The sequence below is a fragment of the Oryza brachyantha genome, chromosome 3 (assembly GCF_000231095.2).
Source record: "Oryza brachyantha chromosome 3, ObraRS2, whole genome shotgun sequence".
NCBI classification, from domain to species: Eukaryota; Viridiplantae; Streptophyta; class Magnoliopsida; order Poales; family Poaceae; genus Oryza; species Oryza brachyantha.
Genome location: NC_023165.2, coordinates 19977543 through 20048160, shown reverse-complemented (window position 1 = coordinate 20048160; position 70618 = coordinate 19977543). Strand labels below are relative to the sequence as shown.

At 39.8% G+C, this 70618-nt stretch overlaps 7 protein-coding genes and 1 long non-coding RNA gene across 10 annotated transcripts; 6 read left to right on the top strand and 2 right to left on the bottom strand.

Annotated features, from left to right (window-relative positions):
- Nucleotides 1–1071: 1071 nt before the first annotated feature.
- Nucleotides 1072–5248, top strand: LOC102711788 (guanine nucleotide-binding protein subunit gamma 1). The gene is made up of 4 exons (XM_006650261.3): nucleotides 1072–1403; nucleotides 4461–4513; nucleotides 4641–4685; nucleotides 4770–5248. Exons 1-4 carry the CDS (start codon nucleotides 1299–1301, stop codon nucleotides 4852–4854), a joined length of 288 nt encoding a protein of 95 aa, XP_006650324.1. The 5' UTR covers nucleotides 1072–1298; the 3' UTR covers nucleotides 4855–5248.
- A 188-nt stretch (nucleotides 5249–5436) lies between these two features.
- On the top strand, nucleotides 5437–7276 carry LOC102720316 (pentatricopeptide repeat-containing protein At2g42920, chloroplastic-like). The gene has a single exon (XM_040522142.1). The coding sequence runs from the start codon at nucleotides 5524–5526 to the stop codon at nucleotides 7072–7074; it is 1551 nt and encodes a 516-aa protein (XP_040378076.1). The 5' UTR covers nucleotides 5437–5523; the 3' UTR covers nucleotides 7075–7276.
- A 19346-nt stretch (nucleotides 7277–26622) lies between these two features.
- LOC102720036 (CBL-interacting protein kinase 7) lies at nucleotides 26623–35075 on the top strand. Its single transcript, XM_040522642.1, has 4 exons — nucleotides 26623–27993; nucleotides 31623–31629; nucleotides 33042–33210; nucleotides 34750–35075. Exons 1-4 carry the CDS (start codon nucleotides 26721–26723, stop codon nucleotides 34891–34893), a joined length of 1593 nt encoding a protein of 530 aa, XP_040378576.1. The 5' UTR covers nucleotides 26623–26720; the 3' UTR covers nucleotides 34894–35075.
- Nucleotides 35076–35868: 793 nt separating this feature from the next.
- LOC102719757 (protein OSB2, chloroplastic-like) lies at nucleotides 35869–40656 on the top strand. The gene is made up of 5 exons (XM_006651553.3): nucleotides 35869–36263; nucleotides 37417–37555; nucleotides 37642–37723; nucleotides 38438–38586; nucleotides 40023–40656. The coding sequence occupies exons 1-5, from the start codon at nucleotides 35917–35919 to the stop codon at nucleotides 40230–40232; spliced, it is 927 nt and encodes a 308-aa protein (XP_006651616.2). The 5' UTR covers nucleotides 35869–35916; the 3' UTR covers nucleotides 40233–40656.
- Nucleotides 40657–41788: 1132 nt separating this feature from the next.
- LOC102711239 (auxin-responsive protein IAA12-like) lies at nucleotides 41789–43192 on the bottom strand. Its single transcript, XM_006650259.3, has 3 exons — nucleotides 42840–43192; nucleotides 42368–42736; nucleotides 41789–42267 (listed from the first exon to the last, which is right to left on the bottom strand). Exons 1-3 carry the CDS (start codon nucleotides 43031–43033, stop codon nucleotides 42180–42182), a joined length of 651 nt encoding a protein of 216 aa, XP_006650322.1. The 5' UTR covers nucleotides 43034–43192; the 3' UTR covers nucleotides 41789–42179.
- Nucleotides 43193–53779: 10587 nt separating this feature from the next.
- Nucleotides 53780–55327, top strand: LOC102710960 (auxin-responsive protein IAA11-like). The gene is made up of 5 exons (XM_015835161.2): nucleotides 53780–54188; nucleotides 54313–54506; nucleotides 54613–54718; nucleotides 54836–54897; nucleotides 55029–55327. The coding sequence occupies exons 1-5, from the start codon at nucleotides 53887–53889 to the stop codon at nucleotides 55064–55066; spliced, it is 702 nt and encodes a 233-aa protein (XP_015690647.1). The 5' UTR covers nucleotides 53780–53886; the 3' UTR covers nucleotides 55067–55327.
- Nucleotides 55328–56615: 1288 nt separating this feature from the next.
- LOC102719477 (F-box/LRR-repeat protein 17-like) lies at nucleotides 56616–63711 on the bottom strand. 3 transcript variants are annotated; one of them, XM_040522311.1, is made up of 12 exons: nucleotides 63245–63711; nucleotides 63057–63148; nucleotides 61132–61233; nucleotides 60503–60647; nucleotides 60237–60421; nucleotides 60004–60108; nucleotides 59781–59878; nucleotides 59438–59673; nucleotides 59294–59360; nucleotides 59124–59209; nucleotides 57064–57140; nucleotides 56616–56987 (listed from the first exon to the last, which is right to left on the bottom strand). In XM_040522311.1, exons 1-11 carry the CDS (start codon nucleotides 63596–63598, stop codon nucleotides 57111–57113), a joined length of 1500 nt encoding a protein of 499 aa, XP_040378245.1. In that variant the 5' UTR covers nucleotides 63599–63711; the 3' UTR covers nucleotides 56616–56987; nucleotides 57064–57110. The 3 variants fall into 3 exon arrangements, with proteins under 3 accessions (XP_040378245.1, XP_040378243.1, XP_040378244.1); XM_040522309.1 differs by having other exon boundaries at nucleotides 56617–56987; nucleotides 57064–57162; XM_040522310.1 differs by lacking the exon at nucleotides 56616–56987 and adding an exon at nucleotides 58313–58394 and having other exon boundaries at nucleotides 57074–57162.
- A 1428-nt stretch (nucleotides 63712–65139) lies between these two features.
- LOC121053996 lies at nucleotides 65140–67239 on the top strand. The gene is made up of 3 exons (XR_005811475.1): nucleotides 65140–65290; nucleotides 66117–66218; nucleotides 67024–67239. It is a non-coding gene; the product is annotated as an uncharacterized LOC121053996 (long non-coding RNA).
- Nucleotides 67240–70618: the final 3379 nt, after the last annotated feature.

Below are 70618 nucleotides of genomic sequence, written 5' to 3'. Positions count from 1 at the left end.
GTTTTTAGGAAAAGTTTTTAGGAACTAAACTACCCTTACTAGAGATTGTTGAGATACGACAGGAGTAATAATTACCCTGATGTCACAATGTTGGCTTTGTGAGACTGGATGCCATTCTTCAATTTTCTGGTTTATCCAGTGTAATAAATCAACCTTGTAAATGTATGAATATGCTATTATTATGCCGGTGGGTTACAATCCTGATGATGTAGTAGTATTTATTTTCTAAATCATCTATAGGTCAAAGCACATTTATTATTGGATGGTCCGGCTCCATAAAGGTCATTGTTTGGCTTGTTCCGGTTTGAATTCTAACGACATATTTACAAACGAATTTATGAATAACTTTTTATATATGTGTGGTTAATGATCTGAAAGTAAAGGCTAGAAAATAAATTACAAGAAAAAACTCTAAATTTAAGGTTAAAAATTTAATTGAGTTATAAGCATAAGTGAAAAGATGAAGGTAAAAATCCACAAAAAGTTAAAACAAGTTGACAAATGTTGTTTTAGAGTTTTCCGTGCAGCAACCAAAAGGATCTTGAAAATATTACCTCCTTCATCCTTAAATTTGAAAGATTTTGAACATGCATCTGGACAACATTATATAAAAGGAGTTAAGGACAGAACGAATGATTGGTATAAAACATATGTAGGGTGTTTTGGAGGAGTCAAAATAAGTAATCAAAACATATACTCCATCCTAAATTTTAGATCATTTTTTAGTTTTTAGATATAACCTTCGACTCTTCGTCTTATTTTAAAAATACGATTAATATTTTTACTTTTATTAAATGATAAAACATGAATAATATTTTAAATGCGGCTATTTAAAAAAATAATATTTTTTAAACAAAATGGATGATCAAAGTTACATACATAAACCAAAAAATATATATTTTTTGACAGAGCGAGTATGCAAGAAATGAAGAAACAAGAAAGAGACATGGGATGCCACACCTGCAGTGTCGCTGAACTGAACCCGAACTGAAAAATTCGAAACTGAAAGCTGCAGTTGCAGGGCAGGCATCCGTCCGCCCATGGCTGCGTTGAGATTTGAGGAAGACGAGAGAGGCAAACAGAAGGTAAAAAAAGCCCAAACATTTTCGTCGCCACCCGCACTCCGTCCGTGACTCCTCTTTGTTTTCGCCGCGCTGCCTAACCCACCCGCACCCCGCGGCGCCGGATCGATCGCACTAGGCTCCGCTCCGCCGCCTCCTTGCAGTGCAACGCAGTGCGGAGGCTGAGGCTCTGGGGTCTCCTCCCCCCGCGGTGCGCGACGCGTCGAACGGGTGGTGATGCAGGCTGGCGGCGGCGGAGGAGGGGACGCCGGGGACACGCGGGGCCGGCACCGGATCCAGGCCGAGCTCAAGAAGCTCGAGCAAGAAGCGCGCTTTCTCGAGGTCTCGTCTCGCTCCTCTTCTTCTCTTCTTGGCTTGTGTTCTTCCGTCGTCGGCTAGCGTTTACCGTCGTCGTCTTCCCAAATTTGGGTTTGCGGTATCAATGATAGGGTTTTAGCAAAAAGGAGAGCAAAAACAGTTTCTTCACGACGTCTTCCTCTTCTGGGCAATTTTCGGTGGCAAATGGACATGAACATGACCAGCTTAATTCTTTCTGCATTTCCCCCCTCGGAATTGACGAAAACCTCTAACAGCAGTAGCAGCCTTGCCAGCATTTCGCTCAATCAGTTTCCAAGATTCCAATGCCATGTTCCCGTATGACCAATCAAGAAGCTTTCGCCATAGTTGTCCAGATTTTTTTTTTTTGCCCTTTTCCCTTGTGTTCTCTTTGCACCTCCTTGATCCCCATGCGCCATGGGCGGCGAAATGTGGGAGAGAGGTCAAGCGCATGTGCATGGACAGTGTGGTCGCCGGTGCAGCCTGCTCGTCCTGCCGCTGCACGATTTGTCCCTGGACAAGGATTTTTATTTCCGTACCATTTTGTGGGCCTTTTATTTTTTCTAATGGGGACAGAAGGAAAAAGAAAAACTAAGAATGATTAGTATTTCCTGTCTGGCTATTTGTAGTTTATGGAGGTTTTATCTGTGCGAGAGAAACAAAAGTGCTTTCTGCTACATATAATGATTGGGGGCTGACAGTGTACTAAAGACTTCTGAATATTGACACCCCCCCCCTCTCCTGGGGACCTGGTAGGATGGGAAGCCATGTGTTCTGGTTTGTGAGATCTATTCCTTTTGGTTATTGTCGGATCAACAGGCTTGCTGAACAAATTGTTCTCCGAATCGTCTCTTCGATAATACTCAGGATTTATGAAACAATAAGTGAAATTCAATGCTGCAAACGACTCGTAAATCAGGAAATATGTTCACTGCTGGCATCGGAAAGTACCACCTTAAATTCGCTAATTTTTGTTGACCTAGTACTTATGATGTATAAGGAGCATCTTCACATTGTTGCCCCTTGCAAACATGACAATTGTAATTTCTTTAAATGTATCCCTTGCTCTATCAACAAATAAAATAAACTTGTCCTATTTGTTCTTTCAGTAATCAGCTAACCCCAAATCAGTAAGTTATTATTAGACGCCAAATGAATACTATCATGCACTCTATATTCGCTGTTGAGTAATCAAGATTGTGAAGACAACGGAGAATAATCATTTAGAAGCATGTTTGTCTATTTGTTCTATGAAGTTGTTTTATATTTGTGTTAAATCTCTTCAGTATTCAGTATGTTTGAAAGCATGCAATTAAGTAGTAATGCAAATGTAGTTCTTCGGTGGTAAATGCTGTTGTCAACATTTACTGTAGTCTATCTTGAAATACCAACAGTCAACACATGAAATCGATTTAATAGAACCCTCATATTTATCTTTTTTTTTTGTTGTAAATCCTGAAACAATTGGTATAGTATCACAGTATAGTTCTCATTCGTTCCAATTAGATGAAATTTTCTTCTTCTTTCTGTCAACATCGGATCTGTCCCATACTCAGATGGGAAAGTGACCTTTTAAGTTATGTACTATAAGTTGAGAAAGTAAAGTAAATAGCCAATAAAACTAGCAAGAGATAAAGGGTGTTTATCACCTTTCTTTTTGGAAGAAACTTCGCTCAGTCTCTATAACAGTGGTACACATAACTGTGCTTATTGTGACCTTGCAATATAAAATCAAATTGATAAAAAGAAGCAGCATAAGGAAAAAATTATCAATTACCACAAAACCTGTTACTGAACCCCCATCCATGTGTGTCAGAGTTTTAAGGGTATGGCTGGGGCATGTAATTTAGTGGGTCACAGGCTCACAGCCCACTAACCCAATTGATGGTTCACTCCCTACCTAATATTTTCTCAAATTTATGCATCTGTATTTGAAGAAAATGAATTAAAGTGGGTTCACTGGTTAACTCAATCACTGTTCATGTATCTGTAAGTATGTCTTGCACTAGTGGGCATGCCCTGAAGCTCCTCTCAGTGGTTAACTCTAATATTTGGAGCACATGAAGATGATCTGCTGTCACAGGCAGGTATGTTGATCGGAGGGATTTGGTTAAGTGCATAGTCATGTGAAGTAATTGGATGTGCCCTGTATCTTGGCTGTGTGGGTTCTGTACTGCTGTGGTTGGGCGCGCCAGTCAAAGAGGCAGGGATGAGAGAAAGATAATAGTCACTTATATACAGTAAGTTGAATGCAACTCAACTTATCCACCAACTTAATTAAACAATTCCAAATTTAAAGGACTAATCAGATATGACTTATTATTAGCAGAGTTTGCAGCCCCTTCTTGTGCCTAGCATACTGGAGGCCCCACAGGCCACATGAGACCTGCATTGGAGTACAGACTTTCTTCAATTAAAACCAAATAGAAACCTTGGGTTTTCATCACCTAAGATGTATGAGTAATTGGCAGAGTTCAATAAAAGCTTCCATTATCTAAAAAGAATTATGAGTACTAATTCTAAAATAAAGGTTCACTTGTTAGGATACCCTAGGTGTTAATCATTACCATTTTGATTGCTAAATCTTGATATTTTGTCATTTGGGTTAAACTTATAGACAATTTGCTATTTTAGACTGCTCTGATTGCATTTTGGAACATATTGGATTTCAGTGCAAGTGTGATGTGTGGCCAATCTATATCATCTGTGTACAAATAAAAGAGATGATTCGTGAATTCCAAAAAAAATATTTTGAACAGCCCAAATTGTTCATTAGCTGCACATTGCATGAATAAAACACGTGAGCTACTTGCATAGCAGAATAAAGTACAATTTTGCAGGTTAAATCATTCTAAATTTCTCAATGGTGCTGGTGTGGACTAGATTTGTTCCTTCTTCATTCTTAGATCATTATCTGTAGATCTGGCAGGGATTCCTTTTTCTTTTTCAAATATAGAATCCTGTACAGCTGGAAAGGACAGTTTTTTTCCCTTTAAAATGTTTCTGGTTTCACCTTCCCTACCAAACCCAGTAATATTCTCAATGCGACTTCTTTGTATGCAGGAGGAACTTGAAGAGCTTGAAAAAACGGATAAGGTGTCAGCAGCATTGCAAGAGTACGTGCTATAAGAAAACTATTCCAATATTACTTAAAGACATTTTTTCCTATGGTGTTCCTGCTTCAAAAAACATCTCTGTGGTGTTTTACTGTTCGATAATGATTGCAATGTTAACTTGTACCAGGCTTATGGTAACAACGGAAAGCAAAGCAGATCCTCTACTTCCAGTGTAACAACAGAAACAACCATTGTTTTAGTCTGTCCTAATATCACTGCCTCAAAACTCTGATGCCATTTCTTTCTGTTACTGCAGAACTACTGGGCCTGCATGTCAATCCTGGGACAGATGGTTTGAAGGTCCACAAGATCTGCGCAGGTGCAAATGCTGGTTTTTATGATTCTTAGCAAACAACAGAAAGAGGAGAATGATTTCTGCAAACTGTAAATTGTTTTTGGTCATCCCGGCATGGATGTTAGTAGTCATAAAAAAGGTGAGGGGAAGGGATTATTTTACTGAACTGAATCTGGGCATTGGTGAAGCATTGTTGGAGTAGCATGAGAAGGAAACTCTAGAATACATAAGCGATAGAGAGAGAGCTAGCTAAACATCTTTGTTTGAAAAAGGTTTCTTAGCATTGAAATTCCTGTGCATTTAGTTTGATTAGCTGCATTTCTGCTGTTGAAGTATGGGATCTGAACTGTAACATTTGACCCAAAACATTCCCTGTGAGGGAGGTTCTATCTGACTTATTTGAGATGTTTCTACCCTTGTTCAGGTTTTACCATTCTGAATCTTTTTTGACCCCATTCTTGAGCAGTTATAACTGATATCTTGACAATTGTGGTTGTGGTGGCCAAGAACAAGAAGACAAGTATGCTGAATCCCTCATGGATGAGAAAGAATCTGGCTTTTTCATGGATCTCACTAACTTGCCAGCTCAGTCGGCCCGCTGAAGAAAAGCCCAACTCACATAGGCCGGCCCAGCCCAGCCCAATAACTAGCTAGCTCTCTTCAACCTGTCCTCATAGGCCACAAGTGAAGTGACCTTATCCAAAACGAAGCCTCCATGGCGCCACTGCAGGCGCGCGCTTGCTCGTCGCCGGCGAGCAGCGCTCCTCTCCTCCCCTCGTCGCCCTCCATCTCCTCCTTCCTCGCGTCCCACCCGGTTCTCACCCTCCTGCACACGCAATGCGCCTCCATGGCGCACCTCCACCAGCTCCACGCCGCGCTCGTCAAGTCCGGCCTTGCCAAGGACCCCATCGCCGCCAGCCGCGCAGTCGCCTTCTGCGCCGGCGACGGCCGCGACACCGCCTACGCCGCGCGCCTCGTCAGGCACCACCCGAGGCCCAACGCGTTCATGTGGAACACCGCCATACGCGCGCTGGCCGACGGCCCGGGGCCGGACGCGGCGGTGGCGCTGTTCGTCGACATGCTCGGGTCGCCGACGCAGCCTGAGCGGCGCACGTTCCCGTCGCTGTTCGCGGCGTACGCGCGCCTAGGACGCGCCGGGGACGGGGCGGGGCTCCACGGCATGGTGCTCAAGCTCGGACTCGGCGGGGACGCCTACGTGCGCAACTCCATGATCGCCATGTACGCGTCGTGCGGCGCCGCCGACGAGGCGCTGGCGCTGCTCGGGCGGTGCGAGGAGTTCGACGCCGTGGCGTGCAACAGCGCGATCGTGGCGCTGGCGAGGGCCGGCCGCGTGGACGAGGCGCGGGCGGTGTTCGACGGCATGCCGAGCCGGACCGTCACGACGTGGAGCGCCATGGTGAGCGCCTACTCCCGCGCCTCGAGGTGCCACGACGCGGTGGAGCTCTTCTCAGAGATGCAGGCGGAGGGCGTGGAGCCGAACGCCAACGTGCTCGTCAGCGTCCTCGGCTGCTGCTCCAGCCTCGGCGCGCTGGAGCAGGGCGCGTGGGTGCACGCGTACATAGACAAGCGCGGCGTCGCGGTGAACGCGCTCGTGGTCACCGCCCTCGTGGACATGTACTGCAAGTGCGGCGCCATACGCAGGGCTCGCGAGGTGTTCGACGCGGCGAGATCGCGGGGCCTAGCCAAGCTCTCGTCCTGGAACTCCATGATGCTTGGCCACGCGGTGCACGGGCAATGGCGAGAGGCGGCCACGCTGTTCTCCGAGCTGGAGCCTCACAGCCTACGCCCGGACAGCGTCACCTTCATCGCGATCCTGATGGCGTACGGCCACTCCGGCAAGCCCGAGGAGGCGGAGTCGGCGTTCGCGTCCATGGCGAGCGAGCACGGCGTGGCCCCGGGGATCGAGCACTACGGGTGCCTCGTCGACGCGCTCGCCAGGGCGGGGAGGCTCCGGGAGGCCGAGGACGCGATCGCGGCGATGCCGATGGCGCCCGACGCGGCCGTGTGGGGCGCGCTGCTGTCCGGGTGCCGCCTCCACGGCGACGCCCCCGCGGCGGCGAGCGCGGCGAGGGAGGCCCTGCGGTGCGACCCGACGGACAGCGGCGCGTACGTGCTCGCGGCGAGCGCGGCGCCGCGTGGCGCCGCCGCGGTGGTGAGGGGGAGGATGAGGGAGGAAGGCGTGGGCAAGGCGCCCGGGTGCAGCATGATCGAGGTGGACGGCGTCGTGCACGAGTTCGTCAGCTAGAACAACTACTGTTACTGCTGCTCATTTCATAGCTATAGTTTAATTTAATTAAAACTAAATGGAAAAAACCAAGGTGGTGAAATGTACAGGGAGATGCATTGATCTGTCAAATCTGTATAATTGTTTAGAATTATGTGACATGAAAAAAAATTGAATGTAGATTATTATGTACCGAATTTTTTGGAGTTTTGATCAAACAAGATTAGTGGTATCCTTTTTAGGTGCCTAGAACAGTGATATTGTTACATAGAAGATATATTGATATGGAACGACAGATGGACGGATGGCATCATAGTTGAAGCTAGCAAGCAAGGAAAAGGAGACCAAGAAGAGAGGGAAAGCTTCCCTGTTGACCCCTCTTCCCTTCCGATTCTGGTGGCTTGCTGTCGGTGACCTTGGAAGTAAGGGTTTGGCTCCTTCCTCTCGTAAAATTAGTATAATTTAGTGCTTGTAGTCAAGCCTTCTCATAGCTTAAGCTCTTGAGTCAATACCTCATTAGCATTATGCTCCATTGGAGTTTCGGTAAAAGGTGGACTTGATGAAGGTGGTTCTAGCATTTCTATGTGGTAGATGAGCCAAATCGATGGCATCTTCGATTTCTTAACCACAAAGCCGTTGAATATTATGGTGGAGGTCGTCTTTCGTGGTCAATCTTGCTCTGTTGGCTTCATGATGTGTTAGATCTGAGTTCTTGTGGGCAATATGGACGATGGTGCACCAAACTGACTAGAGTTGGCTGGACAGCGGTGGTTGTTATTTCCGTGTTGATGGTGGCTCCCAAGATGGTGATGGTTGCCATGACTGTCTGCCACGCCTCTATTGATGATTGTCATGATGGTAACCATGGCTCTTGTGATGGTGTCCATCCCCTTATAGACGTGGTCGTGGTTCCTATGTGGTGGCTCTTGTGACGTTTGTCGCGACAGAGGTTGCATCTACAATGTCTGCCAAGACGGCAGGGGTCAAGGCATCTGAGACGACGATTAGAGCTCCAGGGCAATGGGCTTTTGCATGATATTAGTCTGTCCACAATATTGTTGACCCTCGGTTCATTAGAATTGCAGTTAACACTCCTCAAATTTCATGAAGAATTCCATAGCAATTGTTTGTTGAGTTTGGTGAAGCTCACATGAAATTCATGACTCCATGAAAATTCTTGAATTGCGTCGTTTTTGTGGAGGTAGACGAAATGATTGTTAGTTTGTTAAGTAGTATGCACACTGGTAGAGGACCGTGGATGTGATCACCGCGGTAGTGCCATAGCTCCCTGTAGATCGCATCTAGACATCTATTACCGTTGCATGGTTTATTCTAGAAGATTGCTTGCATTTATTGGTCAGCTTTACGATCCTATTGGCTGGTTTTATGTTCTCTTTTTTTTTATCGTGGTGATGTCCTGGAATTGTATGTTGTTAACGTTTACTATCTATTATGGAGTAAGTCTTAAAAAGATGTATTAATATGCAACTTAAAAGAGTCCTAGAACAACTCAAAAAAGAAGCTTAAAGCCCAGCCCAAATATTATAAGGCCCAGCACATCATACGCAGATCTTATGGTCTGAAACGCATGGTCAGTTGCCGTTTTCTCATCACCATCATTATTTTGCTTATGTGCTAAAATTTAAATTTTGAACCTTAAATTTGGAGTTGATTTTAGGGTTTTTTTATCGAAGTTTATTTTCAAGCCTCTTCAATGTATTATTGACGTGATTGTTTGCACCACACTATTAAAATTCCTCTACTGCGTTGCTTATAACACTTAATTCTGAGCTATTCGTTAAGTTTATTTCTTAAAATATTTATATTCCCCTATAATCATGTAGAATATTTGCATCACTAATTTGGTGAATATTCTATTTTAAACACTACCCTAGAATGAATTTTACATAGCTGATTGCATAGTAGTGCATTTTATACTTAGCAATGTGCAATTATAGGTGACTAAAAATTTATCAGTTTTAGACGCTTAAATCTAACAAATCCCCTTATTAAGGTGATGAGATAAATTATCTACCTCTACCTCCACCGTATGATGGATATAACCATATATTTACATATATAGATATAGCCCTCAGGCTTCAGCTACCAACCTACTATATCATTAAACAGTAAATTGTCAAATGAAGATAAACTTTTTTAAAGTAAGCACTTAAGAACATATTGTATTGCTCCCATATGCTTGACAAATATTTTCAACAGTCATCCCCAGGCCATGTGGGATAAACCTCGTTTGTGTAGTTTGTATAGCTGTGCCACTGACATGGATAGTTTCCTCCTTTTGCAGCGAAGGGGTTGTGGAAAAAGTCAAACTACATATTTATAAATAAAATTTAATTTATAAGTAAAACTTTTATATACGTGTTCTCAGTAATTTAAAAGACAATGTTGAAAAATAAACTATGATAAAAAATAATTAGATTAATTCTAGATTTAAGGCTAAAAATTTAAAATTTAGCTTATAAGCATAGGCAAAGCAAAAATGCATAGGGCGAAAGTTCAGAGCCCTGAACGCATGATGCTGAAACATCTATCTTTCCGTCTCTCTGTGCATGACATTGAAGGGCATGTGACATATTGTAGCTAGCTAGGAAAGTGATATAGTATCAGTCCTAATTTTTGTCCTGTGGAGGACAGTTCATGGGTCACCAGACTAAACCCAGCTAACTAACTGAATCTCTCTCTCTCGGCCGACACTACATGTCTGCACAAATACATGTGAAATGTTCCTAGGAAAATCATCAGCTTTGTTAGTCATACCAAGATTAGTCACCATCTACAGGCCGGGCCGGCCGTGTGCAGTGCATGCAACTAAAGTCATCAACTTTAGTTTCCAGTTCCCTAATAATGTATTAGTTATATATAGTGGACATACATATATATAGTACGTGAGTTCTCCATCGCTAATGGCATTGCTAAAGTTTGTCCAGGTTTAACTGAATCCTGCAGCTGTAGGGCCAAACGCAGACGCCGACGAGACGCGTACCAACACAAAACATTAGAAAAGACGAAAGATCGATCCGATTGACCGACCCACACGACACGCGCAAATCAATGGCGTTAGGGCCCAACGATCTTTCTTTCGATTTGGTGCTGCAGATCTATCGATCGACCTGCCTTTTGATTTATGTAATTAACTAATTAAGCTGCAGTTTTCAGTTTGCGAGCGAGCTAGCTACTGGCCGGAGTACTAGCTAGTAGCTAGCTTCTTTCGAAGCTTCAGGAGAACAAAAATTGAGCTTCTTCGTGTGGCAAACAATGGCGATGGGCTCCATTAGTTAGGTCAGGAGGCTCTAGGCTATGCTAATGCTAGATATTAGCAGTCGCACGGATCGATACTCGGACGATGCGCACCACAAACGGCAAGTTTCCTCTTGCTTAATTCAACAGTCGACAGAGGCTGCCGGCCACACAAATCTGAATGTCTGCAGCTCTCAATCTGTTTGTCTATTGCGTTTAATCTACAGCTGCTCTCGAGCCAGATTAGATTAATTTGCTTGCTTTTTTTGGAGGCTGACAAATCTGCTTGTGTTGATCCATAACGTGACCAAGAAGAAAGAATTCCATCCCTGCTAATAACGATAATACAACTCTACGTTTCTACTACTATTAATAATGCAGATGGTAATATAATCTAATCATAATCATTCGATAAAAATAGATTAACTATGTATATTAAATTCTACCCACCGGAAAGGGACACATTTACCTAATGAAAGCTCATAGACTCTAGTACAGCAAAAAGAAAAAAAAAAGAGGATAACTTATAACTAACATGCATCCAAGTCCCCGTATATATCTCATCTAATCTAGAGAATAGACGTGCTGAATGAAGAGAAATTCAGAGCACATCTTATACTTTCTTAGTTATTCAATCAGATCTCCATAGTATACACCCTATAACGGATATGATCCTCAAGAGTGTTCTTCACAGGAGCAAATTAAGAAGAGATGATGTAATAACAAAGAATCAAGATTGGAGCGGATGATAGAAGCTTGTCTTTAAAGATCATATCTATGGTGACTTCGTCAATCTCTTCAGGATACACCGATCAGGCTTTGGAGATGCTTATAGGGGTGACTTCGTCAATCTCTTCAGGATACACCGATCAGGCTTTGGAGATGCTTATAGGGGTGACTTCGTCAATCTCTTCAGGATACACCGATCAGGCTTTGGAGATGCTTATAGGGGTAGGATTTGTGTATGTTCTTAGGGGGGAGTGTGCATATGTTGTGAGTGTATGTGTTGTACTGTGTTAAAAAATATTACCTAAAATATAAAAAGGTTAATTAAACAGCAAGTTGGAAACCTCTTGGCCCCTGCACTTAATTGGAACAAACAAGCTAGAGAACAGCTCAACAAAACAAGAGACAAAACATAAACGTAGTTACACGCAGGATCAGACACTGGAATAGTAATGCGTCACACTCTGTCGTACATGTGCAACAACCCCTTGAAATATATAGTTGATTAATCCATTGAAGCATATATAGAGCAGTTTTCAGATCGTTCTCTTGATTAGCCTCCAGCAAGGTCAATTCTACCATGGTTTTCAATTCAGAATTATTTGAATATTATAGAAACAATACCATCAGTGGCCGGGTCCATATTTCCTCGTCACGTCGCATAAACTAACATCTTGACAGCGAAATGGCGAATCTAAACCTAGATTTTCCCTTCACAGGCAATCACTATCTCGCAAATTAATGCATTCATGCCCTACCGAGTTGTTTTTAAAGCCTAATTAATCAGGGGGCACTTCTTAAATTTACTGGCTATATTTGTCACCGTCAGCTTGCATTAGGTTAGAGTTTTAGATCGAGGTAGCTTAAATTATTGCCGTCCATTAGTTTAGCAATCTTTTGAGAGGTGTATATATATAGTTAATATTTGCTTTTGGCGTGCATAAGCTAGCATAGTTGTACTACTAGCCAGCCTAGAAACATCTAAAAGAAAGCATGCGTGTGTACTGGAAGAATACGTACGATCAAGATATATATATAGATATATATATATATATATATATATATATATATATATATGTGTGTGTGTGTGTGTGTTATATATATATAACACACACGCTGACTCCGGTGTATATTACTTGTAGTATAATTTAATTCAGACCGCTGATCTAATTTTGTTGGACGACTATGATTAAATTATACTACCAACAATTTTAGGTGTAGTAGAATTCTGAGAGGATAATATCGTTTTTTTAACAATGATAATAAGTGGGCCTTGCTGAGCTTTTTTTTATCCGTGCATAATGTGATAAAAAATAATAAATACAAATCTAATATTAATCAAAGTATGAAAATACCCTTTTAAATCAATAGACGAGATTAGTTCTACTAACAGTATTATACTACAAGTAATATACACCGAAACGTTGTCCATATAACTATGCTCCAAGTTGCTGATAACTACGACCTTATCATAATTAACCGTGACTGACAAAAACCCTACGTTTATAAATATATGTCGTGATCTCAATTTGTTCATGAGGTCGACCACTCGATCGACCCTAGCTGCATGATTTCTAATTATTATGACTGTAACTCTGTAAGCATTAAATTGGGGTGATTGTGGTCTCCTGACGACATGCATTTTCCTTAAAAGTACATATTATACCACATGCAAATTATATTCTACAAGCTCCAGCTAAATTAGCTGCAAAGCTCAACAGAGGGAAAAGTGTTTTACAATGTTCGAGCAGATCCAATTAGGTTTGTACTGAAGAAAAATTAAATATGATGCAATTAACATTTTGTTAAAAGGATGTAACTGTGTGTTTGTCAGCATGTATATGCATATACATTTCTCTAGTGCTAGGGTACCTATAGTGAATAAATACAGTAGTATATAGTGTCAAAAAAATATTGCAAAAATTAGCCACATATATATGCACATGTAGTAGAAAACAATTCAAACAACACATAGTACTCCCTTCTCGAACTATATATGAGGTATATATATGATTTTGGCAAAGATTATTTAAAACACATCAGGCATGAATGAATAATCAAAAAAAAAAAAATTCTTCTCTGCCCTTACTTTTCTTCCCTCTGTCTTCAACACTTATAATAAATAAATGCAAAGTAAATATTCTATCCCTAGCTAGTTCGCAAGACATTAACTACGTACAATTAGAATACTGTCAGCTCTTATAATTTACTTTTAAGCATGATTCTATGATTTTATCATGAATTTTCGTAATACAAGACATGTGATAAAATTGAGAAGGAGAATCCACATCGGCACATGTATATCTTTGTATGCAGGGGTGGAACCAAGAATAGAATAGGCTAAGAGTAGGGCTCAAATGATATACTTTGTTGAATCTTTATTAGCAAGATTTGAATAAATTTATAAGAAATTAAGTAGACAAACCTAGGGCTTAAGCCCTAGTTTCCCTAGGCTTAATGATTCTGCCTCTGCTTGTATGTACTAGATAAATGCCCGCACATTATTAATTATGAAATCAAGAATAGCACAACCACGTATTGCAGAGAGACTCCCCATTTTGAATTTATAGCTAACCAAATATTTTTAGTTGTCGAGTTCTTGCAGAGAGAATGGTAAATGGTCAAACATATAGAAATGGGAGTTGTTGGTGGGCGGAAGGGCAAATTCACCGCCACATGACACCACTACTCTGTTTATATATTTATTTTATAGTTGTATAGAGATTAATACAACCGCACAACATCCTCTCTCTCTATATATATATAAGATAACTATATAAATGGGGGTAGTAATGGATGCAGAACATGCTGCACAGACCCTGTTTATACAAGATTAAAGATACATATATTGGAATTGTTGTTAATAATACTTGAGTGTGAAAGATACATTTGAACAGGGCCGTTCTTCAGAAATTTTTCAGAAAAAGAAAATGAAATTTGAAGAGTCATAAGGAGGGCGCGCAAAGTCTATGACCTCAGTATATATAACATACTACATACTGTAGCTATCATATATCATGCCGTCCTTCACCTAAATAACATGCAATAATGTATAGCAAGGTTGACAATAATTATAAAATTGTTAACTGGAAATTTGGCCGCATCCAACCGTAGTAAAAAAAAAAAAAATTGAAACGAAAGCAATTCAACCAACAAGCCTGCAAACCACTATACCATGATGAGAAAAAGCCTTCAGATCAAGATAGCTTTAAAATGATATTGTTTCGATCCATATACAACAACTAGATGAGCGATGCTAAGTTGCTAACTTTGAGATTTGCAAGCGTATACATATTGTGATATATATGCTTCTTATTGGAAAGAAAGGAAATCATGAATAAATATTAAGAATGGTGTATCAAATAACAAGGGTTGATCATTTGTAAATAAAAATAATTTGTGAATAATACTTTTATATAGATGTTCTTAGCGATATAAATTAAAGCAAAAACTGAAAAATAAACTACAATAAAAAACTCTAAAATAAACTCTAAATTTAAAATTTAACTTATATATAATCAAAAACGAAAAGATAAGACCAACAATCTCTGGCAATCATCCGGATTAATTTTTGAGAATACAGTAAAATGCAGACGTTCAGAACACACACTCTCCCCTAAAAACATACACACGCAAATCCTACTCCTATGAGCATCTCCGAAATCTGATCCTAGACTCTAGATTGAGGAAATAACCACGGGCATATCATCCGGATTAATTTGCTTGCAGTGGTACATGTATGTAGAATCTACGGCCAGGTACCAAGAAGGAAAAACGGTCAGAGATCGAGTTAGGTGATGCCTGATGGGGCTGGGCGGCTGGCAATTTGCGAATAATATACTACATGCACTGCATCGATCCGTTGTCACAGACCAAAATCTGTTCCTTTCTTGCTAGTGGTTCCCTGGGAATCTAAATATATATGATATGGCGCCTTCCATGGGCCCACAATTATGTTACTCTTGGCCCCACACCCTTGTTTGATGTGGACAACCGAAGCGTCTGCAAGTCTGCAAATATACATTGCATTTGTTGTTCTTAATCATGCGATGCAGATTACATGTGCAACTCTGAAAAATTAGTGCTACATTAATATGCATGAGTTTTAATTGTACACAAAATTCTCTTGCCATCTTTGAAGTGGATTTTAGTGAGCATTTAACTACACCCTTCGGCTTTGACCGGCTGAAATACGGCTGATAACCTATAAAAAAAATATAAAGAATTAGAGCAGTGGTAGATCTATTATGGGGCTAGGGGTCTCTACTCTAGACCTATGGAGACTCTTATAAGTCCTCACTAGATTTTTTACCATAGGTCTATAGAAGAATGGGCTAAAGTTTCTTTTAAAAGTTAAAAAAAATATTCAATCATCATTATTGTTTTCTTCTGGATCCGCCTCTAAATCAAAGATATATAACTTATGGGTATAAAAACTTTTTATTTCTATATGTTATTGATGGTTCATAAGCCAAACAAAGGCTGGCAATACACTTGATGGAATAAACAAATAAAAACTGAAATTAAGCTTCAAAATTCAAATGTTGACTAAGGCCGTGTTCGGCACACAGCTTAGTTAACTAAGCCTCCCTCGTTTTCCGCGCATACGTTTCCCGAACTGCTAAACGGTGTATATTTTGCAAAAAAATTCGGTAAGAAAGTTGTTTTAAAAATCATATTAATTTATTTTATATTTTTTTAATAACTAATAATTAATTAATCATATACTGATCTATTACTATGTTTTTCGTGCTAGGACCTAAGTTAACTTACACCCTACTGCCGAACGCGGCCTAAGACCAATAATTTAAGGAGAAGATGACTAGGCATATTACATTTTTTAAATTCATGCATGCAGTCTAAGAGGAGCACAGAATTATGTCGGGAGAAACACCTATCGATATACTACTTGCTAGTGGTATTTGATAACACTACAACGCCTTGACAATTGTCAAAATATGGCAAATTAAGAATATTTTATGGAAAAGAAGACAGCTATGCAGGTCAATTTCAGTACAAACACGGGGGAGGCCGGATGTGTGAAAACTACATATGGTTTCTATGTAAAATATAATTAAATGTATTACCGAAAACAAATGAAAGTGATTGTATAATGTACACATGAAAGCGATTTTTAGGGTTGCTGTTGTGAAAACTACGTTAATTTGATGAAGGGACAATAATTGATCTAGAAATCTTCTGAGTTCGATCGATTTTCATATATTTCTGTCACTCTCTTGATTTTGCGCTTGTCCGTTGATTTATACCGGTCAATATCTTGTCTAAGATCGAGTACGTACCTCGAAAATGTGTCAATATCATATTGTCTATATATAGTTATATACATAACTCGTTCTTCCAAAATAAACTACTCCCTCCACTCTATATATATTATAAGAGGATTATAAGAGGGTTTGGCCATATCTAGAGTTTTATTCATGGATCGATAAATATGTATTATATATGTGTATAGATTTATTAGCATCTATAAATCTTGAAAGAACCCGTTCAAACTTACTGGAGGTAAATTATATCAATCTAAAGTATACCATATTCACATTATAATTGGTTTTTAAAACGCATAAAGAACCCGTTGCAAGATGTAATGAAAATTACAAAATAAACTTAATATCGGAATATCTATGGTCAATTTCATATGATCATATCTGTCGTCATTTCCAGCTAGTAAGAGACATTTTCAAACAACAGGAACATGGCATTTGTATATATATGCATAGTAACATGTCCAATTGATAAATAACAGTCGACGCAGTATGCGTCAGTCGCCATATGTTCAAAAGTTGATTGTGATGTGCCAAATAATAAGTCAATAATTTAATGTAAAGCTAGTAGAAATTAAGTACTTCAATGCCAAGCCAATTATTAATCAAGTTGAAGAAGCCAACGGGCATGCATGCTTTCGCAGCTAGAGATATATATATTTAGGTTAATTGCTGCCCACATCAGCAGGTAATAAACTGATGGCACTGGTAGCTAGATAGATGCATGCATGCTTACGAGCCTTAAGAACCGGCACTGATATCCGTCGACAAAAAAAATTAAATTTTCATAATTATGGGCAGATCAATATAGGCTCTTTAAAAAAGATTAATTATTCATATAATGGGTAAATAAATATAAGCACTTTACCAAAATTAATTACTTCATACATGAACACCCAAATAAAAAAATTGAAAACGAAAACGTGGAAGTAGAAATTAAATAGTCACATTAAAGCTATCGAGGATTTGTCGTTACAACTACTCTCATAATACATTAGTAATCTATAAGGATTAAATCTTGAATACCTAGAAAAAATCACAAAAATGTGCCTCCCCTCCCGAGCTAGCAGGGAGCAGAGGACTCCTCCCTTCTTGTATATATGCTCGTATAGTACAGGGGTAGGGGTGTATATAGTGTACTAATAAGTTTCGGGTTGGATATCACATAAATATGTTCCCGTTCTTTTTTTGGAAGACTAGACAAGCCCAACACTGATAGAGTATTCATCAGTACCGGGTTACATCTATAACTGGCATAGATATAGGTATTCCTTAACCATGCCGGGTAATTGCATTAACCGACACTGATGAGGTTTCATCGATGCCGGATCAACTTTGTTTTGGTATGCAATGTCCTGTTTAGGGTGATTGGCACTGATATCTCGACGGATATGAGGTTTTTGTGAAATTTATTTGTTTAATAATATCATGATGTTGGTCTATACATGATCACCTAAAGGAACTTATGCATAACTGATGACACACTGGTTGGATTCTTTGAAGCCACAAGTACTGTCATCTCTTCTTCTTCTTCTTCTTGGGAAGCATGAGAAGAGCTAAAACAATGATTCATAGGTGACTTTAGGATGCAGTGTAGATGGTGATGCATCTAGTCTCCACCTCCTCCATGTGAAACCACAACAACAAATCACTGGTGATGGGGATCACCGTGCATGTGGAGATCATCCTTTGATATCTCAATGGCGCTAGACTTAGGATTCATAGATTCAGGGTTTCAGTGAGAATGAGGAGGATGTTAGGGCAAGAGACCAAGCATGAATTGCTGAAGACCTCATTATCTTTCTTGTAGCGCCAGAGAGTCAAGGGCAAGTTAGTTTTGCGATCCAGCCAACGTGCGCACGAGCCTTATAACCCATTCGCCATCATTTGTAGGGCGTGATTTGGGGTGAGTAAGCCCATCACACACCTCTTTCTTCTTTAGATGTATTGTAGTGGATACTCTAGCGAAGAGGCAACCACCTCATCCAGGTAGGGTTCGGGGTTAAGGTCAAGGTGGAGACCCAGGACTTAGAGAGATGAATGTAAGCAGTAGACATTGGTAGCCAGCTGAGATACGTAGTGGCGACAATGCCACCACAGCTATGGGGATGAAGGCTGATGGTGGATCAGTATTGGAGACAAGAGTTATGGAAATGAGATTAGTTAGAAGACAATGGATGGTGTCACTCTTGGCCATCCAGCCAGGAAGCTGACATGTCCGATTGCTGTATGCATCGAGTAGGGACGAGGGTACACAGATACTCTATTGTGCTTGAGCAGGTGGTGAGAACAATTAAAGGAGAGAATAATAATAAAGTTATTGTTTTACCATGCATAATCCCGATGCAGTTTTATATCCTAATTTGTTTTCTAATGCGCGTTTATGCTTATAAAGTAAGATTTGAATTTTCATACTTAAAATTAGTTTTAATTTTGGCATAAAATAAAAATATGACTTGAACTAACTAAAAGTGACTGAGAGCAGAGGATTTGTACCAAACACGGAATAGGCAGTCACCGACGTAATCAATCGTAGTATTTTTGTTATACTTTTACACTGTTTATATTCAACGTCCACTGTTCGTTTTATTTCAAAAAATTTTGTGGTTATTATTTTTATTTTTATCAGATAATAAAACATAAATAATATTTTATGTGTGATTATTTTTTAATTTTTTTATAATTTTTTTAAATAAGAAGAACGGTTAAACATTAAAAACAAAAATTAGTTAAATTAAGATGTAGGTAGTTGTATGAGACGTAGGTAGTAGTACTAGATACACAACACGTATAAACATCAATTAATTAGTACGTTGTCTTGGTCAAATTAAGTCAGCATGCAGCTGCATATTCGCTGCCTGCACAACATTAAAAGCGAAAACCCGACGACTCCATGCGCACGTGCTCTAGCTTTCTTTCCTCGAGACACACACGTGCCGCTTTCTTTTCTTGATCCAACCATCATCGGCAGCTAGCTTAATTAATTAATTCCCCCGATTTACACCCTCCATGTGAGTTTTTCTTTTGGTGCTTGCATCCAAATGGGGTAAAAATTTGACGATCTCGAATAAAAGGTACTTAAATATCAATATCATTATTTAGGTACCAAGGGTAAAAAGAGAATTTTGCAGAAACGCATAGAAGTTATCAAATTGTAAATGTACCGTCAGTGCAAGTGATTAATAGGTACCTACGTGTGATTTTCGATAGTTTATATTTTGTTACCAGGTACTACATGCTTTGCCGTGGTGTTTTCTAGATTTAAATGGTGTTTGTCACTTATCCACGTGCAAACAAATAATTTCAGATACATATAATTTTTTTTTCATTTTGGAGTAGTGGTAGCGTCAGATTTTGGTAAATTGCCATTATGAATTATTACATGATTAAAGACCGAATCGGAAAAGCGAAAGTGAATCGGCTGGAGGAAAAGATTGGAAACAATACGAATTCAGCCGATAGAGTTTGAATCGGACAAGGACTAGATAGAGTTTGAATCGGACAAGGACTAGAGTCTGATTGGGCCTGAAAAGACTCAGTGTTAATCAAGAGTCTTAGCTTTTATCTTAGAGTGTTTTTAGGATAATATATCTAATTAGAGTCCGAATATAATAGGTTAGTTGCTAATACGGATCCTTTATCCGGTTAGATTAGTTAAATCCCGGATATAAATAGGTGATTCCGTAGCTTTGTAAAAGACATCAGTCAGATCAATTACTCAACATCGGCGCATCGCCAACCTTCTCGACTGCTTGAGCTCTTTGGGCGAAGTTTATCAGCTTCGCAATGTAAATTCAAGTTCGTTAAACCCGTCGATCGGCTAGAACAGGACTGTCTCGGTTAAGTTCGATCTCCTGTCTAGCTGGTCAACGGTTTATTTGAGTTCTTATTGCTATTTTGATCTACTCGTAGCTTGAAGTAGTGGTAGGTTCCCGATCAAGTCCTCGCGAGTTGTTTTATTCAAATTGTCAACACGAATCTTTTCGACTTGATTCTGTCTCGGTTTGGTCTGATCAATCTAGTCGACTGGGTTTGTGTTGTCATTTTGAATCGAGTGCTCGTGAGGGCTTATCACTGGAGTTCTAGCCATCATTATCCTAAGTAATTCACTAGTTTGTTTAGTAAACTTATCGATCTTCATGTTTCCTATAGTTATATCGTACTCGATTGTATATTGTCACGGTTAGGTCCAATCTATATACGTTTAGTTCGATCTGGTTATTGGAACTCGTCCGATCGGCTAAGATTAATAAGTAGATTGACGGATTACGTTGGTTCGATGTTCAATTACTCGTATATTGCAATGCTTTACTGATTTTATGCATGATCACGTTTAAACTTGAACTGTCTTGGTTAGGTCCGATCTTCTAGGTCTAGCATGAGTGTGTATATGCTTGGTTATTATTGTTCTGTACTAGTGATTGCCATATCAGTCCAATCTATCTTGAATTCTATGTTTAACTTCCTATCGGCTACTGACTGTACGTGCAATAAGCACCAGATCGGTCCGATCGGCTTGTTAATCTTAAAATTATGTTGGTTAGGTCTGATCTTTTAAGATTAATTGGTTGATTGAGCTATCCGGTGATTATCTTATTCTCGATTTAGTCGATCGGGCATATTTCTGTTCACCATCACGAAATTCCTGTAAAACCGATCGTCTAGCTCATCGGCTAGGGTCTTGAAACGGTATCGGCTATCCGGCCAATAGCGATTTTGGGTTTAACCTTTTTTATGTTATATCTTGTCAGTTACATGATCAAACTAACTGGCACGCTCAGCAAATCTAAAAATTAGGTCCTGCACTGGAGTAGTCTTAGAGTAACTCCCATGTCTTTATGCGTAACACGTTGTTGTTATTTTCAGTGTCAATAAGTAGGTAACTTTATTTTTGATAAAGATCACCAGAACTCTCCTTTCTAACACATCAATAGTATCGACTAAAGTTTATGTTTTTACAGAGACCTTTAAAACTATGGTCACACGTAGCACGGTTTTTTAACGGTTTTTCTGATGATATCGTGGTCACTGCGGCATTCCTACAGTCGGCTTTACAAACCTAGTCTCGACTCTTGAACACACCGACTCCTACACACTGAAATCTCCCAGCCATATGCAGCAGAAGAAGTAGGACGTGTATGCATAAGAGAATAAGAGAACTGCCGTGCATCAAAGTGTAATAATATTAAATTGTCTAGTCCGAAACATTAATGTTAGGTAAAGAGTAGCCCGAAGTGAAACTCTAGTACATAACAGAAGTGATCCATATTAGATTACCTATTTTAGTTGTTTGAAATAAAAGACATGGAGGACTAAAAAGAGAGCATATTTCACCTTTTTCTTTGACTTTTAGGAAGAACATTCAACTTTGAACAACAGTAAAGTAAAATTACTTACGGCGGGCTAAAAATGATGTAGAAAATCTTATTTTTACAGCCTGAGCTCACGCCAAAGGCTGTATATGTAATTTTGTTCAGGGACAAATCAACTAGAGCTATAAATATCAAGAAATTTAATCCACTTCTCATTATCCATCCACATTTAGATTTCAACAAAGCAATGATGTGTAGTAGCACTATGCTTGAACAATTTAAAAGTTCAAAATTAGTAAATAACTAAGTTTAAGCACAATCTAAAAATCTCTCCCTTTCATCACTAGTACTGTACGACATATGCAATAATGTAATTCGTTCCTTGGTAATCAAACGTCGATTTCGAGCACATCAAATTGATGTACGCGTGACACAGTTCACAGTTAAATAAGGCCATGTTTAGTTCCCAGAAATTCTTGGAAGGAAGGTCATGTCAACGCGTACGATCATATATTTAAAGTGTTAAACATAGTCTAATTATAAAATAAATTTTAGATTCCACCTGGAAACCGTGAGACGAATCTTTTGAGTCTAATTACTCCGCCATTAGCCCATGTTAGTTGATGTATCACTTTATGACTAATCATGTACTAATTAGGCTCAAAAGATTCGTTTCACGATTTTCCACATAACTGTAGTTTTAATATATATATATATATTTAATGCTCTATTTAGATGCATAAAAATTCGATGTGATGTTTTTGAGAAAAATTTTTCGGGAACTAAACCACGCCTAAAGCTAGCACGAAATTAACATGGCAGAAAAAAAAGGAAAGCACAGCTGCCACTAACTAACCGATGGGTGATGACGCAGCGGACGACCTCACTCGCAAGCAACAAATTAAGCTGCACGGTACACACACGCACTAACACTAGCTACTGATCGTTTATATGAACAGCCTCTGGAGAAGGACGTGTCAATCTTGGTTTTTGATGCGTCAAATATAATCACATTAATTCCTAGCTACTGTTCTTGTACTCGTCGTTCTTCCTACCACCACTAATTGGTAATGTTGATTGTTGAACTATATTATATCATGTGTAGCACGGCCTGGCGATGAGTTCGTACGTAGGTACGTACTACCCCTTGTTAATTGATTGGTGTACTACTAGGTACAGTAGTTTGAGAAATTAAGTCAAATAATCATGTGCAACGCATACATGGAGCAGGGGGAAAAAAGGCACAAGATTGGATATATAGCACGAAAGATTTATGCAGTTTCAAACTTAGCTAAGGGAAGATTTCAAATTTATGGCATATATCATTGTAGTACTGTTGTTGTGTGTATTAACCTCTAGTTCTCTAAACGGAAAAATTAAGGGCATGTTTGGGTGACATCTATATTTTACCACACTCCTTTGCCAAACATTGACATAGTGACTTGTGGCATGTTTTGGAAAAAAAAACGGTGTATGACATGTGGGGGTAAAGTGTGCCAAACCACAATTATAGAGTGAACCAAACAACTATGACCTGTCTAATGTTCGACATGACTATGTTATCTTCTACTAGCAGTGGTGGTAGCAGCATAACGTAAATTTAACTTATATATTTCTATAAGTATATCAAATGTTTTATTTAAAATAGTGGTAAGATATATTTATCAATTTATCTGTTTTAACATGATATATGACACATAAATTTATCACATGGTTATATATTTTAGTCTCAATTTTATCACTATAAAATTTCTACCACACATATAGTACGGATGTATTAAAATAAAATCAGATCAATTTGATGGAAAGCAACAGACAACTCTCGATTATTGGAGGGTTCCTTGAAATAATACCTAATGTTTGGTGTTGCAAAGTATGGCATTGAACTAAACATGTCCTAAACTGCTCCTGGGCATTGCTCTGTTTGCTTTGAGAAGCACAACGCATAATGTCATTAATTAATGTCCGAAATCCAGGCAGGATCGACCTAAGTGGGCCAACATTAGTTTAACAAATTATTGACTGAACCAATCACATTATTATGAATAGAGAATTTCAGAAACGTACAATTGTGTACGATTTAATTGCACGATATATACCATTTATGCATGTCGAATCAACCATATGACTTAATCGATAATTATAAAATAAGGTCAAAGGTGCGCGTTAGAGAGCGTGCGATGTCCAAAACATTGTTAATTGTTTTTCCTTTTTTTTTCTTTGCCAGCTAGAGCAAGAGAGTTTATTGATTAAAAATAAGGAGCATTATAATCTTCCAGCAAGAGATGCTTGATGCAGAGACCGCAGCCTTAGCTCGCCAAACAACACTACTATTGCAGGGTATAGCATATTAAGCTAGATTATGTACTGTCAACTTTGTTTTTCCTCTAAGTTATCTAATCCAGATTCTCTCATTTTCCGCACGCCCGCTTCGTGAACTGCGGTGTTTATATATATATATATATATAAAGGTTGATTTTAAAAATCGTATCGACCTTTTTTTAGTTTTTATAGATATTAATTAATTAATTATATATTAATATGTCTAGCTGATGATGAGCTAGCTATTTCCTGTTGCCGCCGTTGACGGGAACACACACGGTGTGGACGTGCCCGTGGATATGAATCTCATCAGATGACGATCGTTCGTGGAAGCCGTAGCTAGAGCGAGGCAGCTGGACTCGCTGGTCCGTATGTATAGATCCCAGCTACTGCTGCTACCTAGCAATTGCTTTCGCTGTCGCTGTACGTTTCACAGCTGAGAGGAAGAAGAAACAACGAAAAAGGCTTGGCTGGTCAGCTTTTAGCTTATGGAGAAAGCGAAACAAGATATTTACAAATAAAAATATAATTTATAAATAATAGTTTTATATACATATTGGTGACTTAAACATAAATACTGAAAAATAAATTATGATAAAGAAATACAAAATTTAACAATAAATTAAAAATTTTAACTTATAAACATAACAAAAAATGAGCCGGTGGTTGCTACGTGCTGCAGCTAGCTTAAGCCTAGCTAGCACTGGCACAGTTCCTTCTGATATTTTTGCCCCGATTCGTCCATTCCGATGGCTTTTTCCTCAGCTCTCCGCGTACACCTGGGACCGGTATGTGATCCCTGCAGCATCCAACCCCTCCTCGCCTCCATTTCGCTGCTTAATTTCTTCGCCTCTCCAAAAATATCTCCGGACATCAACAAACAGAAAAATATCTCCATTTTGCTGCTTAATTTATTTACCATCTTTAATGATTTTCTAATTACACCGCCGGCCGGTTGATCTCATGGAAAATAGAAAATGAAAGGCTCTACTCTACCTCCTTTTCTTTCCTTTTTTAGGCTCAAATAGTTCATGCAACAACTAGCAACATGTCGTTTCCGTTACACCCTTTTCTTTCTTACGCTTATGTTTATAAGCAAATTTTAAATTTTTAAGCTTAAATTTAGAGTTGATTTTGGATTTTTTTACCGAAGTTTATTTTCTAACTTTGACTTTTAGATTACTAATAATATGTATATAAATTATTTATTTATAAATTATTTTCGGTAGCAAATATGCCGTTATTTTTTTCCATGAAACACCCAAACAAGTTTTAGCAAATCTCTCCTTGCGTTTGTTGGAATTAATTCAGTGATTTATCGTTCTAGAGGAAAGTCAAATTGCTGGTATGTGTTATCTCAAAGAATTAATTGTTTGCCATTTATCATGTGTAGGAAATGATGTTTCCTAATTATAATTTTTTCTCTCAAATACGTTGGACCACTACGCATCATTCTATTAAAAATGACTGTTTTGTTTTTACCGATTCCCATTTCCTTTTTTGGATTCCAATGATTTATTTGGAAAAGTCAAAATGTTGGTATGCATCGTCCAAAGGAATTAATTGTGACTCATCGAGCATGTGTAGGAAAATTCTATTACCTAGTTAATGTTTCTCAAACATGTCGGACAACTATGCGTCATATTAAAAAGGGCCATGTTTTGTTTTAGCGGTTCTTGTTATATGTTTGGAATTCAATGATTTGTTGATTTATCATTATCTAGAAAAGTCAAATGTTGGTATGCGTACTCTAAAAATAATAAATTATGCATCTTCGAACATGTATAGGGAATCTTTATTAATTTATACAACCTCAAGAAAAATAAAGAATGATCATCGTTTTGGTGAATCTCTGTTTATAATTCAATATTATTGATAGTAGGTCAATATTGGGATATATTGTGACCAACATAATTATTCAGGGTGTATCAACCATGCGTTAGGTATGTCATTTCCTAATTATTAAGGTAGTGTCTTCTTGCTAACAGAAAGAACATTAAAGGACCATAATGGCTGGACGAATTTCCCAAATGGCAATATATAACAAAAAGTAATAATAGTACAAAAGTACTTACAAATATGAATTACATATATAACTTTTATGTTTTCAAACTAAATATTTCGAGAGATGTAAACAATGTTGCATTTAATTCGAAGGAAGTATAACACATAATCAAAAAACAAAACTAATTATTTCTTCGGTCACAACATAAACACTTTTGTACATGAATCTTGACCTACGGCTATAAAGGAAGTATTCTCTCTATGTTTTCTTTATACGACGGCATATCTACGTTTAACCATTTATCTTATTAAAAACTACAACTGATTTGGTTCCAAAATAAGTTTATTTTTTAGTTTTTAGATACAATGTTTTGACTCTTCGTATTATTTGAAATTTTTCTGCGATTAATATTTTTATTGTTAATATATGATAAAATATGAATAATACTTTATGCATGACTATTTTTTAAAAAAAATTATAAATTTTTTTAAATAAGATAAATGATTACACGTTTAATATAGAAATCGAAAATTAAATTTATTATGAGATGGAGGGAGGAGGAAGAAGTTTCATGCCCAAGGACAATACGACATGCCCTAAACAGTGGTAAATAAACTCAAGTGCTTATATATCAACCCCGTCTAAACCACACTACAACCAACACCCACCATAAGCAAGCAGCTAGCTGCTGCCAAAGAAAAGAGCCCTCTCTCTCTCTCTCTGTGTAACCTGCAGCTTGCTTTGGTGTCGCGCGCCATCGCTATGGCCGCCACCAAGAACGGCTCCCCGCTCCTCGGCAAGTACGAGCTCGGCCGCCTCCTCGGCCGCGGCACCTTCGCCAAGGTGTACCACGCCCGCTCCCTCGCCGGCGGCGAGCACGTGGCCGTCAAGGTGCTCGACAAGCCGGGGCTCGCCGCCGCCGGCGCCGGCATGGCCACGCGCGTGCTCCGCGAGGTCGCCGCCATGCGCCGCCTCCGCCACCCGAACGTGCTGAGGCTCCACGAGGTGCTCGCCACGCGCTCCAAGGTGTACCTCGTCATGGAGCTCGCCCCGGGTGGGGACCTCCTCTCCAGGCTCGCCTCCCTCCCGTCGCGCCGCCTCCCCGAGCACGCCGCGCGCCGGGTGTTCCTCCAGCTCGCCTCCGCGCTCATCTACTGCCACGCGCGCGGCGTGTCCCACCGCGACGTCAAGCCGCAGAACGTGCTGCTCGACGCCGACGGGAACCTCAAGGTCTCCGACTTCGGCCTCGCCGCGCTCCCGGACTCGCTCCGCGACGACGGCCGCCTGCACACGGCCTGCGGCACGCCGGCCTTCGCCGCGCCCGAGGTGCTCCGGCGCAAGGCCTACGACGGCGCCAAGGCCGACGCCTGGTCCTGCGGCGTCATCCTCTTCGTCCTCCTCGCCGGCCACCTGCCGTTCGACGACTCGAACATCGTCGACATGTGCCGGAAGGCGCACCGCCGCGAGTACGCGCTGCCGCGGTGGGTCTCGCAGCCGGCGCGCCGCCTCGTGGCCCGCCTGCTCGACCCCAACCCGGCCACCCGCCTCGCCGTGGCCGAGCTCGCGAGCCACCCGTGGTTCAAGCGGTCGCTCAGCCTCGACTCGCAGCTCGGCAGCCTCCTCGCCGGCCAGCCGGAGCGGGAGCTCGCGTTCCACGCCCCGCCGGCGCTGAACGCGTTCGACATCATATCCATGTCCCCCGGGCTCGACCTGTCCGGTCTGTTCGGTGACAGCAAGCGCCGCCGGGAGAAGCGGTTCATGACGACGGCGTCGCCGGAGCAGACGGTGGAGCGGCTGGGCCAGGCCGGCCCCAAGCTCGGCTACTTCATGGTGGGCAAGAAGGGGGTCGATCGCCTGCCCCTAGGCGGCCTCTCGGGGCTCGTGGCCATGTCCATGGAGATGTCGGAGGTGTCGCCGTCGATGATGCTCATCGAGCTGAAGCTCGAAGGCGGCGACGGCGACGAGGAGTTCGGGTGGGAGGAGCTCAGGACGGAGCTCGGCGACGACATGGTCATGGCATGGCATGGCTGCGACGGCAAAGACGTCAAGGATCAAGGGATTCTTTTGTAGGACAAATCAATGGACTTTAGCCACAAACTTTGTATGTATATTAGTAGGGATTCTGTGGTATTAATTAATTGTTTGTGTTGGACATTGATTAGATTGTTAGCTCAATCTAATTACGATGTTTGTGATTAAATTGGTGGTAGAAATGAATCTACATCATTTTGTGAAGGCCTGAATTTAGTCTTAATATCTTGGCCTTAATGATGAGTGCTCGATCACTCTCTCATTCCAGTTCAACTAAATTTCAGTTTTGCTCATCGATATTACATGTTTGGTAAGTTCATTTAGCTCGATCAGATTGTGCTAATGGGTACACAAATGATCTAGGTTTTTTACACAGTTCACAGGTTCAGAAAGGCAGTAATAATTACTACATAGGCCGTTATATGTTGCTGGTTTGGTACCAAAAGTATGTAGGATAGGCCATCTAAAACAGCAATATGTAGGATTTACAGGTTATACTGTTTGTAAATCACAATTTTCCTTATATTGGCCAATAAGCAAAGAAAGGTCATTAACTTCAGGATGGTACCAAAATCTACACTGATTGGCCAATACGACGTACTACCTCCAATTAATAATATAAGACTTTCTAATATTGCTTATATTCATATGAGTACTAATGAATCTAGATATATATATATATAAATAATATATATTAATCAGTAGATAAACTTAAGCATAACCAAAATATCTAACAATATGAAACGGATCGGAGAGAGTAGTAAATATGATTTCCAACGCTTTTAGCCAATAATGCTATCACCACAAATTGAAAGAAATATTGTAGGTTCCTCTCTTTTCGGATTCAATAGCAGTAGACGACTATAGTTCCGAGGTATGGTTTCGGTCAAGAGCCGGACAGTAGCGAACCTACAATCCTTGCTTTTGCACTAATTGCAGAGCTAACCTTTGTTCTATTGGTTTGGTGGTTAATTATTACTAAGACAATTTCTTTATGCCCATCACAGAACAAGGAGTTACTACATTTCCTAGTGCAAAATTTGGTACATATCTAACTTGGATTGTGCATATCATGGTATCAACATTTATAATATAAATTTGAGCACATATGGATCGTTACTTTCTCAAAAATTTAAAACTTCTCTAATTTTAATTAAAGCAGTGTCCAAGTCAAACAGATCTCGCTCCATGCTCAGCTCCACTCTGCATTCTGCCTGGATTGTCATCTTTTTCCTTGATAGCTACTTAACCTGAAGAAAAATCACCCAATTGCAACTGTTACCACGGAATCCCACGTAGACAACAGTTTTCTCCATTCCAATATGGAGACTGTTGGCTCCTTAATTTGATTAGTATGAGAGCTATATATAGAGTTATTTAATGTTTCACCATGCATATATAGTAATATAGATGGGTATTACTATGTATTAATACCATAATCAAGAGTTTAATTTGCTTTCCAAGGATTGCAAAGTGAACACAATGACTTAGTACGTAAAAAGATGATTATTGGCTGACACTTTTCCCGGCTACGCAAGCAAATTTGGTGATATGTAGAAAAGAGAGAATGAGAGAGAAAAATCATTGTTATACATGACAACGGCTTAGAGTTAACTCTTAGTATTTATTAAAAAATGGTTATATGAGAGTAGATAAAAAAGAAAGTAGTGTAATAAAAAATAGTTTACTATATTAATTAAGAAATCATATCTAACTTTACCTTTATACATACCATTATAAAATAGAGAGCAATTTTATTTTTAACGAGAGGTATCAAAATTTTATACTAAAATTTGGTACCTCTTCTTTTATACTAAAATTTGGCATCTCTATGTACCAAATTTTAATATAAAATTTTGGTACCTCCCGATACCTTTTCAAGAACTGTAAAATTGCTCTAAAATAGATGCTTATTGCTGATGTGGATCAGACAATAGTCTATGCTTGGCACTACCCTTGAAGATGCTCTTAAACCTCCTGTTTCACCGATGTTTATTCCAAAATATTTATTTATTTTTATCTTAGCTGCTTTCCATTTTTAAGTTCCTTTGTGCTTGTCCATCAGTGGGCACCAGATCATTGTCCATGGCCAGAATCATTTTCATCCACCCAACAAGGCAACAATTAAGGCGCTAGTAAGTATAGTTCACGCACATGTATATTTGTATGCATACATATGCTTGCCTGAAGAATATGCCACATCAAATTAATTAGCTAAAGTTTGGGAAAGTTATAAATAAGGTTACTGCTTTTTAATGCGTCATGACACCACCAAAGGTTGGTGGACAGACGGAGTTAACATATCGGTAAAGTGGAAGTCACGATCAATAAGAGAAGCAACCGATTCCAACAAGGGATTGCCTTCTCTTCAAAGATGAGAGAAATGCAAATGAGAAACGGAAATGGAGACAAATTAAACTGTGTGTCAACCAACTCTCAGATGGTTCGTAGAACGGTTCACAGCTCTGCATTGATCAACTGGAACCAAGATGCCAGCAACTTTGGTTTTAACAGTGACTGTTCAATTTGATCACAACTCTGGGTTGATCAATTGGAACGAGCATGCACTCAATTTGGACCCTTTTTTGTTACAATTCTCCCTAATTATTGGTGTAAGATCCAGAGAACGAAAAAAGTATAGTAGTAGTGATATTGACATGCATGGACATCGACCAGGGAAGTCAGGAACAGTCCAGCAGCTTACTGACAAACAAAGGAGTAGTAGTAGTAACTTGTATGGACAGTCCATCGTAGCTAAATTTTTCTAAAGTCTTAAGCATGATCAAGCTAGCTGTTAGCTACAAGCTTCCTATGCTAACCTCACTTAACTGAGCTGTAAAGTGATGAAAAGGAGCATGTATTTGACTGAATTTGCTGGTTAGGCCGTCAGAAGGGAAGAAAAAAAGATGCAGCAAAACCGGAGCAACATGTTTGCAGGAAAAGAAGGCAAAAATTTGTGTTTGGTTTTTATGCATCGGCAAAATTTGAACTGACATATATTGCAAATGAGAATCACACACAAAAACAAAGTGTCATTTTTTTTCTATGGGACTCATTAATTCTCCCCCCTTCCATTTGATTTTTTTTGAAAGAAATTCTGTGCCACTACTTTGAGTAGTGCTTAATTATCTCCTACCACTTTTGATGAGAGGTTATAATAAGTTCAAACAAACTAATGGACCTCAATCAGTAAGAGAGGAGAGAAAAGAAGCAATTGTGATGATGATAATGATGACGATAAGCTCTGTAGTAAGGAGATAACCCCATAATTAAGCACGAGGAAATGATTTCGATTTGATCAGAAGAATATTCCTGGCACATCTTTGTGACAAGAACATTACTTATCACATCTGCAGTGTCCCTGTAATACTACCTTCTTGTAGTATTCAGTTTCTTGCATCCAACACTGTGATTCTGTAAAGAGGAAGAGAATACCTAACATCAAGATTCACCCATGGTCATGGTGAGCAGTGAGTGACCACAAAAGGTGCAAGAGCAAGGTGGTCACAATCAGAGTGGAACAGTTGTAGAGATTTTTGGTATCCCTTGTCTGAAAGCAAGCACACCCTGTATATAATGGCATCTGATTACTGATAAGCCATGGTTGCTTGGACTTATCAAGGTTACTTTTAGAGTTGCCGTGGCTTCTCAAATGCACTTGTTTATCTCTACCGCCATTTTCGGACTGAAGATTCACTTGGAAGCATTTTCTAATACTAGCCAAGATTCTTCAGATCGACTAGATTCCACAGCATAACGCTGTAATTTATAACTGTACTGACACATCATCTAAGAGCAAGGTAGTTGACGTAGTTGATATTTAACCTATGTTTGACCGCTCATCTTATTTTTTTTAAAAAAATAGTTATCTCTTATTTGTTAGACTGGTTTTAGCATTGAATAAAATTTAAGCATAACTTATATTTCTATATATTTGGATAAAAAGTGAGTGACAAATAACCAAACATATGCCTAAAATTGGATGGCGTGAAACATAAAAAAGTTAAAAGGGGTAAAAGAGATGGTTTTTGCCTCTAGTTTTATCCACATGTACTCATCGATTAAGAGGTAAACATATACCATATTACCTCAATAATATACAATATTGTTTTAATTCGTTTGCTCTCACACTACTTACTTTGCACTTCTTTTAAAACTCATGTAAACTAGAGATTACCTCTTCTATGAGAGATGGATTATGCTCTCTCTCTCTCTCTCTATTTTTCACCTTAGTGTATCATCTAACCATACATGGTACTATGAGAGGTAGCACACTAGCACTTGTAAAAATTATTGCACTTGAGTATTTGACTGGGCTCCAACTCCGCATATTGCATTTTCTTTTATATGTAAGCTTCATAGAGGATCCTTTTTCATGGGAATTTCCTCGGAGGGAGTATAATAACATAATTGACTTTTTGTCATACATTTGACTATTCGTCTTATTTTTTTAAAAAAATATAAATATATAAAATTTAAGTTATAATTAAAATAAATTTGGTAAATAATTATAATCATAATAAAATACTAATAATTATACAAATTATTTTAATAAAACGTCGTCTGTTCAAATACGGTTTAGCTTTAAAAGAGTGAAGCACTGAAGCCCACGTTATCCCAAAATCCAGTTTGGCACAGTAAATTATGGGCCGGAGCCCATTTGCATGCAGAGTGGATCAGCCACGGCCCATATACATGCAGCGAGCGAGAGAGAGAGAGAGAGAGAGAGATCAGACACGTGTCACAAAACGACGATACTCTATCCCGTGGAAGAGAAAAAAAATATCCGCGGCGGCTTCGCTGCAAAATCTTCTCCCACTCCGGCGCCCCGCCTCCGCAGCAAGCAGCAGCCACCACCACCGCCATGGGGGTATCTCCGGTCGCGACCTACCCGTCCCCCTCCTCCTCCTCCCCCTACGCGCTCGCGCGCCCGCCGTCCGCGTCGGCGGGGAGGAGGACGGCGCCGAGCCGGGCCCACGCCGCGGCGGCGGGGATGTCGTCGGGGGCGTCCCCGTTCGTCGGGCAGGGTTTCGCGGTGGCCGCGCGGCCGAGGGCTGGTGCGCGGCCCCGCGGGGGAGGCGCGATGGGGTGCAAGTGCCTGTTCGGGCTCGGCGTGCCGGAGCTGGTCGTCATCGCGGGCGTCGCCGCGCTGGTGTTCGGGCCCAAGCAGCTGCCCGAGATCGGCCGGAGCATCGGGAAGACCGTCAAGAGCTTCCAGCAGGTGCGCACGGCCGAAGAAATGATCCCATCAGTCGGTTGTGAATGATACTAATGCATACTACTACTGCTATATTACTGTTGCTTAGCACTTTGGAAATTGGGAAATTTACCAGTTAATTGCCCCCAATTGCTTGACACAGTGAGGTCAAGGTCACTTCATTTGTGTTAGTGCTAAGTTGTTGTGCTAGGATCGCGAATTATTGATAATACATTTATGATGATTTTGAGACGATTCTTGCGGTTATAGAACATTACCACTCTGCCGCTTGAGTATATCGTGAGGTTTTAGGTCATTTTTTCAGTGCACTCTACGTTGATATCTCTAGCAAGAAGATTAATACGCCAGTTCAAAGATTTGTGATAAAACGTTTTTGTATATTTTGAGGATAATCTTGGATTGTTAGGGTTGTTTATGTACCATAGGTTCTTTTTCTTTTACTAATTATGTAACATTTTTATTTGATATTCATCTGAACCAGAACTGAGTTAGAAATGTGGGTTATAAGATAATTTTGTTTTAAGCTGTTTCATTGTGATGCAACTGTTTTGACCTGTAGTAAACTGTTATTGTGCATTTATCTAAGCTGTTTCATTGTGACGCAGTTGTTTTCAAATGGATGATCATGGATTTAATGATTTCGAAATATACTTTGTTCTGTTTGTTGCTGAAATTAGGCATATCTTGTTGCAAGAAACTTGCTACCTGCTACATAGTTCGAAATTACCTGACATGCTATCTCGTGTATTGATTATCTTCTATACCACTTTGTTCTGATCCCTACAAAGTAGAGGAGAGTGTGACTTAGTCCGAGTAGTCAACATATTCATTTGACCAATACTGTCTATATGCTTAGATCTTTAGATCTGTTTTTGCAATGACATTCAGAAACAGAATGTTAGTAAATGAAACATGTAAGGCTGCGTTCAGGGAACATTTGGTGAACGTTACCACTTGAACAATTAGAATATCTCCAATCATCCTTAGGCCGCGTTCGTCCCCCTAAGGTAAGTTAACTTACCCCCTCGTTTTCCGCGCGCACGCTTTCCGAACTGCTAAACGGTGTATTTTTTGCAAAAATTTTCTATAGGAAAGTTGTTTTAAAAAATCATATTAATTTATTTTATATTTTTTAATAATTAATAATTAATTAATCATGTATTAATATATTACTATGTTTTCCGTGCCGAGGTAAGTTAACTTACCCCGTTACAAACGAACGCAGCCTTAGTGATATAGAAAATCACTAGTGTTGAGATATATGGCCTCCAGGCCCTCCACCATTCCAGTTTACTACTGGTCAATTGATAATTTGTTACCTGTCTAAGAGCTTGGTGTAAGACTATTAAGCCACACTATCACTTGCCATTGGTAGCTCAAGGCCTCAAGATCCTTCTCATGCTCCAAGGAGTTCCAGTAGTAGTCTAATTTTGTACTTTCTGTCAAGTTACAATGTCATTACTTGCACACCCTTTTGTAAGCAGGTCATGCTATGTCCAGTTTCTAACTGGCAGACTGACCCATTTGCACAAATTCCCTCAGGCAGCTAAGGAGTTTGAAACAGAACTGAAGAAAGAGCCTGAGGATGGTGGCGACCAGCCCCCGCCTCCAACCCAGACAGCAGTTAGTGACGACGGCGAGGAGAAGGAGGAGCTCGAGGCGTCCAGTAGCAAGGAGAGTACATGAGGACCAATCGACAGTGTGCGAGTTAGAATTGTGTATGTACAATTGTATGGATGATGTGTTCGTTCAGGTAGCGGCACATTTCTCCCTGTTTTTTTGGTGACGTTCTTGCAGGCCATGTAGCGATGTTGTTTGTACCAGGTAAAAAATGGATCAGTCTGAAAATACGATGATTATTTATGAGGCTAATTGTGTACATCCATTTGGTACGAGTTTTCTGCAATTTCTCACATTACAGAAGGATAAGCTACTGATTGATAGAAGGAAGTTCAGGTCGGTTTGTTTCTTTTGTGCCGAGTTTAGTGCATGTTTTGGTTGAGCTGCGAATTGCTGTACAATCCGAGATGGTCTTGAATATTAAGATTTTGATTTTAGGGTTAATTTGAGGGGTTGCTTTTGTTTGCTGGGCCTTGTTCCATGATTATTACATAGGAAGACAAGTAAAAAAATCTACTTATACCAAGAGCTTGGAGGAGTTTTTGCAATCTTTAAGGACCCTTTGAATTGTAGGATTGGAAAAAATGTAGGAACAGAAAAAGGCCCTTTGAATTGTAGTATTGGAAAATTGTAGGAACATAAAACACACGATTTTGATATAAATGTGGGTAAAATAGAGAATTGAAAAACATGTGCACAATCGTTAGATTGGATCCCAAAAATACACAGAAATCCGATAAAAGAGATGAGCTGAAAGGAAGTTTTCCACGAGCTTGATGTTAAAATTCTTCAAAAACTTCCATCGGATAAAACATCCAAAATTCAACACAAAATTCCTAAATTTCTCCTTCAAATCAAAAGGGGCCTTATCGAGTTACCATCGGGTTGAAATGCAAGCCTAGCCGGGATGATGAATTTCAGTAAATTTCATTCGAAATCATGCCTTTAAGTGGGTCCCACTTGTCAGCCACCGCCGCAGGAACTCGCGGGCCCACTGGCAGAAAGCAGTGTGAGGTTAAGGAAAAAAAACAAACAAACTCGCGTGCTATCCGCTTCACTCTCGAAGTCCAACGCCGCAAAAATCTGACCATGGTTCTCCTCGCCGCCGCCGCCGCCGTCGGCCCATTCAAAACCCTAAACCCTACCTTGCACCCGAGCTCCGGCCGCCGCCTCCGCCTGCCGCTGGCGCTGCCCCTTCCGCGCGGCGGCCGCGTTCCCCCCCGGTTCTCCGCGGAGTACCGCGAGGCCGCCGCCCCTCGGCCGGCGACGGCGACGACGCCGCGGCCGACGGAGGTCCCGTGGAGCAGGGAGCTTTGCAACTCCGTCCGTCTCATCGGGACGGTGGGCACCGACGTGGAGCTGCGGCAGCTGCCCAGCGGCGGCGCCGTCGCTCGGGGCCGCCTCGCCGTCTGGAAGTCGGCCACCGAGACCACTTGGTAATTACGTCGCGCGTGATGCCATGGCTTTCGCCTTGGTTCCTTCCATCTCTGCGCCTCGCGTTTTGGTTTTCTCTATCGTTGATGGTATAGATGGTATTAGATCAGATATATAGATGGTATTAGAATAGATAAGTATTTGAAAAAAAGTGTTAGTGCTGCAAACGGACTCCCAATGGATCGGAAACTAATTATGTATTCAAGTCTGGTATCGACTGTTGGCTTTTTAACATTGGAAAGAAGATGTAGTGCAAACTGACTCCAGCCGTAATTGCAGACAGTACCCATGTTGGCATGCCAGGGAATAGGAATAATGCTTACGTTTTGCAAGATAAGATTTTCAGAAGTTAAAATAACTTAACTAGCAATTTGCTCATATGTTGTAACGATAAAACTATAGTTGTGGTTCAAGTTTCATAATCTAAACCTCGAAGAGAACATATATATTATTCATATGGATAGTTTAAATAGAATTGGAATATGTTATTTTAGATAATTAAAGTTAATCTTGAACTGACAAGGTAAAAGATTCACTAATGAGACTGGTACAATTACAAATTACGTAAATTCAATGCTAAAAAAATTAGGTAAACTTTGTTGCAAGTAAATTCATACAAACTTGCTTTTAAGCTGGCTAATCAAATAGATTAGACATATAACTATTAAAATAAGAGTTATTCCAATTGGAAAAGTATTTTAAAAGTGATGAATAATCAATATAGATTAAATAACTATGTATATGATTGATCCAATTCAAAGCTATATCCAGAATACAATCTAAATAGTAATTCATTCGTGAAGAACATAAAAACAAATTGATTCCTAAATAATTCAGTTCCGAGTTAACTTTTAAATATGGTAAATAAAAACACAAAAGAATGTTTGAACTACCTAATTATAAATTAAATGAAATTGATTCTATGAATTAAATTTCTAAAAAGAAGATAATATTGTGCTTAATTTACAAAGAAGTAACAACAAACTGTTTTTCTGATTTCTTGCCTATGCAGTTGCACGGGTTGATGGCTAGTGTAAGACTAGTTCTTTAGCAATCATTTCAGAGTCATACATCTTAAATACTGGTAGTATTATTACAAGTTTCCTTGTCAATATATTTGTTTTTGAGTGCATAATGGTTGTAGTGATGCTGTAGGGTAACTCTAGCATTCTGGGATGACCTAGCTGTTGTGGCATCTGAGCATGTGAAGAAGGGTGACCGAATATTTGTTTCTGGACGTCTCGTGTCGGATACTGTTGATGAGGGTCCTGAGAAACGGCAGGTTTATTACAAGGTATCTCTGGTAAAGTGGTAATATTTTTTCTGAGTTATTTCAATTCTTTTCCATGCTTTCTATGAAAACCACCATATACTTCACAGGTTGTGGTTCAACAGTTAAATTTCATTGAGTCCTTCCAGCAAGTGCAGTTATATGAGCCAGAGGCAGGTCAGGATACCTTAGGTATGGATGTTATTTAGCCAGAGGCAGTTCTATCATCTGCATTATATAACTACTGGTTTTTATTTCTTGTGATGGATAACAGTAAAGTAGCTGAAGACTACCAGTTCCGAAAGGCTATATTCAATTAATGTTATCAATTTTCCCTGAAAAATAAAGAAATAGCATAGAAGGTTGCAGGCCTTAGCAATGGTTAGTCTTTGGATACTCTTCCAAATAATTAAAGGGTTGTTGCACCCTGAATTTCTTCAGGAGTTCAGGTTATAAACTTGTATAATATATTGTGCCAATGCATAGCATAAAACTTGCTTTGCCCAAATATTGTGTGCGGAGGTTTCAGAAAAAAAAAACTCACATATAAGCAATAGTTCTCACACAAGTACACAACCTAACTTAAGTGAAACATTGCAGAATTACTTGTTATTTTTAATGGAACATTATTGCATTGTGGGTCTTCTATGTGGTATCATGTGTAACTTTGTACATCCTTTTTCATTAAATATGGAAATGTGGAATTGAGTGGAGCTCTTGCTTAGACTGAAACCCAGAACAAATTGTATTGTGGTGAATACAAGTTAACCTACTTATTTGTCTGTATTTAAGTTCTCCAGAGATATTATGTCAATGGTATGTGTGGCACACTGCTGTCTAGCTGTTTGCTACTTTAATGATTTAAGAAGTATAGAAGAGAAATTCACTCTTGCCTGTGTAACCAAGGTGGAAAGCATGGAAATTATGTTGGTTCTACCTCTGACTCGACTGATGGTAAAAGTAGGGACCATGTTAACTCATCCCGTTCAACTGAACAGTTGTGGCAAGCCTTCTTTGCTAATCCCCTTGATTGGTGGGATAACAGGACAAATAAGGTTACATTCTTCTTCTTATTATTATTATTCATTTAGACAGTCAAATGCATTATCATTTCATTCCATGATAAATGAACTAATTGCTTGTGTTCTTGATTTGTTGTGTAAACCATATACCTCCTTTTTGGAGGGTTATGTCCTACCAGGCACTGAAATTTGTGATAACACTTTCTAATAGTCCAAAACTTTTCAGACGATTAAAACACTGTGAAGGATCATGGTTGACATTGTAAAATTGAAACATCAAAGGGGTCAAATGCAATCATGAAGGATAAAGTAAAATTTAGAAGTTGCAACCTAGTCAGCATTGTGATGTGGCCATATTGCTGTTTCGGTCATGCAATTGTTTTTTGGGTTATTTCTAGTGTCTTGTGAAATTGTAGAAACCAGAACCATCCATCTTGAATTTGTAAACAAGTTCAGTATTACGGAAAGACTTATCTGGCTTTCCGTTCAATCAAGTCATCAATATATGCTGTAGGTTACTCGAAGATCTGCTTATCATATACATGGGTTTGCTTCAGGTCATAAACTTAGTATGCTCCTTGTTGCATAAGAATAATTTCTGAGTATTATTTGCTGTGCGGTACATAAACTTAGTATGCTCCTTGTTGCATAAGAATAATTTCTGAGTATTATTTGCTGTGCGGTACAACGAGTGCAAACTAATAGCTAACTAATAGCTAGATACCTCAGTGCAACCATGCCAACCATTTTTGGTTGGGGCAATAGTGGAACACAGAAATTCTAAAATAAGTAATCTATAGTGAATTGTGAAGTTTAATTTTCTGTATTAGGATATAGAAAAAGAGTTTTCTGTGAATTGTCAATTCTTATTTTTCATTTATTTAGTTTGTCAGAGTTTTCACCTTTTGTGTTTCTCTTAATGTTTTGTTATTGAATTTGATTTTGATGTCTGTATGGTAGTCTGACCTCAACTGGGTTGTATGTTCAGCTTTCTTTCTTTTTTTCTTGCTTTCTGAATCGGCTGACCAATTTGAATTCATTCTTACAGTTGGCTATTGTTTTGCATTAGATATCTGTCCAGGTATCCAGGAATAATGCTCTTTTGCCTTTTCACTCTCCATTTATGAAATATTGCCATGGGAGGAACAGGGACTACTCTGTTCAGATTTGTTAGTGGAGCATCTCCAAATGAAACTACTTTTCTTGACTGTCTCATGATAACATGCAAAAGGTTACCATGCCGTATTAGATTGTGAAATTCCATGCTATCTTTTTCCCACAAAGCTTTATCATAGAAGTTGATTGCAGTTCTTATTTGTGCATTTATTTGTTTGGTCAATAATTTGGGATTCATACATGTCTTTTTCAAGATGCACTGGAGATTTGTTTTAATAATGAATACGTGATTTATGACTGCAATGTCCCTCTTTTGCTACATTTATCATTGATTGATGTACATGTATGAACAGAAGAACCCGAGGTATCCAGACTTCAAGCATAAGCACACTGGCGAAGCATTGTGGGTTGATGGGAGGAACAACCCCAATTGGGTTATTTCGCAGTTAGCAATTTTGGACTCCAGAATGGGTTCTCGTCAAGACGGCGAGAGAAAACCAGTTGCCTTTATGTATGCTGATGACTTCATGACACCTAACACTAACACTGAAGCCCATCTGTGAAAGGAAACCTTCCAGTTCACCGATTATCATGACCACTATGTATTGGACAGAAAATGTACTACTGCGCTAGTTGACCTACGCTCCAATTTTGCTGTACATAGGTAGACTCTGGAAGCTTGCCATAGAGTATGGCCATCTGTTGTAGTCAGTAGTAATGACAAATGCAGATGGACTAAAGAATCGGTTGGGCTTCCCTTAATTGTCTGAGAAACGGTACATCTGTTGGTGTGTGTGCATCAGCTGAGCCTCTACTGACAAGTGACATGTATTGACATGCTCCTTGGCTTCTTAGACGGTGCAACAATGCTATCATCGTATCTGCTGTGAGTTGTGACCTGTAAAGAACTATGATCTCTCATGTTCCACAATATCAGAGTGCTCTCATGTTTCCCTAAGATGAAACCATATATCCAGCTACAGCAGGTACACGATTATGCGTGTTTCTTTTTCCCTTCATATCCAAGTCTTGCTGCACTGTCATGTGTATTGTATATCTGTATGCTAACTTGCTAAGGCATACGTTGAACCACCGAGATATATACATCTCTACAGCTTTTGATAGTTGATACCTCTTTAGTTGCACCTGACATCAAATCTGAAATCTGACAGGCGAAAAAAAAAATCTGTGGAGAGGGACGCAACATTTTGTTTAATCACCAGCAAAGCACGTGGACCTACCGTTCCATGAACTCCAGCAACCAAACCACTGCAGCATCCTGGAAGGCAGAAGTGAACAGGTTAGCAATTGCATAGTGCCCTTCAATTTCTTCTTTCTTGCATAGATTGGTTTTTTCTGTAGGAAAATGACTTGCTGTGTGGATAAAGACTTGATGAACAATCAATTGACTGACCGATTGATATAATACATATTCATATGGCTCCAGTGGATGGATGGATGCTTCTGTATGCAGCTTTGATATCTCATCTCATGCATGCATGTGCACCACATGTATGTTGTCCGCCCATAGTTCGACCAATGCATGTGTTGACACACAGAATACAGGGGGCTTGCAGTTGCTCTGCATGGGCTGGTGCTTCTTGACCGATCTTGAATTGATGATCCATCTAATTAAGTTATCCCATCTTCTTTGCCGACTCTGACTTTACTGAGCTAGGTCAGAATTGGTATTGGATCCAGTGATCATCGGACATAACTAATCTTGTAACACATGCATGGTATACGTACTTAATCTGTTCTGTTCTTTGGAAACACAGTGGTAAGATTAAGAATTTGTTTGCTTAAGTAGGGCTTTAGTTCAAGTCAATTTGTTCTAGAACTAGAATCAAGATTCAGATACAACAAGTTGCAAGTTAAGTGTATGTATGCTACCAAGTGAAACACGCATGTCTCTTCTCAAATAACATTAGTGAAGCAAGGAAACGAAAGGAAACTAATTAATCTGTATGTGTTTGTCTTACGAAGATTCCGGTTGCAATTTTTTTTTCTCGTTTTCTCTTTGTATGATCACTTTGTTTGTTGGATTCGTGAATGGTGAATCATATCAACAAAAGATAGCACGCAAAGATTGATTGACAAAGTGGCTTAGTTCATAACAACCGAGTACAATAGCATCGAAACGATAGTATAATCCACAAGAGAAAATAAAGAAAGGCAGGAGAGAGCCATGTATAGTTCTTCCATCTTGTTGACATGATTTGAAGTAGTAGTAACCAACAATCAATATATAACTGTTTCTTCAATTCGTTTGTACATACACATGGAGAGTTTAACTCAAATCTCCACATCTCCTTTGTGCTGCTAAAATTAAAAATGAAAAACCCTACTAGTTTAACATTAAAGATGGAACAAAGCAGAAGCACATCCATGTGCATGCTTTGCTTTTGATGTCCCAAGCTCATCTCCTTTGTGGCTTGGGGAACAACCCAGATGAACAAAAATAATAAAGGGGAAGAAAAAAAAAGAAATAAGAAATGAAAAGCTGATGCTTAGATCTTCATTTGCCTTGGTGATCCTAGCCCTGTGGCTTCAGATCTCTTCATGATCCTCAGCTTCTTGCATGTGCTGGTGAACATTCTGCAAATCGAAAAGGGATCAAATTTAATCAGATACATGTCTTAGATATATGTATGAAAAGATGGTATTGATGAGTGAGATGATGACAGGTGGTGCTTACTCGAATGGCACGTCGCCGACGAGCATCAAGTCGCCGTCCTTGTCCTGGTAGGTGACGGCGAACTCCGACGGGTTGGCGGAGTCGGCGGCGCCGCCGGAGAAGCAGACGAACATGGCCTCCAGGGCCTCCCTCAGCTCCCTATACCCCTTGTACATCCTCAGGTCGATCTTCCTCAGGTACGGCGCCCCGTCCATGCTCACCTTCACCAGTGACCCGTTGGCGGCGGCGGCGGCCGGAGCCTGCGCCGCGTTCTTGGTGGTGGGCTCGTCTTTGTTGTTGCAGCTCACGGCGGCCTTGCTCTTGCTCGCCGCCGCCTGGAAGCAGCTCTTCCTGTACGACCTCACCGGCGGCCACCCGACCACTTGAGCCCTGCAGGGAGGGGAGGAGCAGTACGTCAGTCTCCATGCACGTAAGAACCCCAGCCATGGTTGGTATGGAAAGCTAGCTAAGCTAGGCAGGCTGAAAGACTCACTTGGCTACCGGCGGTGCGGCCTCGACGGCGTCCTGCTCGTCGGCGCTGCTGGCGGCGTCGTCCTCCGCGGCGCGCTTCTTGCCCCTAGGCGTCGACGCCAACGGCAGGCGGTGGTCGTCGTCTGCTGTCCCCGGCAGGCCGAGCCTGAGCTCGGTGGCCTTGAGGTTGTCGGCGTACCCCACGGCGGCTTCCATTTCTCCCCGGATGAACGACCTCGCTAGCTCGCTCTAGCTGTAAAGCCTCTCCTCGCTCGCTTCCCAAGCTGTCGCTGTGCGTGGTCGAGCTGATCGGAGACGAAGGATGATGCGTTGGTTGGCTAGGGCTGGAGAGAGTGCATGTTTTATAGGAGAGGGGGGGAGAGGGAGAGGTCCATATCGCCATGGATGGCAGTGCACACGTAGGAGGTGGTGGTGGTGGTGGTGGCTGGGCGGGAGGGTGGCAGGCTGCCGGGCCGGGCGGCGACAGGTGGGGCCGGGCGGCGGATGCGCCGGTCGCCGGCCGGGCCACAGCGCAGCGGGGCCGTCGGATCCGGTGGCAGCCCATGTGTTGCGGTGGCCGGACCCGCCGAACCTGAGCTGTACGTAGGAGGATCTCGATCGCCTACGCGCTTTTCCGGGTCTCGGGTTGATTTTTTTTATTATTATTCCCGCGTGGCCCACATGCCATTGCCGTCTTAACGGGTTATCAGGTAGGCACTTCTCTCGGTTGGAGGGATCAAAATACCTTTATAAAGCTATGTGACTTTAACGTCACTTTGTCATTGATACGTTGTTCCGATAAACCTTGGGTCCGTATGTCAAGAATAAAGTTATCCTACCTTTGAAGAAGATCGGGATGTGCATGGGTCGATCCATGAGTAGTTTAGGGTTAGCTCTATTTTGATAATATAAATTAGGTTTCATCATAAGATAAAATTTAGTTTATTTAGTTCAACTAGAGTCAACTCTAAAATAACATAGGTCGACTCATGATCAGTACTAGAGGATCTCAATCCTAGTTGGAGTGTCTCAAAGTTTAGGGCCTTTTTGGAACACGACAATCTTACATAAGTTTTTTATAGAAATTTTTAATGGAATTTATCTAAATTTAGCGGAGCATTAATTTTCGCGATGTAATTCTACCTAGGGAGGAGTATCCAGATGAACTAAAAGTATATATAGACTGCTAAGGAAATAAGTTTCATCACTAATCAATCCAAATACCGCACCCGCTACATATGGATCCGATAACCCAAATATAGATATATAGAGTGATGATGATGATAATGTATATGTAGGAAAAATAAAACAGGAGTGAAATGATTATATAGTGGGAGCAATGAACGATGATTAGGGTAATGGGGGCAGCATCTCTTGCACATTCGGTGCTGTTCCCTTTCGGCCCTATTGATCATATGGAATGGAGAGCTTAGATCGATACTGGTGAGTGGACTGCGGATTATGTGGGGCATATATACATTGTTTGCTTAATTTGTTTATGGTGCACCCAAATTTCTCTTCTTTTTCATTCTTGAGTGTATTGCACTTGATGCATTCAACCGGTGGATCCATCTAGTGTTCTGTATATTGTACTTCAAGCTACCGGAATTCTGTGGTTTTTGAATTCTGTCGAAAAAAAATGGCCAAACAAATTTTGGTGTTGCAAATTTAGGTAAATTTAGCAATGTGGATCGCGAGAGGACGAGAAGGGATTGGTGAAAGGGGGATCGAATAGGAAATTTTATCAATTTGACTAAGTTTTTCTGCCAATGTCTCTCTCTGTATATATGGGACCCATGGACAGACCAAAATTAAATTTGGGAATTTTGTTCTGAAAGTTCAAACTCTAATTTGTGTAATATGTACTTCCTTGCAGTTACGAACGCTACAGGAAGTTCACAATAACAAGGGAGGTTTTGATGAATTATCTATGTGGTTTTGTAGCACTCTAGTCTAGTATGGATAACTTGCACATTACATTTTTTACTTGGTGAACTATCGATGTATGCGAACTCACTACAGATAACGTTGTTCACTTACAGACATAATAATTTAAGTGGTGCTACGGGCGAAAAAAAAACATGGCAAACAACAAAGTAAGCAACTCTTTCTATTTCAAATTACTTGTCATTCCAGCTTAATTAAGACTGTCATCATTATAACTAAATCTAGAAGCCATGCAACGACTAAATGAAATGAACAAATCAACCAACTTTAAACTTGTATAAGATAGTATAAATAACTATCATTACTTAAGCCCTCTCCTCTCCTCCTCAAGTTGTTTCACTTTATTCCCCTCTCCCCACTCACTATATGTATGTGCATCCTGCATTACTAAATGAGATACTGCTGCTTGGATGATCCCTTTTGATCTTGTTCTTGCTTCCTTTGGTTGGGAAAGGGCCCAACAAAACCTAGTGGGAGTTGTTTGCTTCAAAACCCCCCACACAAAGCATTGATGCACTGTGCTATATTCTAATTACACAAAGTGCATTCGCACAAGTTAGTTTATTGATGAGGAACCAACTGGTCCCCCTTGCTGTGTTATTGGCTAGCTAGCTAACTCAGAAGATATCATGGAAGTTACATTGGGACAAGTTGGGGCAAGATTATATCTTTTCAAAGTCTTGTTTACTTGACACATTCTAGAAAGCTGAAGTGCTTGGGATGCTTTCAGAATATATTATGAACTCAAGAGAAGAAAAAGAAATAAAAAGGAAGCTCCTTTTCCCTGGGTCAAATCTGTGTAAGGCCACGTTCAGTTATCTTACCCCATATTCTCTCGTTTTTCGTGTGCACGTTTTCCGAACTGCTAGTGTATTTTTTGCGAAAAATTTATATAGGAAAGTTGTTTTAAAAAAATCATATTACTCTATTTTATATTTTTTTAATAATTAATAATTAATTAATCATGTACTAATCTATTATGACTATGTTTTTCACGCCGGATAACTAACACCTATTTCTATTACTCCCGAACGCAGCCTAAGTCTACTTTCTCCTGCATTGCCATTCAACAACAGTTACAGCCACTCAAACTTGCAAGTTCATGAATCCAGCAAAATGGACAGATTAATTGTAAATGTAAAATTCATAACTTGCAACAGTGAGTCCTTCCAGTATGACATTTTTACAGTCTAGACACCATGAAGATCTTTGAGCAAGTAGACCATGAAGTATTACTTCTAGTATTTTTTAATTTTGTGAAGGTATACTTTTTATTTGTAAATACAGTAACTCCACCAAACACTACCAATTAATTTGCATATACATTATCAAGTATCATATGTGTTGATCAACAACAAAGCACTACAGTCGTAGCATCCAGGGATATAAAATTAAGCAGTATTTTCCTAACTATTTCCTGAACTCAACAACAATGAGTCTCCCCCTTTGAGTTTTGGAATGCAACTTCATTAAATATATATTTACTGAAATATACATACATTGTCTGAAATGTATATATACCAGCCTAACAAAAGTTAAGATCTCAGGCAACCTGATTGATGAAGCCAATTATGGAGAAGACACCATAATATATGGAACTAATTAATAACCAGTGCATTAAAATATTACAAAAATGTATAGCCATATATAGGCCTTGACCTAGTTATACACATGTACCTAATCTAACCTCTTCTCTTTCTTTATGTGCTAAGAACTTGAGGTGTTCCTTCCGATGTCGACACATAGTACTATGCTCCATGATCAAGACGATTAATTTGCTGTTTCTGCACCTGGTGTGTATGAAATCTTTCCAATTGTCAGCATCAATACAGTCCAACTCCAACCTAGCCAATAAGCTAAGCTTATACTGTTTTCTTGGTGGTAATTAGCTTCATGTTTATATGATAAGCTTCAACAAACGCGCTAGAATCAAGCTTGATTCCCTGTCACAATGCTACCGTCCATGTATAACATGCATGATTGGTTGAATCAATGCAGAGCATTTTTATTTTTTATTTTTTTCCCAGTAGCTGCTCTATAGCATTTGACTATTGAGAGATGCCTTCTGTTCCTGCAACCTCCTGCAGACACGAGCTAGAATAACAAGGCCAAATGCCTGTACTGATCATGTACACTCGAGTTTATAAACTATATATATGTTTGTGTGTTTGTGTTTTTCAACTGTTTCCTTTTGTTTGGAATATTATTGATGCCTAATCAAATGTTCAAATGTATCTAGGCCCGCGTTCGGCACTTTTCTTCCTAGCCCCAGATTATCTTGTTTTTCGCCCACATATTTTCTGAACCGCTAAACAGTGTATTTTTTGAAAACTTTCTATAAAGAATTTGCTTTAAAAATCATATTAATATATTTTAGATTTTTTATAATTAATAATTAATTAATTTATATATTAATATATTACCACATTTGCCCACGGCTGATAACTAACGCCTATTTTACTCCAACTGAACGCGGCGCTAGCAGTGATGGATGCATTATGCATGCATGTCGCCCACAGAAAACTAATTCCTTGGATTCTAGACGGTCTGCATGCTATGTATATGGGATTATTTCTGACAAACTGCACCAACTAGATTGCTGTGCACACGGTGCTTTGTGTTGATGCAGCTGGTGCAATGTAATTAGCCATGTTTTTGTTCGATGTACTAAGTAGGTGGTACTACTGCATCTGACCGAGTTCCCACTAAATTAGTGCATAATAATTTCCATTGTATTTCATTTTGTAGGCTGGAAATAAGATGTTGTGTGTTGCAATAACCTTATACTGAATGATAAGCATTTATAGTAGTAACTCTAGTGCATTTTTCCTGCAGGAAACTAACTATATATATAGTTCTGTTTGCTAATCTAATTTAAATGATTATTTGTCCTTCATGCAACAACTTGCAATTTATTGGCCGGATATTATTTAATCTTCATTTTTGTTCATTCAATTTCCTCAAAATCCCTTCATTTTGGTATAATTAAGGCTACGAGAGCACAGTCAGTGCTCCACGTCGCGATCCGCACTACTTGCTAAAATCCTTTTAAATCTTTTATCGTGTTTGCATTCCTAAAATAACTATAACAGCTCACGACGAATGGTATCTTATGAAAAGTATTAGAGGTATAAAGATACTAAGGGTTAAAAAGTAATTGACAGTTTGGCACACATGGGCAATTATATCTAACAAAATATAGAGGTGCCGCAAAGGTACATAGTGCGTAAGTGGATTGAAACGTACCGGTAAAATATCATTTACGTGGTAGGGATGAAAAATATGTTCTCTTGTAATCAGTTTTCAATCTTCGGCCATTATGTTGTAATCGGTTTCCAAACTTCGGCCTGATTTATGTGGTAGAGATCATATTTGCATGATCTTTCTAAACCGAACCTTAATGACCTGATAAATCTACACTGTGCGACCGTCTCTTTCAACAGCGACCACAGGCAGTGCCGCACACCTTCCTCTGGGTCCTCTTCCTCTGTCGATCCTCCCTCCGGCCCAACCTCCGTTGGCGCCTCTACCTCCGGCCACATCTCTATCGTTGGTCCTCCATTGTAATAGATTGTCCACTGTCGTCCTTTTCTTGTAACAGATTAAAGACCATATAAAAATACTACGTATGATCAGAACTAATAAACGTACAAATGTAACCTAGCTAATATCTTCTCATACCTTTTCATGTGTGGAACGAAGACACATTTGTCATTCTAATATCATCATATTTACGTCATTACCACCTATTATAACCTTTTCTCTCTGTGAACCTTGTCCCTTGCAGATCAATGACTCATGTCGTCCCGTATCCTTGTGCCTCTAGGTAGCTTGCAAACATTGTAAAATCACTCAATAATTTTATAGAGGCAGCTCGGCCAATCGTCTCTAACCAAATGTGGGCAACCAACTGTACGTAGAAAAGATTAGTTTTAATAGGTGATCCACATAAGGAACCACATGTAATAAGACTATTTCCACATGTGGCTCTTAAGTGATCTGCCAGCTGTGATGCTATCATTTTTACTTGTTCCTATGCAAGTGCCTCTGAAAAATCGTTATAAACCCTAAAAAAACTACTAGAAATCTGTGACTTGTAAAAGCTTGAAAGTTTAATTTTAGTCTAATTTCGCAGCAATTAATTATACATGTTAGAACATCAATTTGGGTAGATAATTAAAGAAGAACATCAATTTGGAGAGGAAAAAAAATAAGCCAACCTGAAGGGAAATGATTAGATCAAATATCCAACAAAAAAAATCAGATTGAACATTCCAAACAAATCTGCATGAATCTTCTTCATCAAAATGAGAAACGAGTCGTAGGAACCAAGTGCTTAAAAAAATTAAGGGCACGACAAGATGACAAGCTTAAGGTAGACAATAGCGATGATACGGATCAAGGCTTCCATGCCACCATTTTCTAATCATAGCCATAATGATGGCATTGGCAGGTTGAGACACTCAACAGCGTCAAGAAGGGAGAGGGAGGTATCATTTTTGCTCCTCGTGAGCTTCCCTTCTCCTCTAATTGCAAGAGAAGAAGGGTGCAAGGCAGGACAATTCTAGTCACCCCAAGCTCATCGCTACTAGGTCCGGCACACAATGCACCATTGTAGCTAATAAAAGAAAGAGGGATAGAAAGCCAAGTTTTTTCACCCCTCCAACCACTCCTAGTTGTTCCCTGCAAGAATGGCTGGTTGGTAGTTAATGTTGTTATTGACATGTAGACCTCAACCATGACTAAGACCTGTTGCAATTAGATTTAGCACTTTTGGGACCTACAATCATTGGATTCGGTAAACCCGAGTACCTATGATACCAAATCCGTCAAACCCGATGTTGGGCCACTAGGTTATGATTTGGGGAGAATCGACGGCGAAGAATACCGAAGGAGGAAATGGGAGGGAGCACGCGTAACGAAGAACAACACGGATAAAGAGGAGAGAAAGATCGAGAGATTTATGAAAATCTCAACACTTGATCAATATAATAAACAAAACTATTATAATTCGACGTGGTAAAATAACACACATGTATATGCTCTATATAGCGGACGATCGATGCATACACAAACACGCATGAAACGACATCAGCATATATACGTTTATGCAGTTTGTGTCATGCAATGTACAAAACCTGTCGGTCAGTCATATATATATATACATGCACATGCAGATCGATCGAGATATGTCCATCTGATCATTCTGCATGTCTATATATATATACATGCTCCAAAAGCTAGCTACTGCAACGCGCACAGCCAGCTAGTACAGGAGCGTGATTCAACTCTCGAGGAGACGTCCGTTAGTCGGGCTTCTCGTCTATTACATGTTATCTAAATAGTTATTAAAAAATATAAATTTTTTTAAAGATAGAATAACATATGATATATCACTATTGGAAACATGCAAGATAAAATATGATTTCTATAATTCACAACAAAATAACAAATTAAGCTGTGAATAGTATACACATAATCATAATCACATATTTGTTATTTTTACTATGAATTGTAGAAGTCATATTTTAACTTGCATGTTTGTGTAATGATATATCACATATTAATCTATCTTCATATTTTTTTTATATTTTTAATGACTATTTAAATAGCATGCAATAAACGAGAAACCGACGAGCTGGCTAGATACAGTGCGTGAAACACCGACCGATATATATTCAGACAAACTCGTTTTAGCTAGCAACGTGCCTGTGTGATCGATCGGCGATCGGGATGCAACCTTTGTTCTGCCTGGATGCAACTCAGGGCTTCAGCATGGCAGACAACAAATGACCATACACACGAATGGTACGTGGACAGCTCTTGCCACAGCATAAGAAAAGGGGGCCCACATGTCTCATCTAACTTCACATAGCAAAGTTGGAAGGAATTATTGATTAGCCTCAAAAACTTTTTCAAAAAATTACATCGAATCTATGGATATCTAAATAAAGCACTAAATATATATCAGCATTAAAACTAATTATACAGTTATTGAAGAAATCATGAGACGAATCTTTTGAGCCTAATTGATACATGATTAACCATAAATGCTACAGCAACATGTGCTAATGATGACTTAATTACACTTAAAACATTCGTCACGCGGCTTCCAAGTAAAATTTGAAATTTGTCTTATAATTAGACTATATTTAATACTTTAAATATATGACCATATGCATCGATATGACCTTCCTTCCAAAGATTTTTCAAACTAAACAGAGCCTTAGTCTTGGAGCAAAAATTAAGACGAAGCTCCTCTAAAGTAACTTGTCTCTTTATTTGGTGGCTGACATACGGGTCTGGTGGCTGTATCAGTCTACATGCATGTAAGGTGAAAAGTAAAGTCGAAGTATCTCATGCATTCCCAAAAATTAAGGAGTGGGCATTAGCAAGAGCAGGACACCTCTCACAGCTTGTCCCTCAGTTTTTCCTTCCCAGCTTCATGTACAGCTGTTAATTTCTTTGTTTATTATATTTGTATAAAGTTGTTTACTTATGCTATTTTCGATGAAATTGACATGGTCTGGGGCAGTTCGTTTTTTTAAAAGAAAAGTAATTCAACAATCATGAAAAACCCAGAGCTAATTAATTCAACCAAAGGACCAGACAACACATCACCACACACGCACAATTTAACACGTACTACCTCCGTTTCATAATATAAGATATTTGACTTTTTTAGTTGCAACGTTTGAACATTCGTCTTATTTAAAAAATATAGAAATATCATTTATTTTGCTTGTGACTTACTTTATTATCAAAAAATTTTTAAGCGTGACTTGTCATTTTTTATATTTGTACTAAATTTTTGAATAAAACGAATGGTTAAACGTTACAACTAAAAAGTTAAATATCTTATATTATGAAACAGAGATCTTATATTATGAAACGGAGATAGTACATAGTATATGCATCTAGTGCACTCGAAACATTGTTCAAAATATCAAATGGACTCTAGATCTTATATTTGAGTTGGTAATTTTCTTCCCTTAAAAGAGAAAAGGGAATATACACACTCATATTTAACATACAATGTGCGTAAGAGTATTTTTACGGTGGTACTTACCAAGAGTATTCTACTTAATTACTATCAGTATAGTATTATCACAGCTACAAGATCGTCCATAACAACTTGGGGGCCCGGCCTGTGCATGTCAAATACATAAGGACATTATATCTTTAAAAATATAAATACTATGATAGACCAATACTTTATATATCTACGTTTCACAATATATTAGGATGGGTGTCTACTACCATTACTTTTTGCTTGATTTACATTATAGCTAGTGACCTCTCCAACCACGTCAATAATGCTAGCATCAATCAAATGGCGGGTTATTTAGATATATGTCGTAGGCCGCGTTTGGCAAGGGGCTAAGTTATCATAGTTCTCTCGTTTTCTGTGCGCACACTTTCCAAACTGTTAAGCGGTATTTTTTACAAAATTTTTCTATAGGAAAGTTGTTTTAAAATCATATTTTATTTTTTATTCATAATTAATGACTAATTAATCATGTACTAATCTATTACTACGTTTTCTGTGTCAGATAACTAACCCCTCTCTCACCCAAAAAAAACTCACCTAACATGTATAGTGTTAATTTGGCTAAGTAGAAGAAGAACTGTTGCCACAATTCCGTTTTTCTTACTAAATGAAAATGGAATCCTTACTGACTAAAACACATGCTCACATTGTTGTTAGAAAATACAATTATTTAAGATAGCCATGATTACCATCGAAGCTGAAAAAGAAAAATGTGTTCTAGCTAATTCAGTGGAGTAAAGAGGGAGAAATTTGCAAAGAAAAAAAGAATAAAGATATCCTAAATATATTTAAAAAATATTTACTTAAATTAAAACACATAATTTCTGGAGTCTTCCTATTGTTGGGGGTCATGTGTCGTCGTTCGCCTTGCACATGCCTAGGGACGGACTTGCACAAATATAAAATGAACTAAACCTTACATAATAAAAAAAGATTATTTTAGGGCCCTTTGATTTGTTGGACTGACGTAGAAAATTAGGAGAATTTCAATCGGGTAGTAGTCCATTCAAACAAACGATTGAATCGTATTATTTCCTTTGAAATTCTTATATAATAGATAATTCTATATAGATTTTGAAAGAAAATAATGATGATATTCAACCTCATGTTTTCTTATTCCTATAACTCTAAATTCCTACCTTTAGCCTTGTAACTAGTTGGGCTTAAATCGACAAAACCAACTTCACGTCAGTTAGAACCATCGCCATACCAACCATCTATAACTCAGAGAGCTCTGAGCTAACTAGAGAAATCTGGCTATTGATTTGATGGCCCTACTATCTGACTGTGATCATGTTGAGAGTTTATATTAAATAAATCACGAAATATATGCACTCTAAATTAATAACTCCAAAATTCATAGTTAATAAATATGATCACATACAAATATTGAACTATCAATTTTAGTGCTTTATTGTTTAATTCTAAAATTTAAAATCAATAATTTGGAAATTTACAAATGAGCATATAACTAATACTAAATGAGCATATAACTAATACGTTTAACATAATATTATAATTTTAATATTTATAGTATCAATAGTGATATCCTATGCAATCTAAATACTCGCTATGTTTCAAAAGGTACTTTATAGTCTTGTAAAGATTCATATGCATGGTAATAAATATAGATATATATATAAACCATATATATTTGTTAATAGATAAATCTGAGCTATAAATCTTACTATACAAATATGAAACGGATGTAGTAAAGTTTAATGCGCTATATCATATATATTTAAAATCCAAGAATGAAAAAAGAACTGATTTTTCAAGTTTATAGCGAAAAATATACTCCAATATAAGTTTCATGACCAAAAAAGGATTGCTTTTTTTTTCTTTCTTTAATGCCAACTAATTATTATTGCATGATGTTTCATGAGCCTAGCTAGCTAGATTCCATTATATACAGCTCTCCAGCAGGAGGAGCTCTTTAAGCACATATTATTATTCACCTTCCATTATCATTTCTTCTCCAAGCCAAAGCCAAGAATCGAGAGAGCGAGCTAGCTCAATCTTGTGCATTGGAGAAGATCGATCGAAGGGGCCGGCCGGGACCGACCGATCAATGGCGGGCCTCGGGTTCGATGAGACCGAGCTCCGGCTCGGCCTCCCCGGCGGCGGGGAGGCCGCGAGGAGCTCCGGCAAGAGGGGCTTCGCCGAGACCGTCGACCTCAAGCTCAAGCTGCAGCTGGCGTCCGCACCTGCAGCCCCGGCGGACGAGCGCGATGACGAGGAGGAGAAAGAACAGGCGGCCCACGACGCGGCGCCGCCGCCGGCCGCCGACGGGAAGACGACGATGAAGAGGTCGCCGAGCCAGAGCAGCGTGGTCACCGCACAGCCGGACCCCGAGAAGCCGCGCGCGCCCAAGTACGTCGTCGTCGGCGATCGAGAACCTGAATCATATCATCTCCATTTCTGCGTCGACTGATCGTTTCGTTTTGTCTCCAAGAAAATCTTATGTTGGTTTGTTCGCATGATCTCGGCACGTCAGGGCGCAGGCGGTTGGGTGGCCGCCGGTCAGGTCGTTCAGGAAGAACGTGCTCGCCGACAAAGCTGACAAGGCGGCGGCGGCGGCGATGGTGAAGGTGAGCATGGACGGCGCGCCGTACCTGAGGAAGATCGACCTGAGGATGTACAGGAGCTACAAGGACCTGTCCATGGCGCTCCACAACATGTTCACCATCGGTACATACATGCATCTCATCGATCTCATGCTGCTCTGCACGTACGCCATAGATCGATCGACCGATCGATGCTAATGTTTGCATCTGGGTTAATTTGGATTGTTCAGGCTCCAGCAACGACGGCAAGCTCAAGGATGTCGACGGGCCGGAGTTCGTGTCGACGTACGAGGACAAGGACGGCGACTGGATGCTCGTCGGCGACGTGCCATGGGAGTAAGTCGATCGACCACCTCAGATTAATCTCCATCACCAGATTGGACATAATTCCCTCTTCTCTCTGATCATTAATCTCCTTTAATTATGTTGCTACTAACTGTGGCATATATACAGTATGTTCGTCGACTCGTGCAAACGCCTCCGGATCATGAAAGGATCAGAAGCCATTGGCCTCGGTCAGTAGCTAGCTCAGTATTCCGTCAGCAAAAGTTTCACTGGTTCAGATTTTTCAGATAAAAAATGTGTTTTTACATATGCTTTATAAATAATTTGGCACTAACAAAATGATTTCGTTTAATTTTCTCAGCACCAAGGGCAATGGAGAAACGCAAGAGCAGAAACTGATCAAGGAGAAGCAGCAGCATGGCCTTGCTTCTCTCTGTATTATACACTAGTATCAAGCAATTAAATGTTTGCTGTAATTCAGCCAGATTAAGCCTGTGTCATCTCAGTTTTTTTTTCCTCTTAAGGCGTTTCGATGTATGTATTTACATGTGGGTCAGCTCCATTTGTTATACTATATATGGAGTATATATACGTCACAAAGATGTCATTCTTGCGTCATCTCTTTTTTTTTCTCTTCTTTTTAATAGTACTTATTTTTTTTCGCGGGAAATGCGGCTTGGTGAGACCTGTTCTTCTGCGGGTATCCTGCAGCTTGTCTAACAGCAATGCTCGATCATCGTGGCTATTCAACTGATAATAATGATTAGATGTCTACCAGTAGCAGCATTGTTTAGTTGTCCAGCTGCTAATTAAACTGGCTGATCTGGGTTCAATGATGAGATTATATCTCTCTGTGATGTAGTATGCTCAAGAAACACTAATATCTCGACTGTTTGATGAACCTCTACGTGTGATATGCATACACACACGCGCATCTCTTATGTTTTATTAATTAATTCTCAGCCAGCTAAAGAGAGAGGAGACATGCCATGTGCATAGAGATATAGGGGATCATTTTATATGTGTTTCACCGGTAATGATGCATCAATAATATATTGTTGTGAGTTTAACTAAAAGCATTATTTATTTTTCCCTTGTCTATCTGTATTATATTTGCTTATTTAAGATGTGCAATGCACTGCTCCATAAGCAAATAATGCAAGGTTGGCAACAGAAAAAAAAAAAGAAACAAGTGGCGTTGGAAAAGCAGTGCCATTATCTTGAGGAACTTTGGGCTGCTGCTTCCAATGCTATTGTATATATGTGTGTGTGAATTAATATTGTATCCAAAAAGGAGGTTGTTGTATGATGAAGCTACCTTAAGCTAATGCAAAAACCATAATTTTCTTTTGTTGATCCTATGTCCCCTTGTAATGATGACACGTCCCAAACAACCCGGGCGTTCTCAGATGCTCCTATCATGCACCAGAGCAAGAGTAACAATCAAGTGGTGTAAAAGAATCTTGCATTGCTTTTACGTCACCAGTTCTTGCAAGTTGTAGCAATGCTAGCAAGAAATTTACAAGAGATGGTATCATGAGTTGTGATCTTTCTGGATCTTCTTCCTCCCAAGGAGACATTTCGGAAGGCAAAGTACTATGAACAAATTTAAACTAAGTTTTAAAACGTTAAGAACAATACAGACAGAAACCAGAAGGGGACATAGCTAGTACGGTCATTAGTACCAACCCGTCTAAACTAGCATGTATATTCACATTCACCATGGAGGAAGATCCATCAGTGAGATTTTCAAACCATTTCATTTCTTTCAGACTTAGTAACACAGTATAATTTAACTACTTTTCTGACTTACCAGCATAGTAAAATATACCACTTGATTTCTTTGAATATAATAACAGAGTAAAATATATGCATTACAATGACTGCATATACTGTGCAAAGACGTGAAATGGTGAAAAGATAGCAGCCGAAGAGTTACACAAGTGGCGTTAACGAGTTAAACATGCCCTATGCACATCATTTCAAAGGATTCAGGCTCTTTATTGTCCCGAATAAAATAGAATGGAATATATCGTCAGGGCTACATATTATTGTTTTACAGAAGTCTTACAGGCCAGGGTAGCACACCATAAGCAGTGGAAACAGTTGCCAAAAGCAACTTATACAACAAGGATCATAGAAACTAGTATAAGTTTGGAGACATTACTGCATGCACAACTTAACAATCTCCAGAATGCATAAAATTAGGATGTGTACAATAACAATGCTCAGGTTTCAACATCTGGTTACGTTACTATCAATCAAGATGAACGGTGCACTGGTTCTGCCTTAAACCAATCCCCTTTTTGTCCTCCGATGGCTGGAAGTATTCAAGGGTTAGATTAATATGTTGGTATAATGGTCAAGAGATTACGCAGCTAAGTGGATGAGGTTACCTCTTGCTGAGAGAATTGCGGAAGTCGAACCCTTTTTGAACCATCTGCTAGCCGCTTGCATGGAAGATGTGATTCAGCTGCAGCGAACTCATTCAGAACCTGGCAAAAATTTTGGCAATACATTGGAAAATGGAAGACGGGGGACAATACTCTACCAGACCTTGTTCAAAAAGAAAGTCTGGCTCAACTGAAACTTTTTATACAAAAAAAAGCTTCTCAGCTTTGTATATTCTTCTTGTGTGTAATACAAACTAAGAGCCGAAAGGAGGTATAAGAGTTTTCCTGATCCAGAAGCAGAAGTGTAACAGGCCAGTTACCACTGGTTACCCCAAAAAATGTGAAACCCAACTGTTTACGTATGAAGTTCCTAGGAACATGTTTATTCCACATATGATATTTAGGAACACATTTGTTGCATAAATTATGCCATAAAGAAGAGGCTACAATGATTTGTTCAATCATCAATTTAAAGTCTTCTGGCCGATTTGCACCTCAACCAGTTACAGCAAGTTGATTGGATTACTAACTAATCTGGTTCATCTTTGATTCTAATAAGAGGCAATGCATTTCAAACAGCAATTAGATAACTGGCGACTGCCAACACCTTATGCTCTCTCAAAATTGATGCTGGTAGCAGCAGCAGACATAGTCGGGCGTCTTGTCAGTGTACCTAAACTGCTCAACTCTAAATTTGTGAGGGGTGGCAAAGGATAGCAAAGCAACAAAGCACATGAAAGCCTAGGGTCACTAGCAGTCACAACACGATGGATAATGCCCAAGTCCAAACACACGCACACACATCAACATGTATGTCAATAGTAGATGACCACCATGGACAGCCAATCAAGAGCCAACCCCTTAGGGGCAAGAACACATCCACAGGGAGACTGATGAATGTATAAGAGTATACAGGTGGAATTCTATTGCCCGCCTATGGTCTGGGTTATTGGGCCTGAAACCTGAACACTCATGGAGTTGGATGACCTTAGACCAAGTTGCCGAAGTCCAGTATACACATTTTTAAAGGGAGGGAAGTCTGCTACAGAGATTTTTGTGAGAAATTTCCTATACATTCATTTTAAGGAGAGCAGGAGTTGCATTGTTATTGAATCTTGTTAAAAATAATGTCAAATTACAACATCAGTCACATGCCCATGGGCATCAGCCATCACAATGAATACACACCACATCCAATTGTATGGTACTATGGTTTATATCTAAGTTATGTATTGCCTATGGTTTGGTATACCTTCAACCTGCTTGCTGCTTACTCCTTGCTAGACTCCAATCGAAACACTTTTCTTCACTATGTTGTCTCGGTTTTTCAGTTTCTGGAGGGTAAAAATGAGCCAAAAACCAAAAGAAAAATTAGATGTTTTTCCACCAAGTTGGATACAAGTGCCATTTTCCAACTAATTACAAACTAAACTTGTAGTTAGCAAACTTATGGTTATCAGGACAAATCTAATTCTGCGATCTGCACATGTCTACATTTATTGATGAGCGGAACACGCTGTTGACGAGCATTCTTAACAATATCCAACCATTCCACCAGAATTCCAATTTCTTGTTGCTCACAGTGAATGGTTCGATGCTTGTCACCTTATGAGCCTACTTGCAACACAAGAAACTCAAAGCACACAAATAGGATAAATGCAGGAATTGAGAGTCATGATCACTCAAAATCCTACTGGAGCATAAAAGCACCAGAAAACATCAAAATTTGTTTAGATACAAAGCCAGAAAAATGTAGTGTTGGACGAGAAAGAAATGAAAACATGAGGTATGGAAAATTTTCCTCCAATATCCATATGCAGTGGTCAGCCATATTAGGAATTCCAATTTCCAAAGGCCTCCATAGGACTTTTCTTATAATAGAATTGTAATTGTCCAAAATTCCATATCTTTCCTCAATTCTAACTTGGGCCTAAATAATGCTAGTATAATCCGGTGACCTTGAATTTTACTGCTACTGCACTCATAAATAATGAGCTGTGGAAGAAAGCTCTATCAAAAAGGAAAGTTCACATGGGCATGAGAAATGGTTCAATAAACTGTACCTGGTTTCTGATTGCTCCAATCAACATATCATGACAACCAGATGCATGCACATTCTTTAAATTTGGGCATTGAAGAAGCAACCGTTCTGCGGAAAGCATTTTAGATGGTTAATAAAGATGGCTACTATCAACATACACAACAACCTGAAGAGAGAGAAAGGACATAAGACCTGGATTTAGATTTGTACAGGAGTTGAGATTTAGATCATTCAGCTCTGGACAATTTAGATATAGAGCCTGCCATATGTGAAATTAGCAAACCATATGAATGATAACTTGAATGAATCAATACCTGCAAATTCCAAAACGCTTACATCTATTGCTGAACAGCCCCATAGACTGAGCTTCTTCAGATTACCATGCTTAACAATAAGCTTTTGGTTAATAGGCTGCTTTTTAGAGGTGGGCAATTTCGGACAAAATCTAATGGATCCATTAATTTCACCGAAATAAGGCCCCTGTTTCTCATTCTGCAAACTAGCACATAAGGTCATCCCACAGTCCATGAGCTGAAGAAGTGGTAATTGTGCTGTTGCAAATTGGATCCCACCTATGAAAAGACAAAGGGATGTTTTTTACACTGGATCACGTAAACAGATACAGGTAGAGTCTTTAATGGAGCATGAATAATAAACTATGAGAAGAGATATGTCTTACATGTCGTCACATTTGGGCAAAGAGCAAGGAGTAGCCTTGATAAAGTATGAGGGAATGCCTTGCAGATCATCCCAACACCATTATCACTGATACTAGATCTGGAGTATATTCAAAACAGGTATTACATCTGTTAAATTGGAAAAACTTCAGAGGGGAAATAAATAAATAGCTTTATGATGACTTTGTATTTTATTTATTTCTACCAACATAAAGTTGAGCTTACCCGCTTAAATCAAGCAATTCCAAGCTTGCACAAGATCGAATAATAGATGCAACAGCTGCATCTGTTATTTTTGAACCTAGAATCAACGAGAGCATGCACAAGCCCCTGCGAAAAAATAACATGATAGAGATCAAAAGGTTTAATTGCTAAATAATTAGGCATTACGATGATAAATATTGAGCTATAGCTCAAAGATCCAGCCACATTAAAAGCGTGGTGGATTGGAAAGATACCTGAGGTTAGCACCCTCTAGAGCGAACACAGCTTCATTGGATAGTTGAGCCGATGATATGTTCATGTTTTTTAAGTTAGGGCATGTACGACCCAGGCCATCCATCAATGTAACAAGATCAGTACAGTCGTTACTTTGTTGCGTGAAGCACAGTGAGATCTCACTCATGTTAGGACAATTTATGACCTAAAAAGCATTTACAGTCCAATGAATAATAGCTGAAAGGGAAGCTGCTTGAATTGTTAAAGTATTAGAATAAAATATTACCAATTTTGAAAGGGAACAAAGATCTGACAGCCAAAGAATTGACAGGCTTGAAGAGTTTAGATTAAGAAAACCAAGGTTAGAGCAACCACCAATTTTGAGAACTGAGAGAGAATGCTTTTCCGAAACAAACCGACTTAGTTCCTCCCTGTTGAGAACAGAAACAGCTTTTATTTGAAACAAATTCTGGAAGTGGGAGGCTAATACTGTTGCTGTTATTTTAAGATTATTTAAAATCAAATAATAAATATTAAACATTCAAGATGACTTATATGGCAACATAGCCCATGAGTAAAACTGGTTCATGCAAGCACATAACATTACACGGTAAGATGATTAAGGGGATAACAAAAAATATCAGCAAAGGAAAGAACCAACTACATTGCTTTTTTAACAGTAGAATTGTAGAGGAACAAATCCGTGCTTGGTAGATTCTAATAGTCTAGGAACCTTGATTTCACATGGCAATTTTCAGATGGGAAGGTAGCAGTTGCAAAATAATGCATGTCAATTTGAGCTATTCAAATTATATCCAAGCAATTCACTCAAAAATAATGAAAATTAACGAACCAAAAGACAAAAGGACAAGATATATATGCTCGTATGCATTAACTAATAAAGTTTCAACGTACCCAGTCATCCTGTTGAATGCATTGTCAGACATGCTGATCTCAAGAGTTTCCAAACTTGGGCAGGAAAACGCAAGACAGGCCAGCATAGTGGCATCAACATCACTGCATAAAATATCAAACAACAGAATACCTGTGATAAATATAACATCTTTTTCTCAGCACAATAAACAGAAACCGCAAAATCTACAGCTATATAAATTATGGACTGCCAATATACCTGTAATAAGTATAGCATCATCTCAGTGCAAGAAACAGAAACAACATACTAAAGCTATATTAACTAGCACAAGTTCACTGTTAATAGGGTTCACCAAATGTTTATATTGATGGCAAAAGAAAAAGGCAAAAGTAAGTACAAAAGGTGTAATGCTTGCTCTACAATTGGCAGAATGGCAGCGTGCTTGAAACCTTTAGGACATGACTTCTAATACATTTATGACAAATATTACAGTTACTCAAATGATAATAGACCTGTTAGTTGGTGGTCACTGGCCACTTTAAAGGTATTAAAAAGAAAGGGATCTTTAAAGGTTAACAGATGAAAAAGATAGGACAAATGAGGTATAAGGCAACTATGGTACAATTTGAAGAGACGATAAAAGAGCTTTCCTTATTTTCGTCTATGTATTGTACCAGCACAGCAGGTCATGGAAAATCATGCCTACATAAACATACTGAGCTCAATTGTCCTTTTCTTTTACCAACAAAAATGTTAGCTAATCCATGTCCATCCAATTGACCATGCATACATAAACAGAATACTGTGCCCACAACCATAGAATCAATTAGTATAACTATAATTTCTGATGAAGAAAAGTTTTACCAATCACAACAAAGAGGAGCCAAGAAAAATTAAAAGAACCATCTTTTCAGAAATGAGAATAGATGTATATTCTTTCCGTACAGGCCAATCCAGAAAGCACAATTAACACTTTAACGTACAATAACTGAACTGAGCAGATTTTAGCCAACTGAACCATCTTTTCGAAAATGAGAATAGATGTATGTTCTTCTGTATAGGCCAATCCAGCAAGCACAATTAACACTTTAACATACAATAACTGAACTGAGTGGGTTTTAACAGACCGAACTTTGTACTACTTTTAAAGTTTTTGAAATTAGTTGGCGATACCGCGATAGACCGCCCAAATCATATAATACAAGTAACTGTTTCTGCTGCTCAAAAATAGCAGATTGCATTCTGACACTAATTGTACACTGTCCATCATGAAAGGCAACAATCAATTAGATTCACATTTCCTACAAATTAGCCTAATTAATCACTTGTGAAAGGTGGACACGTTACCCTTGCAACTATATCAAGAGATCGTCCAAAAACAAGTAGATATCGACAGAGACATGTTAAGCATTTCCCCAATATATTTCACCTTGCCACACTGGCAGGCGACACTCCCCAAAAAATTGCCCAAAATAAATCTCCAAACATCAAGATCTGATGATCCCCTCAATGGAACAAGTGAGCTTTTCTCATCGAAAACCCAAAAAAAAAAGCAGAAATGAACAGCATTTCCCAACAGTTTCATAGTGCCCTCACCTTACAGGATTTGCACATCCAACCACTAGTAATAATCCAATAACATAGTTTCATGATGCCCACAGCTTAGGCAGATATGCACCACAGCACATCCAATAAAATGGCATTCGGCTATCATACCAACTAGAGATAATTGTTCTAGCAGCACTGGCAGATCGGCCATCAGTTTTACTTGGAACACTTGTGTTTTTTGAAAGGAATGATGATTTGTGTTATGGCGTTTAACCAACAAATAATTTTAGAAAAACACGTGTCCATGGCAAACACCATATGAAAGATCCAGGTATCAGTCTCACGGGGCATGACCAGATCAGTGTGAAAATCTCGTCGTTTTGAATCGGATTCGTTCAGATTCACCACGCACGCTCACCTTTCCATTCTCAGGTAGAGCCGCGAGAGCGCGGGGCACCGCGGGAGCAGCGCGCCGACGAGGCTGACGCCGGCGGCGCGGAGGCGCAGCTCCTCCGCCGCGCGCCACACGCGGCCCGCGCAGTCGCGCCAGCCGCGGCTGACCGCCGCAGCGGCCATGACGCCCCTGGGGCCCAGACGGCGCAGCACCTCCGCCATGACCTCCCTCGGCACGGCCCTCCCGCCCAGCTCCAGCTCCAGCTCAGGCTCCGGCCCGCCCCCCTCATCCTCGTCCACCGCCACCACCTCCCCCTCCCCTTCCTCCCCCGCCCTCGCCTTCTTCTCCGGAGACGAGGGCGTGGCCTCGTCGAACGAGAGCGCGCGGCGGAGCTTGGCCCCCTCCCCTCCTCCTACTGCGCCGCCGCCGCTGGCGGAGGAGGACGGGGAGGGGGTCGGGCCCCCGGCGACGCAGACGTGGCCCTTCTTGGGGAGGCCGCACCGGCCGCAGTTGTAGCTCCCCCGCGTCTTGGGGCGCGGCGGGGGCGGCCTGGGCATCGACGCCATGGATTTAGGGTTTGCGCGCGGTTGTGGGTGGGGTGGGATGGGATGGGATGGGGAAATAGGAGCGCTCGGCTCCACTCAGCAGCTGGGGGTGGAGGGCAGGGCGGGAGATTGGGGACGGATTGGCGCCATTTTTCGGGGCCGGGACGACGCCACGCTTGGATTAGATGGCTGCACGTACGGTACACATGTCCCCATCCTTCTCTCGCCCACCTCCACAATCACCAACTTTTACTGGAGACTCGTTCATTTCCAAAATTGTGAAATCGTCGTGTTATAAAAGTGAACTAACTTTAGGACACTCCCACGTATCGTAAGGTATATGAATGGTACTAAGAGATATTTTAATAAATTAGGTTGTTGATATTTTGTTATGTGTATAATCGTTCGACTTATTTAACTAAATATGTTTTTAAGTATAACTTATATTTTTTATATTTGTATAATTTTTGTAAATAAAATAAACGATCAAATATGTAACAATAAAATCAACGGAATCATATAGTAAAGAGTTAATTTCAGAAAACCCCAGATTTAGGAGCCTTTGTAACACATAACCATAGGTTCTAATTACTTTTTCATATAACACCATGTATACGGTCTAACTAACAAAAAATCACAGGTTTAAGAGATGTGACGTGACATGCAGATAGTGAGATGGCATCATTTCTCCACATCACTTTGGGCCTTGTTAGGTTGAAGTGCAGCCTATTAAGGCCAACACATGCTAGAGATGGGGACTGCCTGCACCTGTTGCCGTGCAATTGACTTTGTACTAAAAATATGGTCTATTGATGGGAAATCAAATGTCAGCACCGTCACAAAGACAAATACAACAAGAATTGCTTCATGCAATGCCCTAATTAAGATCTCCTAATCTGAATTTTTTTCAACATTGGCACAGCAAGCAGAACAGACAAAATTATAATACTTTAAAGCAGCGGGATTTTGAGGCCTCCGGATCAATCTGCGCTGGCGTGGCCACTCGTGGAGGCCGACATGCCACACCCCAGCCTTTTTCTGGCCATTTTGCAAAAAAGCCCTTATAGTAGTTGCAAATTTCTTATAAATAGCTGGTTATTTGTTATTAGTCCCTATGAGTATATTCTCACGTTTTGCATATTTATAGACCCTCCACAAAATAAAAAATCATCTGCGAAGAAGAGAAAATTCCGATAATAGAACCGCGGGTCTTAAAAACATAAATTAGAGGGGCTTTTCTGAAAAACATATATTTCACAAACCCTACCCATCTCTCCCCCTCCCCCTGCCGTCCTCCCCCACGCCGCCTCCTGCATCGGCGCATCCTCCTCCCATGCCATCCACCCCATCCGGCGGCGATTCCAGCCAAGGGAGTGGCCTATACGCCGTCCCCACCCCCGGCGCGCCGGCCAGCCGCCGTCTCCGCTGCCCCCCCGACTCGCTGCCCACGCTGCACCGGCCACCCTACGCAACGTCAGCCCGACAACGACCCCCCCCCCCCCCCGACGCGCCATCCGCCTATCGCCTCTACGCCCGCCGGCCGACCGCCGCCTCTTCGCCCGACAACTACCCTGCCCCCGACGCGCCGGCCGCCCGTTGCCTCACCTGCTAACGGCCGACACTGACTCGCCGCGCTTGACAACGTGGATGGCCAGGAATGGTCGGTGCTTTAGCGCAAGCTCATCCATTCTCTCCTCCGATGCAGAAGGATAGGTACTGCAAAAGGTCAACCATGTATTGATTCTACCATTGATTGTTCTTATCAGTGTCATATCAGGTAAACAGATTGCATCGATTTCCACTTATTTATGAATAAACAAAATTTATGAAGGGACCCTTCAAATTTTACGTTGTGGTACCACCTAAAATCTGTGTTTGTGTGATGGATTAATCTGTGTGCTATTATCTGCATTTTACTGAATAAAATAAGCAGTCTTTTGTTTCTGCTAATTTTGTTGCACACTGCCACATCAAGCTTACTTCGATATTAGAAATATATGATCGTTTTACATGTCATGGCAGCAGAACATACACAACAGTTGGAAATATATGTCTAATTTCCTAATCAATATGATTTTTGTTATTTGTTCCACGTAAACTAGCAATCATCAATTAATGATCTTTGCTATCGTTGCCCACAATGGTAAGGTACTATTTTACTACAGATATTTATCAATTTATTATTCTGCATTCCTATTATATGTTTACAGACTTATTGATTTGTTATGAATGATATTTATTTCTGGGCATTTAATCTGTTGTAGGTTTGTTATTGTGCAACCCTATTGTTAAGTTGGTTGCTTTTAGGTTGTCTTCATCACAATTTATGCTGCATGATTTTTCCTGGCTCTAGCTTATTCTTATACTTTTATAAATCTGGACTACATGAGGTAACTGATAAAACTGTATTTCTAAAATACACATGATGCTTACACTTTAGTTAAATTTATTGGCTATCCTACATGAATCAATCTTTTTTTAGATGGAACAATACCTTAACTTACATTACTTAGAAGCTAATTCATTTGACTCATTTTAGTTGCAGAGTCACACATACTACCATGGCCATTGGTGATACTAGATTGGAAAGCCTTATTTTTGTTAATTGTCTTGAACTGGGTGGATGTGGGCTGTAGTTGCGGTAAGTCCCGTGAATTCTGCCTACACTGCTGCTGTCTACTCGGTAGATTATTCATGAACTTGATTTCATACCTTATTTCCTCTTAAACTTTTCCAAATTGAACTTTCCCAAATTGCTTGAGGCTTTTCTACTTCATAAACAATCAATTGACCTTCTGAAACTTTCCAAAATTGCCATTCAAACTTTAGATAGCAGGGCATGGTCCATTATGCTCATTTAGTGACTTATAGGAAGTCAGTATGTATTTCTGTCTGTACAGTCAAGTGCTTATTTCCAAGCATATATTAATAAAAGTATTCCGAGAGTATAAGCTCTACGACATCTCATTCTTCCGAATTCTTTTGTTCTATAGATTTGCTCAATTCTCACTAAAATGTCATGTAATAAATTTGAAATATTAGTCTATATACATTTATGTTTTAAAGGGTAGTATACATATCTATTTCATCAGCCTCAGTAGTAAGATTTAATGCTAATTTGCTTGATCTGGCATCTTATCTAAGTTCTTCCCTTCTGACATGTCATTCATACCAACCTAAAACATCTCTTAGCTGGTTTTCTTTCGTGTGGCTGGTTTTGCACAGTGACATTATTTTGTTATCGACTTTATTTGATTTATATTCTTTTATAGTTCGATCACAAAATTGGTTTAGTATAAATACCTACCTATCTTTACTACAAATATGGCTTGTAGCTTGGTTTTGCATATTTATGCATATGATTAACACAGATTGCTACTACTTTATATGCGATGCCATTACCAATTGTCACTTTAGATCATTACATGTTTTCTTCTTGCTTCCAGGATAAGATGGCAAATGTTAATAACTATACATCAGCAAGCGAAGAATCCCAGATTCCTCCAGGAAAGGCAGCCACAATGATCATTGAAACATCAATTCAATCGATTTGAAAAACCATATGGCCCCATTTTTACTTTCTATACAAGCTTTTGAAACAATGTTTTCGATTACGCTCTGACCTGAGAAGAGTAGATGCAAGCACATAAAAAATTATATGTTTTTATCCAACATTTACTCAAATGAAAACTATGTTGTACTGTTATCAATATTACATTTTGATATGCAAATATTGTTTGTAGATTAAATATATTTATAAATGTTGATTAATATATAAAATCTTCCCAATTGGGAAAGTGATGATTTGTTGTCCTAATTACAGATGCGCTGGCAGAGCGCTCAACGCGCGCCGTCCACTCTAGTAATCCATTTATTCCTCGTGGCAACAGGTGCAGATTCTCGCATGCACAGCAGATTCTCGCCGTCCACTCAACGCGAGAGTGAAGATTCTCGCATGCACAGCAGTGAAGGATGCGGGAGTCAATTACGCGGCAACAGGTGCAGGAAATCCCAATCTCCCGCATGTGTTGGCCCTAATAGGCTGCACTTTAACCTGGCAAGGCCCAAAGTGACATGAAGAAAGGATGACATGTCATTGCCTGCATGTCACGTCACCTCTTAAACTTGTGGTTTTTTGTTAATTAGACTGTATACATGGTGTTATGTAAGAAAGTAATTAGAACCTGTGGTTATGTGTTACATAGGCTCCTAAGCCTAGGGTTTTCTGAAATTAACTCTAGATTAAAATACATATATACGAAGTGAGTAGAAAGAATAGATATATATTCCGGTCAAATGTTTTCTATTGTATGGTTTGTACTAGAAAAAATTGGTTATATGCCACCAAAAATTCATAAGTTTTGCTTTATACATCTAAAAGATTATGGCATACTTGAAGACTATCATAAGATTGCCACATTGCCATTTTATACCACTACCTTTTACTTTGGTTAATTTTTTCTATTGTTTTAATAGTTTGGTTGGAAGGCAAAAGTGATACGTTTATAGTATTATTTCTCTAAAAAATTTTATTAAATAAACCTTTTTAGCAATTAATTTTATTACTAAACTATCGGACAAGTTTTTTTCCAAAACCAAACCTTTTAGCCACGGTAGTGTTAGTGGTGTGGCAAGACAACGCTGTCATGCAACCTGGTCGGCGTAGCTTGCCACGTCATTGTTGGTGGTGTGGCCAAAAGATTCATACACTAGAAATATTTTCTCCAGAGGTTTAGTTATTTATTAAAAATGTTTTAAAAAATCTTCTCCTTACATGTGTTCCATGACCTATACACAACTTTATTGAGTGGAGGAGCGTCGTAACTAAGTGACGCATGGGAGAAGCAACGAGCTTGCCACATGTGCAGGAATAGCAGTATGCTATGAATATACCCAAGGTAACCCCATTCGGTCACATTTCCACTAACAAAACATTGTTGATTCATATTGTGTACATGCTTCATGCCAAGAAGCTCAACATTAACCGTGGCGAAGAAGAATGACCTTTAGGGAGAAGTTCGTGCTTGATAAGGGCAGTGGCATACGATACAAGGACGTTATTTGGTCGCGACGTGAACATTGCATGACTACAAGAGGGGCGTCTACGAGTGGAGCAAGACTTATGAGGCGGTTGGGTGCAACAGGGAAGGGTTGGAGGGGCTAGGCATGGTTTTACGAGCATGGTTGAAGTTGTTATTTTGATTCAGATTGCTTAGGCTTTCACGTGTGGGAGAGATGGGAATTTTGGTTCATATCAAAAACTCTACAACGGACATAAGTGGCATGAAGAGGACTTACATGGTATTAAAGCATACTTGGAACATTAAGTGGGACAAAGCCAAACTTAAGAGCTTTCAATGACATGAAACAGTTTTTCCTTCCCATAGTGGCATCCATGGATGAGAAATTTAACAATTATTTGCATCCACAACAAGTATAGGGGGGACCAAGTATGTCATTTTAGCCACGTGGTCAGCTATGCAAACTATTTTCATATAAAACAATTATTTAGTTAGTCGTCTGTTAGACAACATTCCCAATTGCCATGAGTTGGATCAATGAAAAAGCTTAAGTAAGCGATGCATTCCATCATGTAGAAGAGGCCCCCACATAAAACCTGACCGTGGAGGTGATGGCTCCAGAGCAGATCACAGAGGCATCATTGTCCAGATTATGTGTCGAGGGGGCTATTCTTGAAGTTGGCTAAGTCATGGCCGATTGTCCTTTCCTCCTTTTTCTTATTCACCCTCCCACAGCTATCTATTTGTGCAATTGAAAACTTGACCAAGGTGGGAGATGAGCAATATATGGTATCTAGCAAAGATTGGAATGAACATATGAGAGATTGGGGTGGGGATTTGACAAGGATCTAACCTATACACACTAACTACATGTGATAATCGACGAGGGGGAGACAGTATAGGCATGAGAATGGGGTTTTTATGAGAATTGTCAAACGAGGAAGAAGATCCTGATCTATTCCTCTGGGAGGGACTTCGTGTGCACAACGAAGGCGCAAGGTGGGAGCGCGACAGAGATTGGCGGTATTGGACCGACGTGCTAGGTCGAGAGATTGAGATGGGTATTGGGGAAGGAAGCAGAGAACACAATGAGGATCTAGATTCTACCTTGGGCATAACAAGGGTAGCATTCAGCTTGGCACTAGACTAAGGTCCAATTTGCTTGCTACCGTGGTAGACCTGCCTAGTACAATTTAAGTTATACTTTTTTGGTTGTCGCTCTGATACTTAACTCTTATTGCAACCTTGATGCACTATGACACATGTTTAGCCTAAGTCAGGTACTGATTTTGATCACCTAAGCACCATGTACAATGATGATTGAGTATGACCCTCGTAATCTTAATTGTGCCTCTCAAACGATACAACAATGATGTGAATCAACTACATAAAGGCACCACCACCATCGAGTGAAGCCCCGCTATTGTTGCATGAAGTCTCCTCCTCGATCATTGCTCAAGGCCTTGCCTACACTGTTATCACTTGAAGTCATTGCTTCGCTATCATATATTTTTTTCCAATTTTTGACCTAGTTCTATTATAATATTTTGAGCATTCCATTTTCGGGAAATTTCAATTTTGCACATGTGTAACTCCTAGATAACTTGTAGCTAGTCACATGACTAAGCACCATATTTGTTTTTAATTGTATGTACTTCATTGAACCAATGAAAGCTAAATGTTTTCTTGCCACCAGGATGAACCACAAACCCTGAGCTATTGGATGGAGGAATGAGATAATCTAGAGAGTTTGATTGCATTGCCGATTTTTTTCCTACATGAGATGCACCAGTGTGTTGGACGGATGGATAATAGACACCCCTCAACCAAATATTATCAAGCATCCAAGCCCACATGTGAATTCTTCTAGATGAATGTGGCCCCCTTGTTCCAAATTGATGTTCACTTTCCTATTCCTACCGAGTGTCATTGTTTGTTTGAGGATTTTTGGTGGGCCCCAATACCCTATAAAGAGTGTCATGAAAACGGCATAACATCATGTGTTTCTCTGTTACTATTA

Bases quoted from the DNA above. Each gene is read 5' to 3' on its own strand.
- LOC102711788 (XM_006650261.3), top strand. From the start codon at position 1,299: ATGCAGGCTGGCGGCGGCGGAGGAGGGGACGCCGGGGACACGCGGGGC. The intron at 1,404-4,460 runs GTCTCGTCTCGC...CTTTGTATGCAG, and splicing joins AAGAAGCGCGCTTTCTCGAG to GAGGAACTTGAAGAGCTTGA. The intron at 4,514-4,640 runs GTACGTGCTATA...AACTTGTACCAG, and splicing joins GTGTCAGCAGCATTGCAAGA to GCTTATGGTAACAACGGAAA.
- LOC102719757 (XM_006651553.3), top strand. From the start codon at position 35,917: ATGGTTCTCCTCGCCGCCGCCGCCGCCGTCGGCCCATTCAAAACCCTA. The intron at 37,556-37,641 runs GTATCTCTGGTA...TATACTTCACAG, and splicing joins AACGGCAGGTTTATTACAAG to GTTGTGGTTCAACAGTTAAA. The intron at 38,587-40,022 runs GTTACATTCTTC...ATGTATGAACAG, and splicing joins GGGATAACAGGACAAATAAG to AAGAACCCGAGGTATCCAGA.
- LOC102720316 (XM_040522142.1), top strand. From the start codon at position 5,524: ATGGCGCCACTGCAGGCGCGCGCTTGCTCGTCGCCGGCGAGCAGCGCT.
- LOC102710960 (XM_015835161.2), top strand. From the start codon at position 53,887: ATGGCGGGCCTCGGGTTCGATGAGACCGAGCTCCGGCTCGGCCTCCCC. The intron at 54,719-54,835 runs GTAAGTCGATCG...GCATATATACAG, and splicing joins GTCGGCGACGTGCCATGGGA to TATGTTCGTCGACTCGTGCA. The intron at 54,898-55,028 runs GTCAGTAGCTAG...TAATTTTCTCAG, and splicing joins ATCAGAAGCCATTGGCCTCG to CACCAAGGGCAATGGAGAAA.
- LOC102711239 (XM_006650259.3), bottom strand. From the start codon at position 43,033: ATGGAAGCCGCCGTGGGGTACGCCGACAACCTCAAGGCCACCGAGCTC. The intron at 42,737-42,839 runs GTGAGTCTTTCA...CCCTCCCTGCAG, and splicing joins GCCGCACCGCCGGTAGCCAA to GGCTCAAGTGGTCGGGTGGC. The intron at 42,268-42,367 runs GTAAGCACCACC...TTCGATTTGCAG, and splicing joins GTCGGCGACGTGCCATTCGA to AATGTTCACCAGCACATGCA.
- LOC102719477 (XM_040522309.1), bottom strand. From the start codon at position 63,598: ATGGCGTCGATGCCCAGGCCGCCCCCGCCGCGCCCCAAGACGCGGGGG. The intron at 59,879-60,003 runs GTAAGCTCAACT...AATATACTCCAG, and splicing joins GAATTGCTTGATTTAAGCGG to ATCTAGTATCAGTGATAATG. The intron at 59,210-59,293 runs GTCTTATGTCCT...TGCTTTCCGCAG, and splicing joins CTGTACAAATCTAAATCCAG to AACGGTTGCTTCTTCAATGC.
- LOC102720036 (XM_040522642.1), top strand. From the start codon at position 26,721: ATGGCCGCCACCAAGAACGGCTCCCCGCTCCTCGGCAAGTACGAGCTC. The intron at 33,211-34,749 runs GTGCGCACGGCC...AAATTCCCTCAG, and splicing joins CCGTCAAGAGCTTCCAGCAG to GCAGCTAAGGAGTTTGAAAC.